Raw genomic sequence first — 72089 nt, forward strand, 5'->3', positions numbered from 1 at the left:
TCTGTGATATTAGCTTATAACCCTTACCTACAGTCTTTCTGCTTCAATAGAATATAACAATAATTTGTATCATGTATGAAAGTCCATAGTAGAGATTAAGAGAATCTACATGAATTTTTAATAACTCTTCATATTGCCCTATTGCAACAAACATTTAAAACATTAACAAACAATCTGAAATGGATACTGCTAGGGACTTTTCTAGTAAGTAACCTATTTGGGAAATGATATTAAACCAACTACAAGGCTATAAAAAAAAGTGTACAATATTCCAAAGCTGTGACAAGTAAATTAGACAGCTTCAGTCTTGGCCCCAACTCTTGGCTTTTTATTTCAACTTTTATACCTGCCTCTGTAACTCTTAATGTTGATAACTTTTTGGATTCCACTCCTATTTTGGAAGTTGTCTCCCCTGCCTGTGTTGAGTTCCTTGATCTCACTATCTTGCTCATCTTAACAGGCCAGTCATTCACAGGCCATTATTTTCTGTGAAAATAAGCAAAGAATTTGGAAATTCCCTAGTGCGTCATGGACATTTCCAGATAAATGTCTCACAAGAACCTTAAATTCAAGCTGTTCAAAACTGAACTTGCTCTCCTTCTAAACAAATTCCATCATTCTCCTGACTTCTGTATTTCTGACCATGCCACCACCCTTCTCTTGATTACTCAAACTTCTCTTCCTCATTCTCCTCATAATATCAAGTCATTAGGTTCTACTTCAAATTTCTAACATCCTTTACAGCTTTTCCATTCCAAGCTCAATAGCCTCATAATCAGTTTCCCCACCATTAACTATCATTATTTCAGTTTTATGAACCACCTCCCAAATAATTATTCTAAAGAACAGATCCAATAATACCACTTCCTTGATAAGAAATACTTAATGTTTCTCACTGCATACCAAATTCACATAAATTGTCCTCTCTGGCATTCAAGATCATCCAAAATACATGTCACTTACTTACCATGTCTTAAGCACTGATGTGGACGTTATACCCTCACCAAGCTCAACACCCCTATCTTTTCTGAAGAGACCTGGACTTTGCTTCTTAGCTGCCTTTGCTGTTTTCTCACTGATAATGATCATAGACTCTTCTGTTCAGACATTACTCTCCAACAGAGCTTTCTGTGAGAATGGAAATGTTCTGAAACTCTGTGCTGACCAACATGGTAGATAAAAGACACATGTAGCTAGTGAAACTTTGGCATGTGGTAGGGCAACTAAGGAATTAAATTTTTAAATTTATTTGATGTTAGTGAATTTAAATTTAAATTTCAACATGTGTTAATGGTTACTAAAGAATAAAGGACAAGATCCTGCTCCAATCCCTCTGAATTCTCTCCATCCTACATGTAAATGTGAACTTTCTGTACTTTAATGTCTCCAATGATTTAATTGATTAGAATAATTCCTTCTTGAACCCTTACAACATTTCAGCTACATCTTTTCATAGCTTGTATAAGAGAATATGGGGAAAAAAAGTGATTAAAAGTCTGGATTTTGGATGCACAGTCTAATACTCTACCTGTGTCACTTGGCCAATTGACCTAACTTTTCAACCCTCAGTTTCCTTATTTGATAATTGTAATCTCATAGAGTTGTTATGAGAATCAAGATTAAGAGTGGAATGCTTATGGGAATGCAAGCTGATGCAGCCACTCTGGAAGACAGTAAGGAGGTTCCTCAAAAAACTAAAAATAGAACTACTCTATGACCCAGCAATTGCACTACTAGGTGTTTACCCATGGGATACGGGTGTGCTATTTCGAAGGGACACATGCACCCCATGTTTATAGTAGCACTATCAACAATAGTCAAAATATGGAAAGAGCCCAAATGTCCATCGATGGATGAATGGATAAAGAAAATGTGGTATATATATACATATATATATATACATACATACATACATACATACAATGGAGTATTACTCGGCAATCAAAAAGAATGAAATCTTGGCATTTGCAACTACGTGGATGGAACTGGAGAGTATTATGCTAAGTGAAATTAGTCAGAGAAAGACAAAAATCATATGACTTCACTCATATGAGGACTTTAAGAGACAAAACAGATGAACATAAGGGAAGGGAAACAAAAATAATATAAAAACAGGGAGGGGGACAAAACAGAAGAGACTCATAAGTATGGAGAACAAACTGAGGGTTACCGGAGGGGTTTGGAAAGGGGGATGGGCTAAATGGGTAAGGTGTACTAAGGAATCTACTCCTGAAATCATTGTTGCACTATATGCTAACTAATTTGGATGTAAATTAAAAAAAAATTAAATTTAAAAAAAAAGGAAAAAAATAAAATCTTAAAAAAAACATATGACACAGACTGAAAAACAATAAAAAAAACAATTAAAAAAAGAGTGGAATACTTAGCTTTGCTTCACTGTAAGCATCTGTCTGCAAATCACTGATCTGTTCCTTAAAATTATGAATGCAGTGTCTAGTGAGTATCCACTCATCACTTAGGATGCCAAGATGAAGAAGGTACAGTTCCTCCATTCTTGGACTCAGAGGCTGCTGTGGAAATGTTTCCTATCTTTCCTTCTGGATTTTGAGCCCTGAAGTGCAGAAATTATGTTAATGTAATGGTCTACTAAGAGCCTTGTACAGTATCTCCTACAAAGGAGACTATCAATAAAAATTTATTTCTCTACTTAGCTCTTTCCCCTTTTTAACATAGGTAGAAAATTTTGTACTCCAATGGCACATTACTCAATCTTGTATTACAGTTCCTTGTGTGAACATTTTCTCCCTCTTGACTTTATCCCTTAAATACTAAGTAATCAATATGCATTTGAGGCTACTGGCTGTCTTATTGCTTCCCCTCTCCCATGCTTACTTTGAAATATTTCTCTGAGAAGTAGAATATCCTCTAGAGGCTTGAGAGTAAATAAACAAAAATTAAATGTCTTTTTTTTTTAAATGACCTCACACCTGTCAGAATAGCTAAAATTAACAACTCAGGAAACAACAAGGACGTGGAGAAAGAGGAATTCTCTTGCACTGTTGGTGGGAATGCAAACTGGTGCAACCACCCTGGAAAACCATATGGAGGTTCCTAAAAAAATTAAAAATAGAACTACCCTAAGACCCAGCAATTGCACTACTAGGAATTTATCCTAAGGATACAAAAATACTGATTCAAAGGGGTACATGCACCCAGTGTTATAGCAATGCTATCAACAATAGCCAAATTATGGAAAGAGCCCAAATGTCCATCAACTAATGAATGGAAAAAAAAGACGCGGCACGCATACACACACACGCACACACACTGGAATGCTACTTGGTGACCCAAAAGAATGAGATCTTGCCATTTGCAACAACGTGGATTGAACCACAGTGTATTATGCTAAGCAAAATAAGTCAGTCAGAGGACAGACATCATATGATTTCACTCATGTGTGGAATTTGAGAAACATAACAAATGAACATAGGGAAAAGGAAGGAAAAATAAGATAAAAACGCAGAGGGAGGCAAACCATAAGAGACTCAAATACAGAGAACAAACTGAGGATTACTGGGGGGGATGGGGTAAATCGGTGATGAGCATTAGGGAGGGCAATTTTTAAGGTGAGGATTGCATGTCATATGTAAGAAATGAATCACTGGGTTCTAATTCTGAAGCCAATACTACACTGTATGTTAACTAACTTAATTTAAATTAAAAAATAATGTTCTGAGAATTGCTAACACATGGTATATCATTTTAAGTTTCTGTAGATTGCAATGCTCATACATTATAGTTACAACTTCATGTTGCTAATAATTGAGAATAGAGCATATTTCATATGCCTTTTATTTAGTTTACTATATAATAGCCAATGACTATTTAGCGTACACTCATCACAAAACTTACTTGTTGAAAGATTTTTGATGAAATGGAGTTCTTTGCCTACTCATGGGTTTTTTTTTTTTGTTTTGCTTCCTTCTAAATTTTATTTTACAACCATAATTTCTATTATTTGCCTGTATAGATCTCATTTTTATTGCCCATATTGAAGCGATCATTTTGCTCTCTAATATACCAAGTGATTCTGAATCAAGGAACTCTGTTAAAGGGTTTGTTCTATTTTATGATTAAAAGTTATTCCTGATTTTCCATCTCATAATAGGAAATAAATTGTGAAATATAACCACCACCAAATAGTTTCTACCAGACAAAATCTCTTTAAATATAAAGGGGAAATGAGATTGACTAAAATTTTAAAGAAGTGAAAGTTATACTTATAAAAATAAATATTGAAAGTCATGTTTCTTATGCTTAAAGCCAGCAAATGAGAAGTATTGAAAATCTCTGAATATAATTGCAGTCATGATAAAGCATAACTGGATAAGTCTGATTTTCCTTATAATACTTTGTTAATTAGAAGCATATGAAAAAGACACTTAAACACCAAATAAGAATTTTAGGTTGAGGTTTGGGCAATATTTAAATTGTTAAAATTTTTTACCATGTCTAAGTTAGGTTTAACCCAGGTAGAATGTAATGAACTTTGAGGTAAATCAGTGGTGCTTTTGTAAAATCCAATTAGTGGTTCATGGACTTGTCTGAAGCTTTGTCTCTTCATTCATATTCTTCGTAGAAGATAATTACACATAGACAAAGCCCTACAATCCATCAGGTCGACATTTGAGAATAAATCGCTATTAAATTACAATGCACTTTTGTCATATTTGCTGTAATACACAGGATTTATGTTGTGTCATAAATTTCTCAAGCTTATGTTTATGGCACTATTCAACAGATTGGATGTTTTCCATATTATTAACTAGGTGACTTTCCAGAATGTTAGACTCTCTTTTCTAACCCTTAACCACTAAACCCTTAGTTATGTAATAGTACAGAATTAACAAAAATTTGTCATAGAGTGATCATATAGATAAAAGCTGATAGATTTCTGTTTTTAAGTTGCTCTTATGATTGTTTTAATGGAAATGTTTTAAAGGGTATATTTTCACTTAGAGATTGTTGAAAGGTAATTTTTTTTTCCTTGACATGGGAAACTAGAAGTAGATAAAGGATATCTTAAAATATTGCACTGAAATTTAGCAGGGAAGTGACTTAAAACAAAATAGGCGGAATTTCACCAAATATATCTACCTCAAAAAACTCTTCATCATCTGTCCAAGTTTTTATGTTAAGCTAGACCCTTAACCATTTATTGAATTTGATTTTCTGATGCATCTATCTCTGCATATTTTCCTAAGCTTATTTTCCTAAATAGATTTAAAACTATCTCAAAAGCTTATGGAGCTTTAATGCTGCAAGAGCTTATCTACTGCTGTCCCCTCCTTTCACAGAGGATAAAATAGAAACAGACATACAAATAAGGCAGTCTGGTCAAAAAATAGATCTTATGTGTGTTACCTCCCACTTGTGTCCTACTTTTGGAGGGTTCTGTTTACAAGCTTTTAGCCTCTCAACTGCTGATGGGTCTAGATTTTGAATAATCTCTTTGTTTGATTTCTATTTTCCTTCTCCTAAGAGCTTACCCTCTGAATACATTTGACTATCACTCTTGAATTTCTTTTCCTCAGTAAAATTACATTCTTCCATTTCTTACAATCAACACGACAAATACTATTATTTTTCACATTTTTTAAAAAATTTATTGCTTTGTCTCCAAGTTTGTAGTCCAAATTGTATCAGTCAGCTACTACCATTATGTGCTACATAAGAAACCATCCCAAAACTTGGTGGCCTAGAGCAACAAGCATTTATTTTGTGTTCACACACCTGCAAGATGATGGAATTTGGTTGGTGTGGACTGGATTGGCTGGGCTTGTTGCCAAACTCTAGATTAGGTCCAGATCTACTCTATGGGTCTCTCTTTCCTCTAGAGCTGGCTACCTAAGTATGTTATTTCCACAGCAAAACGCAAGACTGCATCCAATCTCACAAGCACATTGCAAACGTCTGCTTGCTTCATTGTGTCAGCATCCTGATGGACAAAACAAGTCACATAGCCAAATCTACCATCAATAATACAGGAAAGTTATTCCTCCCCAAGAGGCAGATGCATTGGTCTGGGAGGGAACATTTGCTGAACAATAATTTAACACACTAGTTCTGGAACTACTCAAACTATACTGATACAACAATGTCTTCATCAGATACATTCAAGTAATTTTCAGTGAATACTCATTGCACACCAGCTGTGTGCTAATACTATTCAATCCTTTGTTCCTGCAACTCTCCACTTTGTGAAGATGTTATGATCTAAGAACTCAGTAACAACCTCTTGGGATTTCCTTCTAGATGGATTGGATGCACAGAATTGGGTAGAGACTAATGAACACTGGAATCATTTTAAATTCATTGTTAGAATTTCACAAGTAATGTGTAAATTAACTGTTAGGAAAGACAGGACTGGCTTTTGCATAATCCTTCCCATAGTAGAGATTTTAAGAGTGTGAAAGAGAAATGGCCTTGCCCAGGGAAGCTAATCCATGTAGGCTGGCTCAGCAGTTGTGCAAGCCTAGAAATACTACACTGTCAGTATCTTTTGTGATCCAATGCCTGCATATCTCACACCATAGTCCGCCTTACACTTTTGTCTACACTTATTTCAAATGCATGTGTAATTGGATACCCATTCTACCACTGTTCAATTTTGGGCTCAGTTTTCACTATGATAAATAATGATGTGAGAAACATCTTTGTTTATAGATGGTCTATTTCTGATTGTTTTTTAGACTAGATGAGAAGAAGAGTTTTTCAATGGCAGGATATAATTTCTTATAAGGCATTTGTCACAGTGCAACAAAGTTCTTTATGCATGTTAATCTGTTTTTTTTTTGTTTTTAATTTTTTTGTGCTATAGAAATGGAATGTAACTTATATAAATTCTCCTTTCCTATGTGGCCTAATAAATTTGTTGACCTACTTCTATATTTAACTGATAATGATGCTTATCACCAATCTTTTATACCCTAACTTTCCCATTCTTAAAGTTTTAAATTTTAGTCATCTTTCAATTGTCTACACAATAGTTTTAAATGTGTGAGTAAAATGTATTGGAAATGCTTGCATATTTGGAAATCTCTTCTAGCACTCTACATATATATGAACATTGCTAAGTACAACCTCTTCCTTCATGATGATGTACATGTTGCTCAATTTCCAGCTGACATTAATTTTTAAGAGAAGAAAACTGAGGCCAAGCTAGTTTGTTTTCTTTCATGAGTGACTTGCATTTTCTGTCTGGATGCTTTTAAGACTTTTCTCTTTGCTATTCAAAAATGTCCCTCACATTTCATCAATCATTTCAGATAGAAATAGTCCTCTTACTCCATTCCAGAAAGTAGCATTTAATTACATCTTAGATAATTGCTACTGTTTTAGTTGAAAACAACTCCTTACAAGTAGTTGAACCAGTTTAAAGCTCTTCTCAACTCACAACCCATTCACAGTCAAGACTCAGTTGTTTAGGAAGGGCCTATAGCTATGGCCCCAGGGGCTCTCTCCTCAACACTGAGACGTCTTACTCACTCGGGTCACCCTTCCCACACACTTGTACCTGGGTTCTGCCTTCTGCCTAGCCCTCTGTCACCTTTACTTCAGTGAGGCAGGCTGACCCACATTCTGCTGGAGGCCCACCTTGTTTGCCATCTCACTCTTGGTTCCAGTGCCCAACTACAGCTGAAAGCAGGCCCAGAGAAGGCAAGGCCAAGTCTACTGTCTCAGATATTTCTTATTCACCACAAAAATTGAGACACTCCCATGAACCAAATTTCCTAAATATATACATATGTATGTATGTGTGTGTATGTACGTATGTATGTGTGTATATATATATATATACATGTGTGTATATATATATGTGTGTGTGTGTATGTATATATATGTATGTATATATAATACATACATACACACACACACACACATATATATATATATATATATATATATATATATATATATATATAATAAATGGAATCAGTAGTTTTGGTTTACTTGTGTCCATTATCTTCCGGAAAAAATTTCCAAACTATTGAAAAGTTAATTCAGAGAAATAATTGGTTATTTAAAAAAATCAGTTGATTTCCAACAACCAATTTCATCCACTTACTAAACAGTTGCTAATTTATATAAAAAAAAAAAAGTTTATTTTATTTTATTTTTTTTTGAGAGCAAGAGAGATGGTGAGTGGAGAAGGGGCAGAGAGAGAGAGGCGGACAGAGAATGCCAAGCAGGTTCTGCACTATCAGCATAGAGCCTGACATGGGGCTAGAACTCACAAACCATGAGATCATGACCTGAGCCCAAATCAAGAGTCAGACGCTTAACCGACTGAGCCACCCAGGCGCCACTACTAATTTTTTATTTCAAATGATCCATTTAAAGGGTTCATTTCGTGGGTGCCTGGGTGGCTCAGTCTGTTAAGCATGTGATTCTTGATTTTGGCTCAGGCCATCATCTCACAGTTCCTGGAATCAAGCCCCAAGCTATCAGCATAGAGCCTGCTTGGGATTCTCTTTCTCCCTCTCTCTCACTGCCCCTCCTGTCCCTCCTTCTCACAATAAAAATAAACATTGAAAAAACTGTTTCATTTCATTAAAAATTTTCAAATTGCTTTCAATGTAGAGTCACTAGCAAAAGGACCCTAGCAACTACCATAACTCAATAGTATATAGTCTCACTGATTATTCAAACAAACCATGTTTAAAGACTAGTTTGATTCAATTCTTCACAACTTGAATGTATAGCCTTGGATTCTTGCTATTAAGAGTGTCATTGTAATTAATCAATGATACTTTATATAAACATAGGATTTTAGTTATTAGGCTCAATTTTATGTGGTTATATACACAGCCTCTGTATGCATTCATGAGTATCTATGTGTGTGTTTAAAGGAGCTCCAAGTATACTGATAATTTAAAATTCTAAATTTCTTGCCTAAATTTTGCAGTCATGATACTGTGTTTCAGTATTTTAAGTAATCAACTTTCTAAAAATAAAATGAGGGTCACTTAATTTATTCTGTTTATCATGTACATACTTAACATGTATATATATATAAGTAACTTTTAAAAGTTCAGTACTTACAATTCCAATTTCCTTAAAGTGATTACTTTACATATATGATGTATTAATTATTAAATGTCTTATTATATAATGAATATAATTCCTTTCCTCAGCCAATATAAGTACCAACTATGTACTTTCCTAGATGCTCAGCAACCAGTAGTAAGATGATGAAGTTCCTTCATTCATGTAACTTTCATTCTGGTTTATGAAAATGTAAATATGGGAACAAATGTGAAATTGTATATATAAAAATACCTAATTATACACACACACACACACATATAATTTCATTAGTGAAAAGACTATGAAGAAAATCATGTAGACACTTCTCACTAGGAAAATATACTTTTAATCTACCAAATACTCATGGCAAGGAAAAATAAAGGAGATGTGTTTAATTTTCAGTCTGCTTTGCTTGTAAATGATTTCTAGCTCATTTATTTTATGAGCACTTGGATGTCCAATCTTTTCATTTAAAAATAAGTGTTACGTAGCTACTCCACTTAGTGTTTTGATACAAACTTATCACTAAAGAAAGCTACCAAACAAGGGAATAAAGCAAGAGTAGAAAGGAATAGGAACGCCTGGGTGGCTCAGTAGGTTAAGCTGCCAGCTTCAGCTCAGGTCATGATCTCAGTTCGTGAGTTCAAGCCCTGCATTGGGCTCTGTGCTGACAGCTCAGCCTGGAGCCTGCTTCAGATTCTGTGTCTCCCTCTCTCTGCCCCTCCCCCATTCACATTCTGTCTCTCTGTCTCTCTCTCAAGAACAAACATTAAAAAAAAAAAAAAAAAAAAACAGAGAACTTTCTCTGTAATGGGCCTGATAGTAAATATTATAGACTCTGTGGGCCATATACTCTTTGTTATCACAAATATTCAACTCTGATAGAGCATGAAAGCAGCCAGAGACAGCATGCAAATGAATGAATATGACTGTGTTCCAATAAAACTTTATGTACAAAAAAAAATTTAAGTAGAAAGGAACAGAGAAGAATGACAAAACAGCCATAAAACAAGTTTAAAAAGTGTATTAAATACCTGTCTATAAATAATGATTTAGAATGCAAATGGACTAAATGCTCCAATCTAAAAACACAGAATAGAATGTTAACATTTGGGGGATCTGAGTGAAGGCTACACAGGGATTCTTTGTACTATTTTGAAATGTCTATGTATTGAAAATAATGCTATTAAAAACAAAAAAAAAGGGAATGGAGGCTTGAGGGGAAGACAGTGGAGTAGGATGATCCTAATCTCACCTCATCCCACAGGTACACTTAGATAACACCAACATGAGTGTAAATAACCCAGAAAACAACCCAAGACTGGCATAACAGACTCTCCACAGCTAAACATAGAGAAGAGGCCACATTGAAAACTGTAGGGAGGGTGGAGACAGGGCTTGGACAACTGACCTGTGACACTATCCATAGGAGGGAGTGACACTAGAGGCACAGAGATGGGAGAGAAGCAGACCCCACACTGGGAACAGAGGACCCACACTGGAAAGAAATTCCCATAATATTTGTCTTTGAAAACCATAGGAGGATTAACTTTGTGAGTTCTTACAATCTGGGGCCTTAAAAATCAGCTCTTCTCTGGAAGAGCTAGAGGGTGCTAGGAAACAAAGTACCTGATTTTCAAGAGACAACAGAACAAACAGCCTAGCTAAGATGCAGGATAGAAGCAGCAGGTTGAAAAACACCTGGGGTATATGGGAAACAGACTTATTTACAAATCTCAGAATGCATGCTGGAGGGGCAGGCATCTTTATGAGACTTCAACCAAGAACAAAAGAGCTGGTAGGTGCCGTTTCCATCCAATGCCCCCAAGCCTAGATACATGGACACCTAAGAGGCCCAGCATAGCATGAACACTCTCCACCTAGTTTGCTAACAGCAAGCCTCACCTTCACACTCTTCTGCAGACCGCCCCCTCCAAGGCACCCTTGACAGGAGTTCTTTAAAGCTCTTCATTTCCCCTCCTACAGCAGACCCCTGCAAACCTCATGAATACCTTGTACCCTAATGCCATAGTCTCATGCAGGCCCTCCCCGTCCAACATGCCCTTGGCAGGAGTCCATCCAAAGTGATACCACAGTGTGGCAGTGGGCAAGTGGCCCTGACAGGGGCCAGCACCACTCTAAAGTGACTCCTGCCCCAGGGAGAGAAGATAACTACACATACCAGTCCTACGGCAGCCCCAGCAGTGGGCAAGGGGACAGACATCATGTCTGACTGCAGGCCCCACCCACCAACTAAAGCTTCTCAGGGGACAACACAGGGAGAGAGTCCTGCAGTTCAGTTTGACCACAGCTCTGACAAATGCCTGGTCTGACCCAACTCAAGCCTAAGGTTGCCCCAAACTGGCCCATTAACAGCACAGGGATCAATCCCTGCCCATGACAGGCAAAGAGAACCATTGGAGATGACTAGACTGAAGGTAAGTGCAGCTCAGCCATAGCTGTAGAGTACATGCAACACACATAGAAGACACCCCTGAAGCGCAACAGGGGACACTGCACTACAGGGCATGACAGGACCTCTTCTTCATAAGGTTACTATTTTCAAGAGCAGCAGTTGTCACTGACCTTCCTAACATATAGAAACAGACACAGAGAGTTAGACAAAATAAGGAAACAGAGGATTATATCTCAAGTGAAAGTACAGGATAAAATCACAGCAAGTGACCTAAACAAAATGGAGATAAGTAATATGTCTGATAGAGAATTTAAAGCATTGATCATAAAGATACTCACTAGACTTGAGAAAAGAGTGGGGGACCTCAGTGAGACCCTCAACAAACAAAAAACATAAAAAAGAGCCCAACAGAGATGGGAAAATTCCACAACTGAAATTAAAAATATACTAGAGGGAATAAATAGACTAGAGAAAGCAAACAAATTGCTCAGCGACCTGGAGTACAAAGTAATAGAAAACAATCAGCTGAATATTAGAAAGAAAATATATAATAAAAAATGAAAATAGATTAAGGGAACTCACAACACCATCAAGCATAATAACATTGACATTATAGGGATCTCAGGAAAAGAAGAGAAAGAAAAGAGGGTAGAAAATCTAAAGAAATAATAGCTGAAAACCCCAAATCTGAGGAAGGAAACAGAAATCCAGATCCAGGAGACAAAGAGAGGCACCAGCAAAATCAAGCCAAGCAGGTCCACACCAAGACACATAGTTATTAAAATGGAAAAAAGTAGTGATGAGGAATTTTGCCAGCAGCCAAAGAAAACAAAGCAGTTATATACAAAGGAAATTCTGTAAGCCTATCAGATAATTTTTTTGCAGAAACTTTGCAGGCCAGAAGGGAGTGGCAGGATATATTCAAATTGCTGAAAGAAAAAAACCCTGCAACCAAGAATAATCTATCTAGCAAGGCTATCATTCAGATAGAAGGAATGACAGAATGACAGAATTTCCCAGACAAACAAAAGTTAAAGAAACTAATGACCACTAAACAAGCCCTACAAGAAATGTTACAGGGACTCCTTAAGTGGAAAGGAAAGACCATAAGCAGGAGTAAGAAAAGGAGGAAATACAAAAGCAGTAAAAATAATCACATGTATAAAAATAATCACATGTATAAAAATCAGTCAAGGGATTAATAAAATTAAAGGATGTAAAGTATGACACCATATACCTAAAATGTGTATGGAGTAAAGAATGGGTACAAATTTAACTGACCATCAACCTAGTATAGACTGCTATATGAAGAAGAGTTTATATACAAACCTAATGGTAACCACAAACCAAAATCCAATAATGGATAGGCAAAAAATAAAGCAAAAGGAATTCAACTATATCACCAAAGAAAGCCAACGCATAGTGAGGGAGATAAAGAAGGAAGGAACAGAGAAGAACTACAAAACAACCATAAAAGAAGTAACAAAATGACAGTAAGTACATACCTGTCAATAATGCCTTTCAATGTAAATGGACTAAGCACTCCAATTAAAAGATACTGGGTGACAAAATGGATAAAAAAGTAAGACCCATCTATATGCTGCCTACAAGAGACTCATTTCAAACTTAAAGACACATGCAGATTGAAACTAAAGAGATGCAGAAACATGTATCATGCAAATCAAAGTGAAAAGAAAGCTGGGGTAGCAATACTTACATAGGATAAAATAGACATTAAAACAGACTGTAACAAGACCCAAAGAACACTACATAATCACAAAGGGAACAATCCAACAAGAAGACATAACAATTGTAAATATTTATGCACACAGCATGGGAGCATCTGAATATATAAAGCAACTATTAACAAACATAAAGGAAGTAAGCCATAGTGATACAATAATATTAGCGAACTTTAACACCCCACTTACATCAATGGACAGATCATCCAAACAGGAAATCAATAAGGAAACATTGGGTTTGAATGACACATTGGACCAGAGGGTTCTAACAGATATATTCGGAACATCTATCCAAAAATGGTGGAATACACATTCTTTTCAAGTGCACATGTAACATTCTCCAGAATAGATCACATGTTAGACCACAAAACAAGTGTCACCAAATTCAAAAAGTTTGAAGTCATACGATGCCATGTGTTTTTTCCAACCATTATGCAATGAAACCAGAAATGAACCACAATAAAATATCTGAAAAGAACACAAATATATGGAGATTAAATAACGTGCTACTAAACAATGAATGGGCCAACCAGGAAATCGAAGAGGAAACAAAAAAATACATGAAGTCAAATGAAAACAAAAACACAATAGTTCAAAATCTTTGGGATGCAGCACAAGCTGTGCTAAGAGAGACGTTTATAACAAAACAAGCCTATCTCAAGAAGTAGGAAAAATCTCAATAAACAAACACTTGAAAGAGCTAGAAAAAGAAGAACAAATCCCAAGGCCAGTAGAAGGAAGAAAATACTAAACCTTAGAGCTTAATAAATGAAATAGAGACCAAAAACAAAACAAAACAAAACAAAACAAAACCCACAATAGAACAGATCGATGAAACAAGGAGCTGGTTCTTTGAAAAGAACAGCAAGATTGAAAAACTTTAGCCAGACTTCTTGAAAGAGAGAGAAAGAGAGATAGAGAGAAATAGAGAAGTCAAATGGTATGATCTCAATTCTTTTATACTTATGAAGGGCTGTTTCGTGACCCAGTATGTGATCTATCTTGGAGAATGTTCCATGTGCACTTGAGAAGAAAGTATATTCTGTTGCTTTGGGATGCAGAGTTCTAAATATACCTGTCAAGTCCATCTGATCCAATGTATCATTCAGGGCTTTTGTTTTTTTATTGTTTCTCTGTCTAGATGTTCTATCCATTGTTATAAGTGGGGTATTAAAGTCCCCTGCAATTACCACATTCTTATCAATAAGGTTGCTTATGTTTGTGCTTAATTGTTTCATATATTTGGGAGCTTCCATATTCGGTGCATAGACATTTATAATTGTTAGCTCTTCCTGATGGATAGACCCTGTAATTATTATATAATGCCCTTCTTCATCTCTTGTTATGGCCTTTAAAGTCTAGTTTGTCTGATATAAGTATGGCTACTCCAGCTTTCTTGTGACTTCCAGTAGCATGATAGATAGTTCTCCACCCCCTCACTTTCAATCTGAAGGTGTCCTCAGGCCTAAAATTGGTTGGAGCATTTAGTCCATTTACATTCAGTATTATTATTGAAAGATATGGGTTTAGAGTCATTGTGATGTCTGTAGGTTTCATGCTTGTAGTGATGTCTCTGGTACTTTGTGGTCCTTGCAACATTTCACTCACAGAATCTCCCTTAGGATTTCTTGTAGGGCTGGTTTAGTGGTGATGAATTCCTTCAGCTTTTGTTTGTTTGGGAAGACCTTTATCTCTCCTATTCTGAATGACAGACTTGCTGGATAAAGGATTCTCGGCTGCATATTTTTTCTGTTCATCGCATTGAAGATTTACTGCCATTCCTTTCTGGCCTGCCAAGTTTCAGTAGATAGGTCTTCTGCTAGTCTTATTGGTCTCCCTTTATATGTTAGAGCGTGTTTATCTCTAGCTGCTTTCAGAATTTTCTCTTTATCCTTGTATTTTGCCAGTTTCACTGATATGTCATGCAGAAGATCAATTCCAGTTATGTCTGAAGGGAGTTCTCTGTGCCTCTTGGATTTCAATGCCTTTTTCCTTCCCCAGATCAGGGAAGTTCTCAGCTATGATTTGTTCAAGTATACCTTCAGCCCCTTTCTCCCTCTCTTCCTCTTCTGGAATTCCTATTATACAGATATTGTTCCCTTTGATTGCATCACTTAGTTCTCTAATTCTCCCCTCATACTCCTGGATTTTTTTCTCAGCTTCCTCTTTTTCCATAATTTTATCTTCTAATTCACCTATTCTCTCCTCTGCCTCTTCAATCCGTGCTATGGCCGCCTCCATTTTATTTTGCACCTCATTTATCGCATTTTTTAGCTCCTCATGACTATTTCTTAGTTCCTTGATCTCTGTAGCAATAGATTCTCTGCTGTCCTCTATGCTTTTTTCAAGCCCAGCAATTAATTTTATGACTATTATTCTAAATTCTTATTCCATTATGTCATTTTTGATCAATTCGTTAGCTGTTGCTACTTCCTGGAGTTTGAGAATTCTTCTGTTTCATCATTTTGGGTAGTTCCTGTGGTAGCTCCAAACTGCAGGGCACTTCCCCTATGCTGCCCAGAGAAACTTGTGTTGGTAGGCTGGGCCACAGTCAGACCCGATGGATGTCTGCCCCTAGTCCACTGCTGGGACCACAGTCAGACTGGTGTGTACCTTATCTAAGGAAAATTATATGCAAACAAATTGGACAACCTAGAAGAAATGGATAATGCCTAGAAACATATAATCTACCAAAATTAAATCAGGAAAAGAAAATTTGAACAGACCAGTTAACAGCAACAAAATTGAATCAGAAATTAAAACAAAACAAAACAAACAAAAAAACCTCCCAACAAACAAATGTACAGGATCAGATGGCTTCATAGGCAAATTCTACCCAACATTTAAAGAAGAGTTAAAACCTATTCTTCTGAAACTACTCCAAAAAATAGAAGAGGAAGCAAACCTTCCAAATCCATTCTATGAAGCCAGCATTACCCTGATATCAATACCAGATAAAGACACTATAAGGGTGCCTGTGTGGCTCAGGTGGTTAAGCATCTGAGTCTTGATTTTGGCTCAGGACATGAACTCGTGGTTAGTGAAATCAAGTCCCACATCAGGATCTATGCTTACAGTGCAGAGCCAGCTTGGGATTCATTCTCTCTCTCTCTCTCTCTCTCTCTCTCTCTCTCTCTCTCTGTCTGTCTCCTTCTGTCCCACCTCCATTTGTGCTCACCCACAGTCTCTCAAAATAAATAAATGGGCTTTAAAAAAAAAAAGGCACTACAGACAAAGAGCATTACAGGCCAATATCTCTGATAAACCTAGGTGTAAAAGTCCTCAACAAAATATTAGCAAACCGAATTCAACAATACATTAGCAGAATCATTCACCACAATCAAATGGGATTTATTCCCAGGATACAAAGGTGGTTCAGTATTTACAAATCAATCAGCATCATATACCATATCAACAAGAGAAAGGATTAAAACCATATGATCATTTCAATAGATGCAGTATTTTTTAATAGGATTGTTTATTACGATTTCTTCTGAATAGCAAAAATGGTAAGTGAACTGATTCAGAATAAAATTTATTTAGAAATGTAAAGGAAATGGATTGGCTTCATGGCAAGAAAAATGCCAAGTGGAAGATAAGGGACATTAAATAATAACTTATTGTGTCCTACAGTTACAGGCTGAATTGTATACTCCACAAATTCATATGTTAAATTTCTAAATCACAATGTAATGCTATTTGGATATGAGCAACTTGAGAGGTAATGAAGATAAGATGAGGCAATGAGGGTGCGGCCCTCATGACAGGATTAGTGGCTTCATGAGAAAAGGAAGAAAGAGAATTCTTTCTGCTATATGAACAAACAGTGAGAAGACTGCCATCTTCAAGCCAGGAAAATCCAGCTCTCAGTAAGAACCAAAGTACTTAGGACCTTCATCTTGGACTTCCTAGTGTCCACAACTATAAGAAATACACATCTATTATTTAAGTCACTCAGTCTATGGCACTTAATTATAGCAACCAAAGGAGACTAATAGATCTACTATTAGTAGATGGTGGAGATGGTGGAGAAACATACAAGCAGGCTTAACCAAATTATTAAATAGTACAATACAAGGATGGTAGGATAATTATTGTGATATTAATTTCTGTCTTGTTTCTTCTTGAAATATTAAAAATAAGTTTTACTTTCCTACATATAACCAAGCATAACTTCATATTCTGTTCATCTTCACCAGCTTTTGTGTACCAGGGCCCCAAAGTGTAAGTTGTTAGGCAGGCAAAAAAAAAAAACATTACCAGTTAGGTTTTTGTTTTTAAATTACAGAGACACTAGTGGTGGTAGTTTTACAGAGAGGGCAAGGAGAGCACTGAATACCTTGATCTTGGGGACCATGCAAGTTTTAGGCTGGGGCACTGAATATCCCAGGGGCAAACAGAAAGGACTGCAGTCTACAGGTTCTTCCTCAAATTCTTTCTATTCAGTATGGGCCCTCTTATACATTTATCCAGCCCTGGAGTGGGGAGTGAGACCAGTCCCCTAACAATGACTGATATTGGGTTTCTAATTCACAGTTAAAAAAAGTCAAGTCAGATTTGGCATGATTTAAAAAAAATAAATAAAACAAGAGAATTTTCTTGTAACCAGTAAGGTAAAGCAAATTCATACCACATCATGCAAATTGCATACAAATATGTGAAAAGGGTTTTTAGATGCTCTCCCGGGCATAATCTACAAATTCACCCTAGAAGTTTGGGAATTGTAGGGAGAAACTTCTATAAGGTAGTGTTTCTCAATTCTGCTGTAGCGGCACAGAATTCTCTTGAGAGCTTTTATACTAAATGCCCAACCATAGCCCAAACTAATTAAAGAATCTTTGGGCATGGGATCCAAGCATCAGTTCTGTTTTGATTTGTTTTTAAACCTCTCCAGCCACTGCAGAGCCAACATGAGATCTATTGACTCAGACTATACTGAGCCACGTGGCAGTCAATAGTGAGGCCATAGGACAAGGAGAGGCAGTGAGAGTGTGCATGCTACGGACAGATGAAACTGTATGTGCAAAGGTCTGAGGCATACAATTGAGGAAGATGCTTATGAGGAGTTACAATCTGAGTCAGTGGACTCTGTTGTACATTTCTGGAGAGGTAAGGGAGGTACTGAAGGATGCAGCTAGACAGGCCCAGTAGAATTTTGGCACATCCTTGCTGCCATGCCAAGAAGCTTGGCTTTTATCCTGTGCAGTCCACTGGAACACTGTGCTCAGCTGGCTAGGGAGTTGTCAAATTGGATTAGCATGTGAAAAGGAGCATTTCAGCAGCAGCTTCGAGAAGGAACTGGAGCTGGAGGCAGATAACACCAGTGGTAGGGAGACCAGTTGGCATTTCAGAGAAAAAGATGATGCGGCTGTACCCAGAAGTATCCAGAATGGATAAGAAAGAAGTGTGATAAATATTTAGGAAGTTAAATTGATAGGGTTTGGATTGAAAGGTGGCAGACATGAAAATGCATTTGTCAGATCTCCCGCAATGTGTGGAGGGTAACTGACCAGCGCCCCCAGGTTCCAGCCCACCAGATCAGCCACTTTATTCATGACAAGGCCATGATTCTCAATGTTGCTCCTAGCCAATGAATAAACATGGTTGGGGGTACTGATGCAAGCCATTCCTGTAACACGCAAGACTCCTGCAGCATACAGGACACCTACAATGAGAGACTTCAGCTGGAAGGCTCCTCCTTCACCAGCTTTAACCTTTGTCTTCCTGCCTTGTCCCTCTCCTTTACAAAGAAGAAATTTTCTCTACAGTCTGAAGGATTTTCCTATTGACTCCTGCTCCCCTCCCTTTATCCTTCATAGGTATTCCCCCCAATAATCTTTTTTAAATTTTTTTAAATTTATTTATTTAAATTCAAGTTAATTAACATATAGACATATAGTGTAGTATTGGCTTCAGGAGTAGAACCCAGTGATTCATCACTTCCATACAATACCCAGCGCTCATCCCAACAAGTGTCCTCCTTAATGCCCATCACCCACTTAGTCCATCCCCCATCTAACACCTGTCCAGCAACCCTCAGTTTGTTCTCTGTATTTAAGAATCTCTTAAGGTTTGGGGCACCTGGGTGGCACCTGTGCTGACAGCTCAGAGCCTGGAGGCTGCTTCGGATTCTGTGTCTTCCCCCTCTCTCTGACCCTCCCCGCTCACACCCTGTCTCTATCACTCAAAAATAAATAAACATCAAAAAGATTTAAAAAAAAGAATCTCTTACAGTTTGCCTCCCTCTGTGATTTTCTTATTTTTCCTTTCCTTCTCCCATGTTCATTTGTTGCGTTTCTCAAATTCCACATATGAGTGAAATCATATGATCTTTCTCTGACTTATTTTGCTTATCATAATATGCTGTAGTTCCATCCATGTTGTTGCAAATGGCAAGATTTCACTTTTTGAGCACAGAGTAGTATCCTATTATATATATATATATATATATATATATATATATATATATACACACACACACACACACACACCACATCCTATCTATATATATATATATACACACACACACACACACACATACACACACACACATACACACACCACATCCTCTTTATCCATTCATCAGTTGATGGACATTTGGGCTCTTTCTATACTTTGGATATTGTTGATAGCACCGTTATAAACACTGGGGTGCATCTGCCCTTTCAAATCAGCATTTTTTTATCCTTTGCATTAATACCTAGTAGTGCAATTGCTGGGTCATAGGGTAGTTCTATTTTTAATTTTTTGAGGAACCTCCATACTATTTTTCAGATTGGCTGCACCAGTATAGATTCTCACCTACAGTGCAAAAGGGTTCTCCTTTTTCTGCATCCTCACCAACATCTGGTGTTTCCTGAGTTGTTCATTTTAGCCATTCTGACAGGTGTGAGGTGGTATCTCATTACAGTTTTGATTTGTATTCACCTGATGATGAATGATGTTGAGAATCTCTCTTCATGTGTTTGTTAACCATCTCAATGTCTTCTTTGGAAAAGTGTCTATTCATATCTTCAGCCCATTTCTTCACTGGATTATTTCTTTTTTGGGTGTTGAGTTTGATTAGTTCTTTATAGATGTTGGATACTAATCCTTTATCCAATATGTCATTTGCAAATATCTTCTCCCATTCTGTTGATTACCTTTTAGTTTTGTTGATTATTTCCTTTGTTGTGCAGAAGCTTTTTGATGAGGGTCCAATTGTTGATATTTGCTTTCATTCTCCTTGTCTCTGGAGACATGTCTAGTAAGAAGTTTCTGTGGCTGAGGTCAAAGAGGTTGCTGCCTGTTTTCTCCTCTAGGAGTTTGATGGTTTCCTGTCTCACACTTAGGTCTTTCATCCATTTAAATTTATTTTTGTATATAGTGTAAGAAAATGGTACAGGTTCATTCTTCTGGATGTTGCTATTCAGTTTTACCAGCACCATTTGCTGAGAAGACTGTCTTTTTTTCCCCACTGGATATACTTTCCTGCTTTGTTGAAGATTAGTTGGCCATACATTTGTAGGTTCATTTCTACGTTCTCTATTCTGTTCCATTGATCTATGTGTCTGTTTTTGTGCCAGTATCATACTGTCTTGATGATTATAGTTTTGTAATGCAGCTTAAAGTCCAGAATAATGATACCTTCAGCTTTGGTTTTCTTTTTTAACATTACTTTGGATATTCAGGGTCTTTTCTGGTTCCATATAAATTTTAGGATTGTTTGTTCTAGTTCTGTGAAGAATGCTGGTGTGATTTTTATAGGGATTGCATTGAATGTGTAGATTTCTTGGGTGGTATAGGCATTTTAATAATATTTGTTCTTCCAATCCATGAGCATGAAAGGCTAGAAAGGTCTGAAATACACAACCTAATCTAACACCTAAAGGAGTTAGAAAAGGAACAGCAAATGAAGCCTACAGCCAGCAGAAGAAGGGAAATAATAAAGATTAGAGCAGAAATACATGATAGAGAAACAAACAAACAAAAAGACCCAATAGCACAGATCAATGAAACTAAAAGCCGTTTTTTTGGAAGAATAAACAAAACTGATAAACCCCTAGCCAGACTTATCAAAAAGAAAAGAGGCATGGCCCAAATAGATAAAATCACAAAAAAAGAGAAGAGATGACACCCAACACCACAGAAACACAGAAGACAATAGTATGAAAAATTATATGCCAACAAACTGGACGGTCTGGAAGAACTGGACAAATTCCTCGATACTCACACACTACCGAAGTCAAACAGGAAGAAACAGAAAGTTTGAACAGGCCCATAATCAGCAAAGAAATTGCATCAGTTATCAAAAATGTCCCAACAAGTAAGAGTCCTGGGCCAGATGGCTTCCCAGGGGAATTCTACCAGCCATTAAAAGAAGAGTTAATACTTACTCTTCTCAAACTATACCAAAAAAAAAAAAAAATAGAAATGGAAGAAAAGCTTCCAAACTCATTCTGTGAAGCCAGCATTACCCCACTCCCCCAATAATCTCTTTCACATTTTATCCCCTCTTGGTGTCTTCTTCTTGACAGATTCAAATTAACACTATACTAATTGTGAGGATGTGAGAAAAGAAAGGTTTTAGGATTTTAGGACATTCAGGTACAGATTTCCCATAGGGAACCACTTATTATGAATCAGAACTCAAAAAAGAGGTCAGAAACACAGGTATACATTTGAGAGTCATCAGGGGCAGTTTGCACCATGGCCATGAGTGAGAAAATCGAAGATAATAGATAACATGAATGAACCAAGTATAAAGCGAGGAAAAACCACAGAGGACCCTGTGGAGGAGGCAGAGAAATGGCTAAAAGATGGGGAAAGGCGCGCGCACACACACACACACACACACACACACACACACACACACACACCATTCTATACACAAAACAACGGAGAAAAAAGTTTGAGGAAAGGTCAAGAGCGAGTAGGGGACAAGTATGTTAGGAAATAAAAAGATTCTCTCGCATCAAGTATGTTAAGTAAGCTAAGGGTTGTTAATTGGGGTGACTGTGGAAAATGCCCAAATGCAAAATATTTAAGAAGGAATGGGACGTGAGGATGCCAGGCAAGAGCATTTGAAGAGCTACCGTGTGGAACAATGGGAAGAGGTGGGATGTTAGTTGGACAGTCTGGGTGTTCATGTTTCTTTCGAGATGGAGGAGAAGTGAATGGATTCACAGGCAAGCAGCAAGAAGCCAGAGTATACAGAATTCGAGATAAATGGTTTGGAGTTGTCCTAGAGAATTAGAGGGGATTAAATTAAAAACACAAGTGGTAGAACTAAGCCTCATCAAGCTGAGGTCATGGCTCCCTTTACTCTGAGCCAGGAGCAGGTACCTTTCAAGGTGCAATAGAGGGAAATTAAGACTCTTCTTAGGGCAGCTTCAATTTCCTCTCTGAAGGATAATGCCTAGAGAGAAGGTGGTACTGAAAAGGGAAAAGCTTAAGTGCTTTTTGTAAAGGAGATTTTAAAAGGTGATTGTGGTCTGGGAGTGGCATGTCGATATTTAGGATTTCAGAGCTCCCTAACGATGAGATTGAGAAGGCACACTATAAAAGCTGGAGAAGATGAAATCAGAAGGCTATACTGGATGGCTTGTTCATATGGACATGATTCCCAACAGGAATCAGGGTGGAGGAAAATGCTAAGGCAGCTGCAAAGTTGTCAGTGATAGCAGGATTGTGATTAGGCTGACCAAAAAAATAAGATGGTTTAAACCAATGGTCTAAGTCTTGAAACACCACGAGTTTCTGCAGAAAGATATAAATTAATAGTCTACCAACAGCAGTAGACAGCTGGTAGAATGCTATCCTTTCATCTCCAGCAGGGAAAACTGAAACCTTAGAGAGGAATGGGAAACTTCCCCTTGAGATAATTGCAAAGTATGTCCTCTGCGTAGAACCAGGTTTCAGTTAATAAGTGTTATGATAATGATACAAATGTTTATTGACACATTATATTCTAGGCACTGCTTCAAATATTTTCATGTTTATTAATTTATTTCTGGAAAGCAAGGGGTGGGGGTGATCTGTGAAAAAGCTGAGGATATTAAAGTATTTGTTTCTGATGAAATAAATTCCAGAAGGTAAAAAGGAAAGAGTGACAAGGTCAGCAATGAAAGGGCAGAGGAACATGCAGAAAAATGTGATAATTAGAACATTAGTTGTATTGAGAGTTTGGCCATGAACAGAGTCTCTAAATCTTGTTTTCTCACAGGTATCTCCAGTGGATTCCCAAGAAGGATATAAAATGATAACAAGGACTAAGAAAAGGACTAAGATGACAGTTTATAAGTAACTTGGGTTTCAGCCCTAAAGCTTACATGGAACCCTTCATGTTAATGAGATACAATGGATAAATGAGCCATAATAATTCGTTTCGACTCTGGCTTAAGACCCGGACTAAAAGCAAACGACCATCACCTACTTGGCTCTTTTTTCCATAGGTTTACACGCCTATCTCAGAAAATGATTACCAACGGAGAGGCCCAGGGACCAAATCTTTTCTGTGTTTTGATCTACAGGCTTTTTTAAAATTTTAATTAATTCCAAGTATTTAAAAAAATCATACTTTACATAATGAAATAGGAAGGAATGGAAAAAATAAAGTTCCAGTATAGTACCAATTGGCTACGCTGAGTAGAAGCTAAGGTGGCCCACTTATGCCAGTTGCCCAAGACTTTTCCAATTTTAGAACTGAGAGTCCGACCCCACCTTGGAAACCCCATCCATCACAGGTACACTGTGACTGCTGAACACTCTTTTTTGATTGATGCAATGTGCTTTGGGGTTCACCAGAATTACTACCCGACCAGCATTAATTTTCTGGCTGGTTTCTGTAGGTTTCGGGCTTTCTAGATTTCGGCCAATCAAAGGCTGATGAACAGGGGGTTTAATTCTCCCGCTCCCAGGCAGTACCTCCCACAACGGAAGTGACCGACCTACTTAAAGAATCTTAGAGGAGCATAGAAAGAGAAGCACTTTATGTAGGTAAGTGGTTATAGAGGCTGAATGCTACAGGCCATTCCACAAAGTTTGTCAGCTTCTAGCCCATTCATTTATTATGCATTAAGGCCCAAGTTCCATAATGGCTTTCTTTGATTCCTCAGCTTCTTGTGGGTGGACCCAGGCAGGAAGAAGCCTTGTTTCTCCATTGTGGTTAGAATCTGCTTCTAAATAGCTAGACTTTTAGAGTTTGGGGGCAGTGGGAAAGAAAACAAGATACAGATGCAGTTACTTGGTCTGTTTTCCCTTGGAACACTGAGCCTAAAGAACCAGCTTGGAAGCAGAGGACACTGGCAATTGAGGGCTGCCTTCAGCTGCTGGGGCTGCCATAAGCCTGAAGGTCAGTGTGTTGTTGGTGTTGGTGAAGATGTGATTGCACAGGATTCCAAGACCTGCCTAAAGGGATGTCAGCTTTGGCTTATGAGCCAAAAGAAAACAAACTAAAATTAGGATTCTAGAAACATCCAGCCCCAGGTACTCTGAGAGATTAGTGGCAGCTCTAAATTCTGTGTTTTTACTGATTAGTGACTTCTCCCCATCCAGTTGCACTTTCTGAAATATACTGCACTGTCATTATATAGCAAATACAGCATCCACTGCATCATTTAGCAGTAAAAATCTAGGCTTTTACCAAATGGATTAAATATGACTTTATTTCAAATGAATTCCCTGATGTGTTAAGAAACATGTGGTATTTTAAAGCTATCCTTAGAACCGTCCCTTAAGTATAAGTGTGGGTGCCACCCCTGAGACATAAAATATTATCAATTGTATAAATAATAATTTGTATGAAACAATAGTTGCTTCAGGTCAAGTTCAAGAAGTCAGGGGATATAGTAGTGAAGTAACAGCGTACAAATGCTGTTGTGGCTATGTAATTGCTATGACACACTCTCTTGCTTCCCTAATTCATGGATCTCAAGAGTTTGAGTTTGGCTGCATTTATTACCCGTAACCCTTCCGGCTGTCAGGGAGGCTCTCTGGCCACTTTCAGGATACCTGCCACTTTGGAACCAATGCTGTGGCACTGGACAGCGATTTTCTACTAGGAAAGAAACTGAGATACCATGGTCTACATGGGCTCTCCCAAGGAAATCAAGGGCTCTCCCAAGGAATCAAGAGTACCTTGATTACTGAGGTGATTTTCAGGGAGTGATTCAGAAAAACAGAATAGATAGTAAAACTCACTTCATAAAAATGATTATTTTTTAAGCAAGTTAGAACCTAGAGAGTGACAGGTAATCTATCAATATTTGTTTAATTAATATTTACTAATAAATTATTTGGCCTTTGGTCAAGTTTCAAATTTCTGGAACCAGTAATCATTTTAGTGTGATTAATCTGAAGTGTGAACAAACTAAAGTTGGCAAAGTGTCTTATTAGAACTATTATTTTTCTGCTTTTTGGAACAACAACAAATCTAGTTGCTTCAATCTATTACTCTTCTAAGAAATCCAAAACAAAGTCCCTTCTCTTTAATATTACTATGTCAGGTTAGTATTTAGCAACAGTTGTGCTATTTTTTCCTTCTTTTCTCATAATGTCAGTATTATTAATGGGAGATTAAGACTAGGTAAAACAGCATCAAAATGACACCAGTTGGGGTGCTTGGGTGCCTCAATTGGTTAAGTGTCCACTATGCAAACAGAGCACTAAAGAACAGAGGTTCAAAATACATTAAAATAAGCTGTTAGAGGCAAAGGAGATATAACCCAATCTATAATTATAGTTGAGGACTTAAACACCCCACTATTGGCAATTTGATAGAACTAAGGGGAAAATTAGCAAAGGTAAGGAAGAATTGAATAACGCTATCAACCAATAGGATCTAATTGGCATTGAGAGTAAAATCCAGCATGCATGAGAATACCCTAGTCCTCTCCAACCCCATCCAGTTTCAGTCACCTGCAGTCAACCATGATCCAGAAGCATGATGTTATTGATGTAACATCAGAAGGCCACAGAGTAGCCTACAGCTACATCACAATGCCTACATCATCTACCTCACCTCATCCCATCAAGTACAGTGTGATATTTTGAGAGCCAGACAGACCACATTCATATAGCTTTAATTACAGCATATTGTTGTAACACTTCTATTTTATTATCATTGCTCATCTCTTACTGTGCCTAATTTACAAATTAAACTTTACCATAGGTAGGTATGTAGAATAAGAAACATAGTATATGTAGATAGGGCTCAACACTATTTACAGTTTTAGGCATCCACTGGGATTCTTGAAATACATTTTTCACAGAAAAGGGGGCTATTGTATACATTCTCTTTAAGGGCTCATGGAATATTCATTAATATAGAATATATCCTGGGTCATAAACCAAACCTCAATCAATTTGAAAGAAATGAAATTATAGAGAGTGTGCTTTCTAATAATAATGGAATCAAACTAGAAAAACAGAAAAACAACAGAAAAATCTTCAAGCACTTGGAAATTAAACAGTGTATTTCTAAACAAGCCACAGGTCAAGGAGGAAGTCTCAAAGTAAACTTACATATATAGATAATTGAATGAAAAGGACTATACAACATATCACAATCTGTGGATGCAGATGAGTCAGTGCTGAGAAGGACATTTGCAGCATTAAATACCCATATTAGGAAAGGAAAACTACATAGGCAACTCAAGTATCTAGTCCCTTTGGCAGTTACACCTTTAAAGATACATTAATAAATTTGTCTTTTTGCATCAGTCTCCCATTTTGTTGGTTCTAAGTTTTAGGGAGAGGCATTATGTAATGAGTGGTTGTTATGATTTAGTTGATATTTAGCCAGCTTCCTCCTGTGGTCATTTCAGTTCTTTCCACAGTTGCCACATAATCCTGAAAATCATTATGGATAGAACTGACATCAGCTACAAAATTATTTTTTCTGGATAAATCTTAGATATGGCAAGTTGTTTCTTTCTTATTTCAACAAATCTTCTGAAATTCCAGTCAGAAACCTTGTTAATTTTTCCACATTTATCTATTATTCTGGAGTTTAATAGTTACCATTAGGATGGTAATAAGTTTCCATTTCTTTTTAGAGTATGGGTACAAAGTAACTGAATGTGTTTGAGTGTAATTTGAGGTTCAAATACAAATAAATAATGTGATCATTTCCAAAGGTATAAAACCCTACAAATTTTTACAACACACTATCAGCCTGCTATTTACAATGACCTCTTGATATTCAAAAAGATTTAAGACATATTCTAGATAAATCAACAATAACATCTTGATATTTATACCCTGAAGGGATAGTGGGGAAAAACAAAAGGTAGAAAGAACATGCATTTTGGTCTAACATTTGCAAAATCTCCCCAATACAAAGGTATTCTTTTTAACTTTAATAAAGTAGATATTCAAAGCCATTAGATGAAGAATAAACTTGGAGTCTTCATGTAATATTATAAAAAGTGGGTTTTCTCCTAAATAACTCAGAAAATTGCCTTGTCTATTATAAAAGTTCTCTTGTAATGCTCTATTCTGGTCTTTTATGAAGGTGCATTTTCTATATATATGTTCTGGTATTCATTCAGCAAATGTATTCTAAGAATAAAGTTTGATTTCATACTAGTGGAAATTAAAATGTTTAAAGATTATAACATAATATAGAAGGATCAGTTATTAATAAACAGCAACCAAAAAGAAGCCAAATATTATACAACTAAATAGTTGTGAGTGAAAATCCATTATAACAAATAAAATATAATTTTCTGCATAATCAAGATATTTTAATACCCAGCTAGAACGCATTTTAAGAAGCATTCAACTAGACAGCATTTCAACATAAGAACATACACTGTACAAACCCTTCTAGATTGTTTTTCAGTTCAAATTCACAAACATTTACTATGTACCAGTGCCATGCTAAAAACCTTGTGTTTTATATAGTTTCATCCTCACAATGACCCTACAATATGTAGACTATTATTATTTTGTTAGGGAGGAAGAAACTAACGCTCAGAGAGTTTGTGTAACACGCTCAGTACCACATTATTTGTATTCAATCAAATCCAGGCAGGTAGTTTCCAGAGCATAAGCTGGTTCCTTTCTCCAGTAGAGCTAATACTCTTGATCTGTCAAATAATCCCTAATTTTATTATTTATCAACCGGTCACTATGTTATTTTGTCTAATTCTAATGGAGAATAATTAACAGTTTATTTTAAAAGGCTTTTTCAAAGATGGATTAAAGAGTCTTGTTTGTAATTTGGGAAAGAGAAAGATGGTACTAAGGAATAGCACTGGAAACCACTAAAATGTTATTACTAGAATGTTGCATCTGTTCCCAGTAAGAAAGAGTTCATCTGCAGCCTGTGGTTCATGTTAAGTCTGAGAAAAGGAAAATCTTTATCAATTTGGTCCTCACACTGGTTTGGAAAGTGATTTACAATATACTTCAGTGAGCCAGCACCCAGCTCTCCTGACTCACCATCAAGGCTATCTACATTGTTTTATACTAGAGTTTAGAGTTACACTGTATCATTCCTCAAGATCTCTACATTATGCTCAAATTATATAATCTGTGATTTGTGTAAACATTCAGAGAGTCTGTACCAGCTTTTAATAAGGGGGAAGGAAATAACATCTCTCTCTCTCTCTCTCTCTCTCTCTCGCTCTCTCTCTCACACACACACACACACACACACACACACACACAGACACACACACACACACACACACACACACACCTATTTAGAGTATAGTATCAGGCTGCTTTTCTATTCCTGTTATCTAGAAATAGCAGAGGGACCTTGGGTGCCCTGGGCAATTCTCAGAGGCATACCCAGTAGAGGTGAACTTGGCTGCCACACACAGTGACTCAGCAATTTACCAGGAGAGAATGTGGAGAGATGAGAAGGATTTTTCATCCTAGGTTTGGGTAAGTAACATTTCTCATTGTGCATACATAAAGAGATATCTACAGTTAATTTTGTTCTTTATTCCTTTTTAATGTTTATTCACTTTTGAGAGATGGAGAAAGACAGAGCATGAGTAAGGGAGGGGCAGAGAGAGGGGGAGACACAGAATCCGAAGCAGACTCCTGGTTCTGAGCTGGCACCACAGAGTCCAATGTGGGGCTTGAACCCATGAACCATGAAATCATGATCTGAGCTGAAGTCGGATGCTTAACCAAATGAGCCACCCACAGGCCCCAATTTTGTTTTTTATTCTAAAGTTACTAATGTGTGTAACTGGCTGGTTTCAGACCAAAAATTCCTTTTGCCTTGAGAATACAGAACATGGAAACTGATTTTATAAGCTCATATCAGAAGTAAAATTTAAATTAAATGGTGATTATGACAATGTATTTGTATTACATGGCTAAAGACATGAGAATTTTTTTGGTTGTTAGACATGTATTCTATTTAAATCTAATATACATCTTGGAGAAAGACTAATAATTTTGTTAATCCAATTTTACAGAAGGGGAAGAAGAGGCAACAGAATATTAAAGGAAAATTCCTTAAGCCACGTAGCAGAGTGAAGTCTATGAGCAACATTGGTCTCTGAAATCAGACTGCCTCTCCAAACAATTCCCATTTTATTAAAATATCAACTCTTCCTCAGATTGGCCGATTAAAAAAGCAAACGTTATATTAATTCTATTGGTCTATCAAATGAGTCAATGCAGCTGTGAAATGACTCCGTGAAAAAATGACAGCCAGTGGCCTTTCAAAAATAACTTTTTCTGAGAAAACTTGGGGCTTCCAGAAGGTGACTGTAATCGCTCAGGGACATGACTTACTTAGGGGGAAAAAAAAGTTCAACTCTCAAAGAGGAAAATGGAAATCAGTAGTGCTGAGAGAAAAAAGAAAGACTTTCAAAACCTGATTCTAAATTCCTTTCTGAGATTCACATGAGCACTTTAGCTCTAGAACAATGTTTCCAGAAACACAATCTATCAATAATGACATTTATAGGTCAATTACTATTACCTGGGGAATTTGGTCTACTCTTATTTTACAGTATATCTGCCAAAAGAAAATCATATATGGCATGTTTTGACTTGGCTCTAAGCTTTCTAAAAGACTTTCTTTCTTTTTCAGCTGAAACTCTGAAACTTACCTGCTACCCTTTTGGCCCAGAGCCAGTTCATCACTAAATCTACACTGTGCTGTGCTTCTCTGTATTCCAGCCAGCCTCCTATTTCAGACTTTGGCACAAATAACAAAGTGCTGATAGTGAAGCCACAAAATGTTAATATGAGGTCATTGGGGAGGAGGAGTGTGGAACTTCTTGGTAAAGCCTGGAAAAGGCCAAATAAGCAGAGAACATTCAATTGCTGAAGAACCAAAAGGCAGATTCCTTGTAGCCACTATGGTAACAAACCATTCCCTTCACGGTTGGTAAGACAACTTCCTGGTCAATAGATTTCTAAGGCCTACTTTCTGTCTCCTAGGAGATAGGTCACTGAGGACTCGCTTCATTATTCATTAATTTATTACTTTACCCATCCCTTGCTACTTTAACCATCCGTTTAAGAATAATTTTATTTTTAATATATACAACAGTGCTTGTAACAATTTAATGGACAAATTACTTGGGAATCTTGTTAAAATGCCATCTCTGATTCAGTAGTCTGGGGTGGGCTTAAAATTCTACATTTCTCCTAAGCTCACAGGTGATACCTATGATGCTTCTCTAAGGACAGGAGAGATATAAACCTATTTCATTTCCCTTTCTCCTACACCAGTGTTTTTGACACTTGTTCAAAAAAAGCAAATTGTTGGGCCCAACCCAGCCCTACTAAATCTTGAGGTTGGATTGAGCAATCCTTGTATTATCAAGCCCCCGTAGGTGATTCTAATGTGTGCTTAATGACCTATAGTTCCTAAAACCTGGCTGCATATTAGAATAACTTAGGGAGCTTACAGGTTGAATTTGCACCATAAAAAGAAATGTAGAAGTCCTAACTCCAGATGCCTGTGAATGTGACCTTTATTTGAAAACAGTCTCCCCAGGGAAGAAGACTATGCAGGAAAAGGGCAGAAAGTAGAGTGATGCAGCTATAAACCAAGGAATGCCAAGGACTGCCATCAACTAGCAGAAGCTAGGAGAAAAACACGCAACAGATTCTTTTCTAGAGGCTTCAGAGGAAGCCTGGCCTTGCCAACACCTTGATTTAGGACTTCTGATCTCCAGAACTATGAGAGAATGAATGTCTGTCTTAAATCACTTAATGTGTGGTACTCTGTTACAACAGCCCCAGGAAATTAATACAGAGCTTTGAAAAACAAAAGAATGCATACCCCCTTACAATTAAATCAGGATTTTTGGGAAAGTGTCTCTTGCATGAGGATTTTAAAATCTCCCCCAAGGGATCCAATAAGGGATCAGTTTTGAAGTCCACAGCTCTAGACATTTTTTAGACTTAAATAGATTGAGTCAAAAACACTATAAGCAATTGTATATCAGTGTAAGATCATGTGTAAGTTTTTTTTTTAAATTTACAATGTTTATTTTTATTTTTGAGAGAGAACACATGAACAGAGGAGGAGCCGGGGGGTGGGGGTGGGGGGAAGAAGATCTGAAGTGGGCTCTGTGCTGACAGCAGTGAGCCCAATGTGGGGCATAAACTCATGAACTATGATATCATGACCTTAGCTGAATTCAGTCAGAAGCTCAACTAAGTGAGCCACCCAGATGCCCCCATGTATAAGTTTTTTTAAGTATAAAAAGCAGTTATATAGATAAATATACTAACACAACATTTATCAGTTTGGTTAGGGAAATACTGTTATTAGAATCACCTTATCAATCACCCATTAATAAGTGGTTCTTGGGCCCATCTCAAACCTAATGACTGGAATCTCCTGCAGTAGTGTTTGAGTAGTTATCAAGCTCCCTTGAGGTAACCCCTCTGCACACTGACCTTTGAGAGCCATCCATAAAGAGGTGACTGGGCAAGCCTGAACTACTAGGGAGAGCTTTCCTGAAGATGAAGATGAAGCCTGGATGAATGTAGGAAGAGAGCACGAGTGAGCATGTTATCAGTTGGAACTACTGAGAAACTTAGCTGCTGGATCAAAGAAGCATTCTAGAAGCCAATGAACATCAGCTAGGGCTGGTGAAAGAATGGAGAATTTTAAAATGCAGGTGACAAAGGAACACAATTGGCATTTCCCAGGAGCTGAGAATTAAAATGCAGAACCTTGGGCTTACCTCAGCCCTATTGAGTTAGAGACTGCATTTTAACAATATCTCCAAGTAATATAAATTTACATTAAATTTTGGGAAGCATTGTTCTGGTGCAGTAAGAAAACCTGTCAGAAGTTTCTAAGCAAGGACATGATATCATAAAATTATTCATGAATGAGCTTAGCTTAGTGGGGATGTCCAGGGCAAATAGAAATGCTTACAGAACTTTCCTGTAAACATTTCTTCAATGATGGAAATGTTCTATATCTGTGCCATTCAATACAGTAGCCACTTGTGTCTGTTGAGCACATCAATGTGATTAGTGTGACAGAGGAACTTAATTTTTAAAATTTTTATAATTTAATTTAAATTTACATTTAAATAGCCACATGTAGCTAGTGGCTCCTGTATTAGCACAGGCTTGAGGCTACAAATGTGAACACTAGTTAGGAGGCATTGGTGGCCAGAGGGTTCTCTGGGGCACCTGTGGGTATGACAATGTCATATGGAACCAAGTGTTAGTTCTGATGCAATTTTTATATCTGCTTAGAAAATATAGGCAATCCAATTTTCTATTGAAGAAATGAATTAATGACTGTTTAATTATGCCAAAATTATTTTTCAATTATAGAGGATATAATTATCCTATCTAGGGCTTATCTAGTGCTTATGTCCATTGCTTGCTTCTTTCCTTTCCATTTTACTATTTACATTTCTTAGTTTGTCAATATTGCCATAGGGTCAATAGAGACAAGAAAACTCATGTTGCAAGAGATCTGAATGCTCAAGGAGAGACACCATTAGTTGCCTGAAATTTTGGGGTTTGTTTAATCAGTTCCAAATGTCTGTTGCTCCCAAAACTCATTGTCTTTTTCCTTCATAACAGGAGACGTGTGAGTGAAATGTCCTTAATTTTTGTTGGTCGGGTTTGTGTAGTGTACCAGTACTGGACTGAGAAGGTATTTGCTTATAAAAGGGGATTAGACTCTCAAGGTTTTAGTAGATTTGTGTATAAATAATTATTGAACATATAGACACAGTCTCCACTTGCAGAGTCCAAACTCTGTTAGGAGGCAAAATGCAAAGAGATAACTTCAGCAAAATATTGCTTTTACAAACAGAAATAATGATTTTGGCATAAAAGAATTCAAACAGGACAGGGAAGACTTCAATGGAAGGAAAACTTTTGAGCAGAAAGTTGAAAGATAAATAAACATTCCCCAGGTAAGATGGGAGTGGACTGAGGGAAACATGAGCATCCTAGGGGGCATGGAAAAGGATGGTGGATTTAGGGAAATTCTGTATGTCTGGAACAAACAGTATAAGAAATTATCTTGGTTGATGAATATTTAAGTCAGGAGCTAGATTGTGAAATAAATATTCACTGAGGAATTCGGACTTTATCTCACTGGTGATGAAGGGCCATGGAAGGTTTTCAATGGGGATTAATAACCAGGTCTTTGTGTTTAATATTTTAACACGGATAATTTATTGGAGTGCACAAAACTAGACTCAAGAAGACAAGTTACAATGGTATTGCAACAATCCAGGTAAGAGATGATGAGACCCTAAAGTGAGAACAGAACAACTGGATGGGGAGAGGAATTCTTGAGATGAGTAAGAAGCTAAGAAAATAGTCTAAATATCAAGTAAGATGAAGTTTTTAGCAATTTTTTTAAAAAGCCATCCTCTAATGAATTGCTGCACTGGCAACATAGAGCTGGTGATTGGATGGGGGTGGAATGTGCTTGGACTTGGAAATCAGAGAAGTCTACACCTGAGACCCAAATCCATTACTTCTCAGATGGGTGACTCATGGTCAGATACTCAATCTGCCTGAACCTCAGTGAACTCAATGTAATTCCTGAGCTGTAAGACTGTTGGAATGTTTAAATAACATATGAAGAATACCTGGCACATGTGGATAGCCAATTAACAATAGCTTTCTTTCCACCCTTTTTTTCAACTCTAAAATCCGTAACAATGAGGCTTTAATATATATTAAAAAAAAGACAACTTTAGTTTTAGGAGTTTGTGTGGTCCAAGACTGTGACATAGAACCAGACCAGCCCTCTTCATGGCACACACTAAATTACACCTATTAATAGATCAAATCCTCCTGAAAAACTGAGGGCTGACTGAACAGTTTCAGAACAACCATTCATAGAAGAGCAAGAGAGACAGAGACATATAACAAAGGGAAGCCCCACCCTCAACTGTGAACTGCAGTGGGGAAGGATAGCACTGAGGGACCCAGAACAGATCCCTCTGTTCTTGGGCACAGAAATTAAGCTGTGGTTTAAAAGAGCAACTAGTGGGGCGCCTGGGTGGCGCAGTCGGTTAAGCGTCCGACTTCAGCCAGGTCACGATCTCGCGGTCCGTGAGTTCGAGCCCCGCGTCGGGCTCTGGGCTGATGGCTCAGAGCCTGGAGCCTGTTTCTGATTCTGTGTCTCCCTCTCTCTCTGCCCCTCCCCCGTTCATGCTCTGTCTCTCTCTGTCCCAAAAATAAAATAAACGTTGAAAAAAAAAATTAAAAAAAAAAAAAAATAAAAGAGCAACTAGCCTATCAATAAGACAACACTACGAGTCCACCAAATGTATATGAAGCTGCAGGAACACTATCCAAGTCAGAAGGACTGGAGAATGACATGGTTTATGTTTCCACTCAATGTTAAAAGCCTAGGCCAGAGGAGTCTGGACACCATAATGGGTTGGTCTGGTTCATCACAGCTAGTTTGTGACTTCAGTGAGCCCAGGGTCTGAAAGCCCATGGCAGCTTCTGTGGTACTAGGGCACAGAGAATAAGCCACTTTAATTTTTTTAATTAAAAAACTTTTGAATTTCATTTAATTTTTAAAATTTGTCTTATTTTGGGTTTTTTTTATTCTTTTGTTTTTCTTTTTTTTCCTTTTTCCTTTTTTCTTTATTTTATTTTAACATTACTATTTACTCTTTTCTTCTTTCTGTAAAAGCCACAGTTTAAAAGAGAGTAACTAACATATACAGCCACACTCCCGCTAGTCAACCAGCAGAAGAACCAAGCACACCTAGCCTGCATAGGGGACATCATACACAAGACTACTCCTTCAAATTTAGGAGAAGTAGTCATTCTACCTAATACATAGAAACAAACACAGAAAGCAAGCAAAATGTGGAGACAGAGGAATATGCTCCAAAAGAACAAGAAAAAAATACCCATAAAAGAACTAAATTAAATAGAAGCAATATGCTTGATCAAAAATTTAAAGTAATGATCATAAAAATACTCATTGGGATGAAAAGTGGAAGAACTCATGGAGACCTTCAATAAAGATATAGAAAGCATTAAAAGAAGAAATCAGAGTTGAATACAATAACTGGAATTTAAAAAGAAAAAAAACTAGACAGAGGTGCCTGGGTGGCTCAGCCGGTTAAGCCTCCAATTCTTGATTTTGGCTGAGGTCATGGTCTCATGGTTGTGAGACTGAGCCCCAAGTCAGCCTCTGCACTGAGCATGGAGCCTGCTTGGGAAACTCTCCCTCCCTCTCCCCCTGCCCCTCCCCTGCTCATGCCCTCTCACTCTCTCTCTCAAAATAAATAAATAACATTAACAAAACATACTAGAGAGAATCAGCAATAGATTAGATTATGCAGAAGAATGTATTAGTGATCTAGAAGACAGGGTAATTGAAAGCACACAAAATGAACAACAAAAAGAAATTTTTTTAAAATATGTGGACAGATTAAGAGATCTCTTAGACAACACCAAGCTAACATTAACATTATGCGTGTCCCAGAAGAAACAGAGAAAGGAATAGAAAACTTATTTGAATAACCACTGAAAACTTCCCTTAACTAAGAAGGATATGGACATCCAAGTCCAAGAATCATAGTGTCCCAAACAAGATGAACTCAAGGAGGTCCACATCATCACACTTAACTAAAATATCAAAGGTTAAAGATAAAAAGAGAATCTTAAAATAAGCAAGAGAAACAAAAAGTTACTTACAAAATAAAACTTACAAGGTTATCAGTTGATTTTTTAGCAGAATCTTTTCAGGCCAGAAGGGAGTGGCAATATATACTCAAAGTGCTGAAAGGAAAATATATACAACCAGTAATGCTCTATCTGGCAACATTACCATTCAGATTTGAAGGAGACATAAAGCATTTCCCAGACAAACAAAAGATAAAAGAGTTTATCGCTACTAAACCAGCATATGAGAAATAATAAAGAGACTTCTGAAAATGGAAAAGAAATGACCATGATTAGACATATGAAAATTATAAATAAAAATATGTAAATTATGAGAATATACACATAAAACATGGAGAATAAAGTAAAAATGGAAGAAAGGGGTGGAAAAGGAAAGTTTTTCTTTTCTTTTTTTTTTTTCAGAATAAATTTGAACTTAAAAGACCATTAAATTAATATAGACTGCTATTTACTTAGGATGTTATATATGAAGTGGATGGTCACCACAAACCCAAAATGTCCACACAATTTTTGATGGATTCACAAAAAAAACAAAGAGAAAGAAAGCCAAACATAACACTAGAGAAACTCTACAATCACAAGGAGATTAAGAGAAGAGAGAAACAAATAAAAATTACAAAAACAGGGAGAAAGCAAATTTAAAATGGCAGGAAGTACACACCTATGATTGATCATCTTTATTGATCACTTTGAATGTAAATAGACTCTATAATCCATAAAGAGACATATAGATAGATTAAATCTATGTGATAGATTAAAATCTATCTGTGTGATAGATTTTAGGAATCTATCTGTGTGATAGATTAAAAAAAAAAAAAGACCCATCTATATGCTGCCTACACAAGACTCACCGAAAGACATGTACATACTGAAAGTGAAGGGATGAAGAGATATTCACCATGCAAATGGAAGTGGGGAAAAAAAGCTAAGATAGCAATACTTATATCAGACAAAATACACTTTAAAACAAAGACTGTAATAAGAGATAAAGTAGGATACTACATAATGAGAAAGAAATTAATCCAACAGTAGGATATAACAATTATAAACATCTATACACCCAACACTGGAATGAGTAAATACATAAAGTAAATATTAATGGAGATAAAGAAAAAAAAGTGATGGCAACACTGTAATAGTAAGGGACTTTAACACTCCACTTATATTAATGGATGTATCATCCATTCACAATCAATAAGGAAACGTCTTTGAGTGACACAGTAGACCAGATGGACATAACAAATATATACAGAACATTTCATCTATAAACAATAAAATACATACTTTTCAAGTGCACATAGAACATTCTCCAGAGTAGATTACATATTAGCCATAAAACAAGCCCCAGTAAATTTAAGAAGATTGAAATAATACCATGAATCTTTTCCAATTACAACAGTATGAAACTAGAAATCACAAGATAAACCTGAAAACACACAGATATGTGGATAAACAACATAACACTAAACAACCAGTGAGTCAATGAAGCAATCAAAAAAAATTGTTTAAATACATGGAGACAAATGAAAATGAAAACACAATGGTCCAAAATCTTTGGGACATAGCAAAAGCAATTCTAAAGGGGAAATGTGTGATAATATAGTCCTATCTCAAGAAATAAGGAAAAGCTCAAGTGAATAATCTAACTTTACACCTAAAGTAACTAGAAAAAGAAAAGCAGAGCCAAGGTGAGTACAAGAAAGGAAATAATGAAGATCAGAGCAGCAATAAATGACATAAAAATGACTAAAAATAAAAATAATAATAAAAAAATCAGTGAAACCAAGAGCTGGTTCTTTTAAACAAAATTGTCAAACCCTTAGCCAGAGTCATCAAGAAAAAAAGAATCCAAATAAATAAAATCAGAAATGACAGAGAAGTAACAACTGATACTACAGAAATACAAAGGATTATAATACTATAAAAATTATACACCAACAAACTGGAAATCCTAGAAGAAATGGCTAAATTCCCAGAAACATACTCTTCCAAAAGTGAACCATAAAGAAATAGAAAATCTGAACAGACTGATTACAAGCAACAAAATTGAATTGGTAGAAAAAAAAAAAAAACTACCAAGAAATAAAAATCCAGAACCAAATGGAGTCACAGGTGAATTCTACCAGACATTTAAGAAAGATTTACTACCTATTCTACTCAAACTATTCCAAAAAATAGAAGAGGAAGGAAAGAAAACTTCCAAATACATTCTACAAGACTAGAATTACCCTGTTGCCAAATCCAGAAAAAGATACCACCAAAAGAAGAAGAAGAAGAAGAAGAAGAAGAAGAAGAAGAAGAAGAAGAAGAAGAAGAAAAAGAAAGAAAGAAAGAAAGAAAGAAAGAAAGAAAGAAAGAAAGAATCTACAGCTATATCCCTGATGAACATAAATGCAAGAATCCTCAACAAAATATTAGAAAATTGCATACAATACATTAAAAAGACCATTCACCACTATCAGGTGGGATTTATTCTGGGGATGCAAGAGTGATTTAATAGTAATCAATCAACATCATCTCCCACAACAGCAAAATGAAAAATAAAAACCATACAATCATCTCAACAGATGCAAAAAATAAAAAAAAAAACATTTGAGGGGTACCTGAATGGCTCAGTCGATTAAGCATCCAACTTCCACTCAGGTCATGATCTCATAGTTTGTGAGTTCAAGCCTGGCACCTGGCTCTGCGCTGACAGCTCAGAGCTTTGGATTCTGTGCTCCTTCTTTCTCTGCCCCTCCCCCACTCACGCTCTGTCTGTCTCTGTCTCTCTCTCTTCTTCCAAAATAAACATTAAAGTTTTTTTTTAATTAAAAGAAGAAGCATTTGACAAGATTCAACAACTATTCATGATAAAAATTCTCAACAAAGTGGGTTAAGGGGAACATATCCTAGCATAATGAAGGTCATTTACAGAAAAACCCACAGCTAACATCACACTCAATGGTGAAAAGCTGAAAGCTTTCCCTCTAAGATCAGGAAAAGACATGGATGTCCACTCTCACCACTTTTACTCAACATAGTACTCAAAGTCCTAGCCACACCAATTAGACAAACAAGAGACATCCATATTGGTAAAGAAGTTAAACTGTCACTATCTGCAGACATGATGCTAAAACTAGACCATCCTAAAAGACATTACCAAAAAGCTACTAGAAATAATAAATAAATTCAGTAAAGTGGCAGGATACAAAATTAATAGCTAGAAATCGGTAAGGTGTTTTTACACTAATAACTAAAGGGAATTTTTAAAAAGACACCATTTACAATTGCACCAAAAAGAATAAAATACCTAGGTATAAACTTAACCAAAGAGGTGAAAGCTCTGTACTCCAAAAACTATAAAACACTGATGAAAGAAACTGAAGATGACACATCAAGATATGTCATGCTCATGGGTTGTAAGAGTTAATAGTGTTAAAATGTCCGTATTTCCCCCAAACAATCTACTGATTTAATGTAATCCCTATCAAAATACTAACAGCATTTTTCACAAAACCAGAACAAATAACACTGAAATTTGTGTAGAGTCACATCAGACCCTGAATAACAAAATGAATCCTGAGAAAGAACAAAGCTGGAGGTACTACATATCAGATTTCAGGATATACTACAAAGATATAGTAATAAAAACACTATGGTACCGGCACAAAAATAGACACATAAGATCACTAGAACAGAGTAGAGTTCCCAGAAATAAACCCACCATTTTATGGTCAACTAACCTATAACAAAGGAGGCCAGAATATACAGTGGGGAAAAGACAATCTTTTCAATAAATGGCGCTGTAAAAAGTGAGATAGCTATTTACAAAAGAATGAAATGGGCAACTTCCTCACATCATACACAAAAATTTCTCAAAATGGATTAAAGGCTTAAATGTTGGACTCAAAACCATAAAAACCCTAGAAGAGAATAGAGGCAGTATTTCTTTGACATCAGTTGTAGAAGCATTTTTCTAGATATGTTTCCTAAGGCAAGGGAAAAAAAAACAAAAATAAACTTTTGAAGCTACATCAAACAGCTTTTGTACAGCAAAGGAAATCATCACCAAAACAAAAAGACAACCTACTGAATGGTAGAAGATATTTGCAAATGATAGATCTGCTAAGGTGTTAGTATCCAAAATATAAAGAACTTATACAACTCAACATCCAAGAAAAACAAACAATCTGATTTAAAAATGGACAGAGGACCTTAATAGACATTTTTCCAAAGAAGACATCCAGAGGCCAACAAACACATGAAAAGATATTCAACATAAGTCACCATCAGGGAAATGCAAATCAAAACTACAATGAGAGGCTCCTGGGTGGCTCAGGTTGTTGGGTGGCCAACTTCGGCTCAGGTCATTATGTTATTGTCCATGAGTTCAAGCCCCATGTCAGGCTCTGTGCTGACAGCTCAGAGCCTGGAGCCTGTTTCAGATTCTGTGTACCCCCTCTCTCTCTCTGCCCCTCCCCCACTCACGCTCTGTCTCACTCTGTCTCTCAAAAATAAATGTTAAAAAAAATTAAAAAAAACTACAATGAGATATCTCCTCATACCTGTCAGAGTGGCTAAAATAAAAAGAAACAAAAGGTGGTGTGGATGTGGAGAAAAAGGAATGTTCATGCACTGCTGGTGTGTATCTAACCACTGTGGAAAACTGTATTGGCATTTCTCAAAAAATTAAAAATAGAATTGCCATGTCACCCAATAATTCCACTATTGGGTATTTGCCCAAAACAAATGAAAACACTAATTCCAAAAGATACATGTATTCTCATATTTACTGCAGCATTATCTACAGTGGACAAGATATGGAGGCAAACTAAGTGTCCATGAATAGATGAATGCATAAGGAAGATGTGGCATATACATACAGTGGAATATTGCATATACCATATAAAAGGATGAGATGGGCCATTTGCAACAACATGGATGGATCTAGACGGTATTATGACAAATTAAGTCAGACCGAGGAAGACAAATACCATATGATTCCATTCATAAGTAAAATCAGACAAAAAACAAACGAATAAAAAACAACAAAAACAAAAACCAGAATCAGACCTATAAATACAGAGAACTGATGGTTGCCAGAAGGGAGAGTTTCGCCATGACAGGATTTCAGTTATGGCATGAGTAAATCACAAGAATAAAAGGCACAGCACAAGGAATACAGTCAATGATATTGTAATAGTGATGTAATGAGACAGAAGATAGCTAGACTTGTGGTGAACATAGCACAATATAAACTTGTCAAATCACAAAGTTGTACACCTGACATGAATGTAACACTGTGTGTCAACTATACTTAAAAAAATAAAGAAGACAACTTCTCTTTTTAAATTGGCAGTCTGAAAGCCTAAAATATGTTTCTGGTTTTTTTTTAATAAGCAATTTATTATTTGTTTTCCTGGTATGATCAGGCCCAGTGCACCACTATTTGAGATCTCCAAGTGACAGCTATGTTAAATGTAACAAAATTGTAATGTTCATAAAGCTGACATATTCCAATCAATATGCATGTTGGACAAAAAGTTGGATTCAATAAAGCAGTCCAATGCTACATCTATTGCCAAGTGGATTATAAACGATTTCTGATAATAACTGAAAATCCCCAATGTGAAAAGTTATGTCAAATCAAATGCTGTGCAGAAAGGTTGTTCTCCATCTTCTGAGATACTTTTAGAAATTGCTTTGAGTTAAATATGTCCCTCTGTGTAAGATAAGTAATTATCAAATACACCAATAGTAAAAGGCCGTAAAAGGGAGATTTAGCATTGATGCTTGCTAGCATCACCAGTAAAAGTCATTTTGATGCAAACTTTCTATAGGAGGCCAGGCTGCCAAGAACATTTTTAAATTATAAAGCTAATAGGAAAATTTTGTTTTCATAATATTTATCTAAATTTACTACTGTGGAATATAAAGTAGAAGAATCTCTTGGAATTTAAAGCATAATTCTATAGTTAAATTTGCAAAAACAAAGACTAAAACAACAAAGGAAAGCCTACAAGAATCTTACTTGATAACAGTGCATACAAAGATGTACTTAGAAATAATAAAGGCGAAAAAGTTTAGTCTTCAGACTACTGATTCTGAGTCGGAAATTATCAAACTATATCCAAAATTTTACCAAACACTATGACTTGTAGGGACTTCTTAGGACATGAAACTGACAGTTTTTAGTAACCACTTTGTGCTTGATACTATGAGGATTACTTCAAATGCATTATCACTTACAATAGTCACAGATATCTTATGTGCTGGAGTTATTTTGCATGGGTGAATACTGACCTGCAGAGAATTTAACTTGCCCCAACTCACACAGCTAAAATGAAGTTACATAATTTATACAGCTTAAGTGATTTGCTCAAAGTTATACAGGATTTGAACTCATGGCTACCTAGCATGAAATTTCTGCAATCTTTATAATCCAGGATAAGTTCTTTTGAAGGCTCAGTGTCATCACCTGAAAAATTGGAATAGTGACTATTTCTGGGTGTATTCTTCAGGATTCCGATAGGAAATCAATGTACACCCAAACTAGGCAATTGATGATTCTAATAAAGGGGCTATTTACCAGAGTGTGAGAAAACATATGAGAGAGGGACGATGCCCTGAGCTAGGAATAAGAAAGAGCTCTTACTACTCCTTAACCTTCAAGGGCATGGAAGGAAGGAGGAAAAGTTCTAGAGAGCGCTTCTTGCCATGAGCCAAGGATTTCAAAAGGAAAACAGAGCCAGTGATCCTCTCAATAGATGCAAAAAAAACATTTGACAAAATGTAGCATCCTTTCTTGATAAACCACGTCCCCCCAAGAAATTATATAGAAGGAACATTCCTCAACATCATAAAGGCCATAAATGAAAGGTCCACAGCTAATATCATCCTCAATGGGGAAATACTGAGAGCTTTCCCCTTAAGGTCAGGAACACAACAGGGATGTCCACTCTCACCCTGTTGCTCAACACAATACTAGAAGTCCTAGCCCCAGCAATCAGACAACAAAAAGAAATAAAAGGCATTCAAATTAGCAAAGAAGAAGTCAAATCTTCACTCTTCACAGATTACATGATACTCTACATGGAAAACCCAAAAGACTCCACCAAAAAACTGCTAGTACTGATACATGAATTCAACAAAGTTGCAGGGTTTAATTTCCATGTACATAAATTCGTTGCATTTCTATACGAAGCAGCAGAAAGAGAAATCACGGGATTCATCCCATTTACAACTGCACCAAACACCATAAGATACCTAGGGATAAACCTAAACAAAGATATGAAAGATGCATACACTGAAAACTATGGAAGCTTATTAAAGAAACTGAAGAAGACACAAATAAATGAAAAAAAAAAAAAACATTCCATGCTCATGGATTGGGAGAACAAATATTGTTAAAATGTCTATGCTGCCAAAAGCAGTCTACACATTCAGTGCAATCCCTATTAAAATAACACCAGTATTCTTCACAGAGCTAGAACAAAACATCCTAAAATTTGTATGGAACCCAAATAGCCAAAGTATTGTTAAAAAAGAAAACCAAAGCTGGAGGCATCACAATTCAAGTCTTTAAGCTGTATTACAAAGCTGTAATCATCAAGACAGTATGGTACTGACACAAAACAGATCAAGGGAACAGAATAGAGAACCCAGAAATGGACCCACAAATGTATGGCCAACTATCTTTGACAAAATGGGTAAGAATATTCATTAGAAAAAATACTGTCTTTTCAGCAAATAGTACTGGGAAAACTGGACAGCAACATGCAGAAGAATGAACCTGGATCACTTTCTTACTCATACACAAATATAAATTCAAAATGGATGAAAGACAGGAAACCATGATCTCACAGTTTGTGAGTTCTAGTCCCGCATTGGGCTCTGTACTGACAGTGTGGAGCCTGCTTTGGATTCTCTCTCTCCCTCTCTGCCCCTCTTTTGGATTCTCTCAAAAGAGAGAGAGAGAGAGAGAGAGAGAGAGAGAAAAAGAGAGAAAGAAAGAAAAAGAAAAGATCTCTTACAAATATATAAAATGTATGAAAGACCTAAACATAAGACAAGGAAACCATCAAAATCCTAGAGAACACAGGCAGCAACCACTTTGACCTCAGCTGCAGCCACTTCTTACTAGACAGGTGCCTGGAGACAAGGGAAATAAAAGCAAAAATGAACCAGTGGAACTTCATCAAGATAAAAAGCTTCTGCACAGCAATGAAAACAATCATCAAAACTAAAAAGCAACCAACGGAATGGGAGAAGATACTCACAAATGGCATATCTGATAAAGGGTTACTACCCAAAATCCATAAAGAACTTATCAAACTCAACTCACTCAAAGAACAGACAATACAGTAAAGAAATGAGCAGAAGACATTAATAAGCAATTTTTCAAAGAAGACATGCAGGTGGCTAACAGACATGAAAAATTGCTCAACATCACTCATCATCAGAGAAATAGAAATCAAAACTACAATGAGATACCAACTCACACCTATCAGAATGGTGAAAATTAACAACTCAGGAAATAACAGATGTTGGCGAGGATGCAGAGAAAGGGAAATCCTTTTGCACTGCTGGTGGGAATCCATGCTGTGCAGCTACTCTGTAAAACAGTATGGAGGTTCCTCACAAAAATAAAAATAGAACTACCCTACAGCTGAGCAACTACACTACTAGGTATTTATCCAAAGGATACAAAAATGGTGATTCAAAGGGGCACAAGCACCCCATTATTTATAGCAGCGCTGTCAACAATAGTCAAATTGTGGAAAGAGTCCAAATGTCCATTGACTGATGGATGGATAAAGATTTGGAATATATATATAAAAGAATATTACCCAGTGATCAAAAGGAATGTAATATTGCCATTTGCAACAGCATGGATGCCAAGTGGAATAAGTCAAGCTAGAAAGACAAATATCATATGATTTCACTCATATGTGAAATTTAAGAAACAAAACAGATGAACATAGGGGAAGGGAAGTAAAAATAAGATGAAAACAGAGAGGGAGGGAAACCATGTGTGGATACTGAATAGTCAGTTAGACTCATCCACTCGTTCACTAGTTAATCCAAACTTTCTAGCCTTGCAGCATGTTGAAGTCCAATTTATGCCTCCATAGAATTATAAAATATTTCCAGTCAGGAGTCTAATAATATCACACACCATTTTGTAGAACAGTGACTATTAAATCTAAGAATGCCAAGTTGCTAACATGTTGCTACATAGCCTTATTTACATTGCCCAGGTAAAAGGAACCTGTCTCTACTCTTTATCCCTACATGAATGGGAGTTAGTTTGATGCACTTCTCATAATTACCACTCAAGATACATTGTGTGATTTAAGATTGTCTTAGAAGACTGTAATCCTGATGATTTTATTTCCCATTCAGAACGTATGGAGTATTGTCCTTGGAGACCTATATACGTAATGGTGCACTCAGGATATATTGTGAGTGAACTGTAAATACATTTTCTAAGTCTACTAGCCTGGTAGGAAATCAGATCCAGAACTGTTCTCTTCAGTATGTTTACAGCTGGAAGAGTTCTTCCCCTGGAGAATTTAGAGCTGATGTGTGTATAACGACCATTTCATATGCTCAAGTTTCATACATTGTAAGGAAAAATAGGGCTCCTTCAAGGTTTTTCCTCTGAGGGATTATTGCACAAAGAATCCTCTACCTCTCCAAGATCTGGGGACTAGAAACATTTATCTGAAATGCTTTCCTGCGAAGAATAATGACATGCTAAATCTTATCTTAATATTTAGAATCCCTCAGGTTTTTGAGCTGGTAATAGTCTAGGATTGTGAATATCATTTAGACTTATAGCCTGAATTTTCACTGTTAGTTGTAGCCAGTGATCCCAAGAATAAAGAGTTATTGTCACCAGACCAAATGGGGATGGCTCTAGTCACTCATGACCACTGCTCTAAAAACAATGAGAACAGTCTTCAGAAATGGCTGCATTAGCATTTACTTCGTCCTGTGTGGACTTCAAACATTGAGAGTAAAGTGAAATCATTTTGGAGTTTCCCTTTAAAAATTTCTATAGGTAATTATTTTCTTAATTGAATAATTCTTCAGTAACACTACTACCCGTCACTCACCAAATGCTCTGTTTTCACAATTCAGCTTTTTGTAGAAAATGACATATACTGTCATTCCCATAAATCAGAGCTCCCAACCTTTTCTGAAGAGGAAATTATTTATTCTCCTAAATATTTGACCTCACAGTAAAAGAAATGAGGCTGTTGTTCATAAAATCAATGAGTGGGCAGAGAAACGCCTGGGGAAGTGTTTGTGTATAATAGCTACCACTCTGCATTTGACCAGGAAATTGTCATTGTCCAGTCGGGGGTATTGTTTTTTTTTGCTGTGATAATAGATCATATTTTCTATTAATCTTATAAGAAAGTTGTCTCTTTTCCCCTCTTCCCAAAATTACATACCCCACACATCTATCTCCTATTCCTGAGGGGAGCTAATATCATCATAAAACTAGAATGTTAACCTGTGTATCATGCCTCAAGCCCCACTGTCAACTTCCTGTCAAACGATTGTTTATTCCTTTCTTCCAGTAATGGGAAACTCATTACATACTATCATACTCCCCTCCATCTAGACAACTCGGTCTTTCAAATCTCATCCCTGTGTTGATTCAAAATCTCTTTCCTTCTTTTGTATTTGTCCTGACCGTTCCATAAACAGAGATGGTTGTCTTCCTCATTGTCAATGCTATATGTTTGGCACTTACTATGTGAAAGACATTGTACTAAATATCTTATTTAATTCTTTCCCAAACATTGGAAGGCAGGTATTGTTATCTCTACTGTGCAGATGAGAAACTCTTGAGACTTCGAGAGGTAAACTAATTTGACTGATGTCGTCTATCAAAGATGACAAAACTGGAATTTGTACACAGGCTGTCCTGATATAGACTGAATTTCACATATTCGGTTCCAGAAAAAATTCTGTTTTGTAACTCCAAATCCATATACTAGACTCTCATATGTATTTAATTGGAAAATTCAAAGGACTTTTTCATCTTCAATGCAGCTTGACCCCTCCATGACATCCAACACTGTTGACTGATCCCTGACCTTCACCCATCATTGATGTATCAGTTACTACCAAAATGATATTTATAAGCAAGAACTCCCTAATTCCTACTATAGGACTATTTTCAATATGTTTTTATTTAGTTACACATTGGCGGCCCAAACTGAAAACTTCTAGAAATAATTCTGTTCATTCTCCCTAGTCAACACATGTAGAAACCTATGTGTCCTTTGATCTCCTCCTCCTCTCAGTGCTCAGTCCAACACTCAGTTAGTATTGAAGACTTGGCCTAGTTCACCTTGGCTAATGACAAGTGCTCCAGCTGACCACTGAAAGAATATATTTCATGATCATAAGCAATAATATTTAGTCCATTCCTCATACTCTAAGTTTTCACTCTTAGCCAATCTCTAAATATAGATACTTTATATACTTCTCTAGATATAGTCTCTTTACATGGATGTATTTATGATGTAAAAGTATTTTGGGTAGAGTAAAAGGTTTTTAATATTATTTCAATTGGCTTTTTATGATTTCTGCTTGTTGTTCAGCATTCTTATACTTACTTTCTCTGCATACGCAGCTATTTAAATAAATGAGCATTTAAATGTTACTTTTAATTTAACTGTTAATATTAAATAGAGAAAGAGGAAAAATTATGCCTTTAAGAGCAGAGAAAGTCTTACTTATTTTTATATCATACCACCTAGAGGTTGTATTAAATATCAAATGTGGGCTGAAGAATAAAAACTAAAAATAAAAATGATTGAAAAATTAAATAGATTAGAACAACTCTGCTGAGATAAATTCCTGAAATATATGTTTGGTGTATGTTGAACAAAAATTTAACATGGAAATTATCCAAATATGAAATAACTTGAAACGAACCCGTCTTCCAATTGTTTCCTCACATACTAGGTAAGTGAGGCAGCCTCTATTATTTGTGGTTCCAGGCTTTCAGCTCATTCATTTTCAGTTAGTCATTCATCTACTAGACAGACAATTATTAACCCCAGGTCTTCAACTAGTTACTTGGGTCAGGCCTTCGACCAGGGACAGTGCACCATCAAGATGAGAAAGTCCAGCAATGCTTCCTGCCTTTCTTGAGCTTATGAGCAGGGAAAGCACACAAATATAAAATTTCACAGTGAAAATTGTTACAAAGGGGAGTTTTATTGCCCTCAAAGAGCATATAATAGTGAGATTTAAACCAGTAAAGGCAGGGTTCCCAAGGGAAGTGAAGAATGAGACATGATCTAAAGAAGGAGTAGGAGGAAGCCCAGGAGAGCCCGGGGAATTGTAGGTCACAAAGAGTGGAGTGGCACAGGGTCAAATGACATGAAGAGGACAGAGAGGTGAGGACTGAAACCTTCAGTAGGTTTAGTAGCTGCTGACCTTAGCAAGAGAGAGTCTGGTAGGGTTTTGAAACAGAAGCTAGATCAGATAGGCTAAGGAGTGAGTGGGGGACAGGAACTGGAGACAGGGTGTATATATGGTTCTTTCAAAAAGTTGGACTGAAAAGGGAAGAAAGATAACAGAATGAGCCAGAGAAACTTGTGGGGTTAGGAGTGGTTGTTTTGTTCCTCAGTCTTGTTAATGAAAGAGGCCTGAACATACATAAATCTAGGTATAGACTGAGACAGTGTCTGAATAGATTCAGAGACAAGTCTTTGAGAGTGTCAGACTTCTGAGGAGCTGGACGGAGAATGACAGGAGAGAGCAACAGAAGATAAGATCATGTGTTTCATATCAAGGGTACAGGAAGTTTCTGATAGTTTCTATTTCCTACATAAAGCATGAGTGGAGTCATGCAGTCACCAACTAAAATAGGATATCCGGGGTTGGAGGTGAGGGTTAGGCAATGGAGGAGATTTGAAATGAAGGGGTGATAGATGAGAGTGAGTTAATGAAAGGTAGGAAGATTGCCACAATTGAAGGCTTATCTGAAGTTGATAATCCTGAATTTCTCATGGCACACATCTTTATGTCTCAAAATAAAATGTTACTTTTACTCTCCCACCACTAAAAATATATGAGTTACATTGTACAGTACCTGTACAAGGCTATCTCTTCAACCTCAAGTTTTTTGAGTTGCAATCTGAGATTCTCCTTTTCTCACTTTAGACTACATTTTTTTCTTAGGAATTTTATTTAGGTTTATAATTTGCAATACCGTCTACAACAGAAGTGTCCATGGACTTGGTGTAACCAGCCAACTAATTTGTTTTGGCTCAAAAAGTGATTTTTAAAAATCTTAAGCTAGTTAGAGCTTATAATAAAATCCAAGTTTCTGTTTTCTCTTAAAAGATTAAACAAACTGGCTGCACTGACCCCACAGTCCCACATCAACGATCTTTTGGAGCAGAGTAACAACTGCCCCCCTCAGATTGGACATGCTCTCTCCAGCTCATGACAGTCCCCCCCATTCATTATTATCCACTTCACTTACTTCCCTTGCCTAGGCAGCAACCATGACCTGTAGACGTTTGAGTTTACGATTCTCAATTTATAAATTCATAACTCCCAAAGATTTAATTTCACCTCAGACAGCTCTTTTGTATTTCAGATATCAACTACCAATAGTTGACTGGATGGTCTTTGGGTGACTGAAACTCAGTATCTGCAGAGGTAAGTGATCTCCCAAAGTTGCCTCCTTTAACTTATATCCTGGCTTTTGTATGACTACTCTGTTTACCGAATAAAAACCTGGGAGTCTACTTTCCAAGTACTTCTCTATTCTATTTCCTTCCTCATTTTTATTGCTATGACTTAATTTCAGACAATCATATTTCACCTGAGCTATTAAAATAACTTAACCAATAGCCTCTACTTTCTCTTCTCTTCCCATACTTCCTCTATACGGCCACAGGATTGATTTTTCCAAGCACGGTATCTTTTCTGTCACATTTATTTGAATTGTAGCAAACTTCTCATAATTTTTTCAATGTGTTGGCATACTTCACATGTGCATCTTGCCAGTTGCTGTTCCCTCAACCTGAAATGCCCTCTGCTTCTGTCTTCTTGGTGAATCCCTATTCATCCTCCAAGACACAGCTCAAATATCGCCTCCTCTGGGAACCCTCGCTGCTACAAAGGTCATTTAGGCACAGCCTAATGGCACAGCCTTTAATACAGTGCTCAGGAGGGATCTGCTTACATTCAGACCTACCCCAAGTAGACCATGAGCTTGAGGGTAGATACTGCAGCTCTATAATCCAGTTATCCTCAGTGCTTAATTCCTGGTCATCTACTAGATATTTAATAAATTCTTAAATTCAGAAAAACAGTAACATTGTAATAGGGAAAATCTGCCTAACTTTAAAAGGAAGATTACCAATCTATCACAAACTCTTTAACCTAATTCACTCTACAAAAGTTAATCTTAAGACTCCAACCAAGAGGACGTAACATTCTCTAAAAATATTTTTTTTTGTAGGGGAGTGTTCCTAATATATGAGAAATGTGGGATCCCTCCATCCTACTATGTATTAAAATAAATTTAAAAATGAAATGTAAAAAAATAAACTCATAAAAGAAAGAAGAATATATTTAGAAGAGTAGTTATATAATATTGGTGAGGGATTAGCCATTCTGACCATCACACTCAAAGCAGAAAACAGCAAGTTAAAAAATGGGTAGCTTTGAAAATGGATAATAAATGGGTAGTATAACTATGAAACTTCTATAATTAAAAAAATTAAATTAAGTAACAGTCAGGAGAAAATATTGAAGACTTTTATGACAGAAGGTTTATTTATATTCTTAATATATAATCAATTGAAAAATAAAAAGTGAGGTCTCTCTCAATTAAAATGCATTAGCTTAAGTCAGAAGATTTTTTTATATGCTACATGTTTCTCTACTATCTTATCAACTAGTGTTTTGCCAGATATCTGATTCTCTAGATAGCTAAGGTATTTAGCTACTGGTATATCTTTGGTTTTGGTTTTTACTTCTATGTTTTGAGCAGTTTTGTCTGAGACAAAGTTACTGTTTGATACCTTTTGGGAAAAAAGTATAAAAGTGAAGATGTTTAGTCATTTCCCTCTCTAGATACCATGCACACTGTTAAAGGGAAATGAAAAGAAGGAAAATGACACTTTTTTCCTTGCTTCAGTTCCCACCTGCCTATTATTCAATTCACAGAACTTTGGGGAAGATTAATGATACAGTTAAAAGTACCATTCTGAACATACTTTTTCCTAAAGAAATCTTTTCAGAGCTCTCTTCTCTTTGGAGAAAAGATTGCATATAAGGGAGAAGTTTATTTTAAAAATTTTATTTTACAATAAAGTCGAAAAGAATAAGAGTGAAAATGATAAATGTTGTAATAAACACGTAAGTAAGAGAAGGATGGAATCTTAAGAGTCAACTAGAAATACAAAGGAGCTGTGTCCCCTCTGTTGCATAATTTGTCAGACTAACTTCAGGGTATTGCTCTCAGCTCAAGGTTTGGATTAAATTTGGTTTTCTTCACAGAGTCTACATTTCTCCTCACAGAGGTTTGCATCTATGGAGACAGTTTGGAAACCTCAAGCATTAGGATACTTATGCTGCTTTTCTCAACACATTCTGCGAAAGGACACAGTCCAGACCAAGGTCATGCAAGTGAGAAAAATAAGAACCAGAAACTAAAAGAAACTATAAAGCCTGATTACGGATTTTTAAATTAAATGTATTGTTCAGATTAATCTGTTCAGAATCCTTTTTAACATTTAGAATTCAATCATGTATAAATTACCATGGATATTATGGTTCCTGATTATAATGTGATATATATTCAATACTAGATTCAGAATAACAGGCAAAGCCTTACAGAAAAGGAATGTAAATGAGTGTGTGGATGGTACCCACTGTAGTCTTACACCTATCTTCATAGCCTGGAAGGATGAGATTACATTTCTCTCTGGGATATTCTAACCCAATATCTCTCATAAATAGTTGTATTTTTATTCTTCGGACTTAAATTTCGGCATGTTGAGTTTAAATATGGCTCAGTCGGCTGAGTGTCCAACTTCGACCTTGGTCATGATCTCGTGGTCTGTGAGTTTAAGTCCCGTGTCAGTCTCTGTGCTGATAGCTCAGAGCCTGGAGCCTGCCTCAGATTCTGTCTCTCTCTCTGGCTACCCCTCCCCTACTCATGCCCTGGCTTTCTCTGTCTCTCAAAAATGAATAAACATTAAAACAATTTTAAGTTACAGTGAGTATGCTAAGTGAAATTAGACAAAGACAAATATCATATGACCTCACTCATATGAGGACTTTAAGAGACAAAACAGATGAACATAAGGGAAGGGTAAAAAATAATATAAAAACAGAGGGTTACTGGAGGGGGTGTGGGGGGGGGGGATGGGCTAAGTGGGTAAGGGGCACTAAGGAATCTACCCCTGAAATCATTGTTGCACTATATGCCAACTAATTTGGATGTAAATTAAAAAAATAAAAAATAAGACAATAAAGCAATTTTAAATTACTCACTGTAAAAGAATAATTTATTCCCTTGTGACTAATTTAGAGGTGAGATTTCACACATCTTCCACCATTTAGAAACCAGCAACCAACATGGAATTAAACCAAGTATCTTCGAGTGGTGAATGCCATTGCTAAAGTTATCATAAAGCCAAAGCACTTTAAAGAAGAGATAAAATTTTCAAAGTGGAAAATTCCAGTTGTAGGAAGTCAACAAATTAGAAACAAGAACATAGGAGCAGAGAAACAAACGCCAAAAAAAAAAAAGACCAAAAAATTCTAATATCTGCTAAAACTACAGAAGCAGAATATGTTCGTACCATTTTGTCCCAACAAAAGAAAAATCTTTTATTCCTTCACACCTCAGTGGAGTCCCAGGTCATTACCAAGGGTAATAGGTTATGATGGTTTTGAGTCATTCTCTGAGGGAGAGAAGGAGTGATTAAATTCAGCATCCTCTACTGGCAAAGCAATTTGGTATGTTATACATCAGAAAATAGTTCTGATGCTTCAGTTATCTGGAAAATTCATCTTTATGAACCAGTTTCCTGGAAGCGCTCAATAAATGGAGCATCATTGCATATAGATTTGTTGAAGGGTTTGGCAAAACCCTTCAAGTTATCCATTTAGAGTAATGGCTCATCATAAGCATCCAACTCCACATCTTTTAGTTTTATGATACCTACTGTTTTAATTTTAGGCTTGGAAGATTCAGTTCTTAAACCTTAATGGGATCTTCCTTAAAACATTGTTTCAAGTTTAAAGAATAGCCCTTGAGATTGATTTTGCCTAGAGCTGGGAGACAGAGATGTATGCCATGTTTTCATCAGATGCGTCAGTAACCCGACTTCTGAAAAGCCTTACCTGGTAAACATTAACAATCTCTCCCAGCTCAGAGTAGATGTATTTGACTCATATGACTCATCAAACTGTTATTACAGCTTATGCGCAGTTTAATTATACTTTGATCAAGGCACTGACTCCCACAGAAGCTAGGGAGGCATGAATTATCATTATAATTCTCCTTGTGAGAAATTGATATGGTTTACTTCTCTATTTCTCCATGACACAGGATAGTGGCTGAAAGGGAGTGATAAATCATGGAGAGACTGAATTCAGACTCCCATCTCAAAGAATTTTAGTTGTTTTAGTTGTTTGATCCATTTTCCTGTGATTTGTCTGTTTCCAGAACCCAACCTGTTCCTATGAGGAAGGATTACCACTGTGTTCATCCCTAAAGCCAATGTCTGACATTCCATCTCTGATTATTGTCCCCTTCTTAGTCCTCCATTCCTGGAGATTATAGTTCCATATTATTAATCCATTCTGCCTGAACTTGGGCAACTGTTTCTTATATTTTAATAAGACATATACCATCAACTCAATGGTCTGACAAATGTGCTATGGTCATGAAATACTTTTCAATGAGTTTGTCAATATTTGAACTACAAAATTAAGAAGTCATTAACTTCTATATTAAAAAAAAGAAGCCATTAACTTTTAATTTCTGCTCAAGCTTGTCACTTGACTAAAAACTTCTCATATTAGCTCATGTGACATTTCCATTACTCATTATAATCATGTTTTTAGTTCTTGCAGCCATGATCCTTTTAGTGGCACTCCATTTGGCACCTTTCAAATTCTTCACCAAAAATAAACTTTTGTTCTCTCTTTAGTTTCTTTTTTATTGGGATACATCCCAGTAACTTTTAACTATAACTTATATTCTTCTAAATTTTTGTGTCACATTTCCATTAACCTTTTAAATAATAAAATTTGCTTCAAATAAAATGTCATTTTTATCAACTTGTATTTACTTAACCCAGTAACTTAATGAGTCTGTCTGAAAAGTCTCTGCTTTCCTATTTATCAACAGTTCCCAAGTTCTACTCATATAGGTTGTTTTTCCAGCTAGTTCCAATCTGCTTCATGTTTTCTTGATACGTCTATTCTTTGGCTTGAATTTGGGGCCACTATTCTTGTTGAATAGCACTGATTTTCTGTCTCTAGTACCCACCTTCAAATTCTGTAGCCCAGGCCCCAGCAGAGTTCTGCCCAAGTGTTCCATTCATCCACTAATTCATCTGCATTAATATTTAACAAATACATGAAATTCTACTATGCTCCAAGAACTGTGCTGGACACTGGGAAAACGTTACTGGGAATGATGGACATAATCCCTTTCATTAGAGACCTTACATTCCAGGGAAGAAGACAGGCCAAAAGCAAGTATACATGAAGAATAATTGGGCAGATGACAAATTTTACAAAAGAAGCAAACAAGTAGCTAATAAAAATGTGGTAGAGAGTGTTCAGAAATCCTCTTTTTATAGGGTGGCTAGAGATGCCAGTCTCATGCAAGACGACTCTAGCCATGTAAGGGCATTACAGATAAGGGAAACACCTGTGCAAAGGTCCTGGAGCAAGAGAACATTTGGGTATATTTAAGGCGCTAAAGAAAGCCTCATGAGAAAGGTAGGAAATAAAGATGAGGAGCTACGGGATATATACCTCTAATAAGTTAGGGTTCTGACCATTGTCATGTGGACTACAGCTCCAGGACTGAAACACAAGGTCCCTAGGCAAGGAAACCACCTGGACTTCAAAACCAAAAGGTATGGCCAAATTTGGGGAAAGTATCTTTTCTTCTTCAACAGTGAGAACAACAACAAAAATAGATATCTCAATCAATTATCCTGTCTCTTGTGGTCCCTATGTTAAACCAAGTATCCTTATGAGAAATACTAGAATTAAAGGTTTTCAAACTGGAAAGGAATTTGAAGCTTGTCTGCCACAGTATTTTTATATTATATCATGGAACAGCCTTTTAAAAATAATTTCACAGTTTTATCTAGACTTTGTTTTATTAGATATGGTTATGTTTGGTTCCAGGGAAGATGGCCAAATAGGAGGATTTTAGGCTCACCCTGTCCCAGAGATATACCTAAAAAACACCTACATCAGTGTAAATAACCCAGAACATGACCTAAAGATTGGCCTAACAGACTCTCCACACCTAAATGTAGAGAAGATGCCACAATGAAGAGAGTAGGAAGAGCAGAGATGCAGCGGGGAGCCAAACTGACACTTGGGACCATGTGCAGGAGAGAGGGATGCTGCAGGCACTGAGAGGGGAGAGGAGCAGACCTCATACTGGGCACCCCGAGCACAGGGAGACTTGCACTTGGGAGACTAATTCCCATAACGTTTGGCTTTGACATCACAGGGGATTAATATCACAAGTTCTTACAATCAGTGGGCTTGACACTAGAACTTTAAAAAACGAGTGTCATTGGCTCTTTGAGAGCTAGAAGTGACAGGAAACTGAATCCCTGCCCTTAAAAGAGCACAAAAAACAGCCTGGCTGAGATACAGCTTAGGAGCAGCAGTTTGAAAAAAGCCTGGGGTATACAGGAGGGAGATTTGTTTACTAATCTCAGAGCATATGTACAAGGGGCAGGGATCTTTGGGAATTTCTCCAAGAACAAAAGAGTTGGCAGTGGCCCTTTTCCTCTCCCACCTCCAAGCCTAGCTATATGGACATCTGTGGGAACCAACACAGTGTGAACACTCAGCATTTAGCTTGCTCACCCAGCTAACAGCTCATTCTCCTGTGGACCTGCCGCCTCCAACACACGCTTGGCAGGTGTCCATTCAAAGCAGTGCCATAAGCATGGCAGTGTGCTTGGAGCCCTGACAGGAACCAGCACCATTCCAAAGTGACTCCTGTCCCAGGGAGAGGGGAAGATAACCACAGTCTGAGTGGACCCCAGCAGTGGTGGCTAACGTTTAGTTTGACTGCAGGTCCAGCCTACTAACAAAAGCTTCTCAAGGGGCAATACAGGGAGAGTGCCCTGCAATTTGGTGCTACTGTGTCTCTGACAAACAGCTGGTCTGCACTCAACTCAAGCTCAAGGTGACCCAGATTAGCCCACTAAAAACAGAGGGAGCAAACTCTGCCTACAATAGGCAAAGAGAGTGATTGCAGATGATTGGACTGAAGGCAAACACAGGTCAGCCACGACATTAGGGTGCACGCAACACACATAAGAGGCACTCCTGAAGTGTCAGGTTCTGGTGAACAGGGGACATTACAATGCAGGACACTACAGGACCTCTTCTGCATAAGGCTGCTACTTTCAAAAGTGGAAGATAGAGGTGACTTTCCTAACAGATAGAGACAAACTCAGAGAGTTAGACTAAATAAGGAGACAGAGGAACTGGTCCCAAATAAAAATAACAAGACAAAAATCATGGAAAGATCTAAATTAAACAGAGGTAGCTATATACCTTACGGACAGTTTAAAGTGATGATCATAAAGATACCCACTGGACTTGAAAAAAGAGTGGAGGGTCTCAATGAAACCCTCAATAAAGAGATAGAAAACATTAAAAAAAAGAACCAGAGATAAAGAAGTCCATACTGAAATTAAAAATACACTAGAGAGAATAAATAGTAGACTAGAGGAAGCCAGAAGAGATCAATGATCCGGAAGACAAAGTAATGGAAAACAATCAAGCCAAACAGAAGAAAGAATAATAATAGTAACCAATGAAAAAACATTAAGGGAACGCAGGGACTCCAAGTGTAGTAATATTAGCATCATAGGGATCCCTGAAGCAGAAGTTAGATTTGAAGAAGTAATAACTGAAAGGAAACAGAAATCCAGATCCAGGAGGCAAAGAGTGTCCCCAACAAAATCAACCCAGGGAGGTCCACACCAAGACAAATACTAAATAAAATGGCAAAAAGTAATAATCAAGAGAGAATTTTAAAACTAACAAGAGAAAACAGTTACATACAAGAGAGCCCCATAAGACCATCAGTTGATTTTTTAGCAGAAAGTTTGTAGGCCGGAAGGTAGTGTCCTGATAGATTCAAAGTGCTGAAAGAAGAAAAAAAAAATTCAATGAAGAATATTCCATCTAGCAAGGCTATAATTCAGAAGAGGAGTTTCCCAGAAAAAAAAAAAAAGTTAAAAAAATTTATTACCACTAAACCAGCATTTCAAGAAGTGTTAAAGGAACTCTTTGGGTGGAAAGGAAAGACTGTAAAGACTGTACGTAGGAATAAGAAAAGTAGGAAGCACAAAAGCAGTAAAAATAAGTATACCTACAGGGTGCCTGGGTGGCGCAGTCGGTTAAGCGTCCGATTTCGGCCAGGTCACGATCTCGCGGTCCGTGAGTTCGAGCCCCGTGTTAGGCTCTGGGCTGATGGCTCGGAGCCCGGAGCCTGTTTCTGATTCTGTGTCTCCCTCTCTCTCTGCCCCTCCCCCATTCATGCTCTGTCTCACTCTGTCCCAAAAATAAATAAAAAACTTGAAAAAAAAATTTTTTTTAATTAAAAAAAATAAAAAAAATAAGTATACCTATAAAACTCAGTCAAGGTATTCACAGAATAAAAGGATATAAAGTATAACACCATATACCTAAAATAAAAGGGGGAGAGGAGTAAAAAATTACTGGTTTTAGAATGGGTTCAAACTTAAGTGACCATCAACTGAAGACTTCTATATGCATAAGATGTTATATAAAGACCTAGTGGTAACCACAAATCCAAAGCCAGTAATAGATATACACAAAATAAATCAATAAAGAGAAAGGAATCCAAAAATATCACTAAAGAAAGCCAGCAAACCATGAGAAAAAAAAAAGCAAGAAATAAAGGGAGAAGAACTATAAAAACAACCATAAAACAAGTAACAAAATGGCAATAAATATATGCCTATCAATAATGGATTTGAATGTAAATGGACTACATGCTCCAATCACTCTGACACAGGGTGACAGAATGGATTAAAATGTAAGACTCATCTATATGCTGCCTACAAGAGACATTTCAGAACTAAAGACATATGCAGATTGAAAGTGAGGGGATGGAGAAGCATTTACCATGCAAATGGAAGTGAAAAGAAAGCTGTGGTAGTTTATGTCGGACAAAATGGAATTTAAAACAAAGATTGTAACAAGAGACAAAGAAGAACACTATGTAATCATAAAGGGATCAATCCAACAAGATTTATGCAAACATTTATGCACCCAACATGAAAGTACCCAAATACCTAAAGATACTAAAACAAACATGAAGGAAGTGATAGTAATATATAGTAGGGGACTTATATGAGTGGATAGATCATCCAAACAGAAAATCAACAAAGAAACAGTGGCTTTGAATGGCATGTTGGAGCAGATGGACCTAACAGATATATTCAGAACATGCCATCCTAAAATAGCAGAATATGCATTCTTTTCAAGTGCACATGAAACATTCTCCATAACAGATAGCATGTTAAGCTACAAAACAAATCTCAACAAATTCAAAAAGGTCAAAGTCATACCATGCATCTTTTCTGACCACAACACTATGACTAGAAATCAACCACAAGAAATATCTGGGAAGAATAGAAATAGAGGTTAAATAACATACTACTAGGGGCACCTGGGTGGCTCAGTCGGTTGAGTGTCTGACTTTGGCTCAAGTTATGATCTCACGGTTTGTGAGTTCGAGCCCTGCGTCGGGCTCTGTGCTGACAGCTCAGAGCCTGGAGCGTGCTTCGGATTCTGTGTCTCCCTCTCTCTCTGCCTCTCCCCTGCTCATGCTCTGTCTCTCTCTGTCTCAAAAATAAATAAAACATTTTAAAAAATTAAAAAAAATAACATACTACTAAACAATGAATGGTCAACCAATAAATCAAAGAATAAATCAAAAAATACATGGAGACAAATGAAAATAAAAACTCAATAGTCCAGAATTTTGGGGATGTGGCAAAATCAGTTCTAAGAGGAAAGTTTATAGAAATACAGGCCTACCTCAATAAAGAAAAATCTCAAATAAACAGCAAAAGGAGCTAGAAAAACTAGAACAAACAAAACCCAAGCCACAAGGAAGGAAATAATAAAGATTAGAGCATAAATAAAATTGAAATGAAAAATACAATAGAACAGATCAATGAAATCAGGAGCAGGACTTTTGAAAAGGTAATTGGTAAATCTTTAGCCAGATTCATCAAAAACAAAAACAAAACGAGAATGAGAGAGGAGTCAAACAAAATCAGAAATGAAAGAGAAGTAACAACCAACACCATGGAAACACAAAGGATTCCAAGAAAATATTATGAAGAATTATGTGCCAACAAATTGGACAATCTAGTAGAAATGGATAATATCCTAGAAACATATAACCCAAAAAAATTGAATCAGGGATAGAAAATTTGAAAAGACCAATTACCAGCAATGAAATGGAATCTTAATAAAAAACAAAACAAAAACCCTCCCAACAAACAAAAGTGCAAGACCAGATGGCTTCACAGGTGAATTCTACCAAATATTGAAAGAAAAATTAATATCTATCCTTCCCAAAGTATTCCTAAATATATAAGAGGAAGGAAAGCTTCCAAATTCATTCTGTGAGGTCAGCATTACTCTGATACCAAACCCAGATAAAGACACTACAAAAAGAACTATGGGCCAATATCTCTGATGAACATAGATGCAACAATTCTCAACAAAATATTAAGAAACAGAATCCAAGAGTACATTAAAAAAAACATTCACAATTGTCAAGTGGGATTTATTCCTAGGATGCAAGCATGTCCAATATTCACAAATCCATCAATGTGATATATCACATCAGCAAGAAAAAGACCAAAAACCATATAATCATTTCAATAGACACAAAAAAACTTGACAAAGTACAATGTCCATTCATGACAAAACCCCTCAAAAGAGTAGATTTAGAGGGAATATACCTCAACATAATAAAGGGCATTATGAAAAATCCACAGTTAACATCATATTCAATGGGGAAAAACTGACAGCTTTCCCTCTACACTCAGGAACAAGAGAGGGATGTCCACTCTCATCACTTTTATTCAACATGGTACTAGAAGTCTTAGCCACAGCAATCAGACAAGAAATAAAAGGCACCCAAATTGGTAAGGAAGAAGCAAAACTTTCACCAATTGTAGATAACATGCTTCTATATATAGAAAACCCTTAAGACTCCATCAAAAAAACTACTAGAAATGATAAATGAATTCAGTAAGGTCACAGGATACAAAAATCAATATACAGAAATCTGTTGCATTTCTATATACTAATTAAGCAGCAAAAAGAGAAATTAAGAAAACAATCCCATTTACAATTGCACCAAAATTAATAAAATACTTAGGAATAAACTTAAACAAGGAGGTAAGAGACCTATACTCTGAAAACCATAAAACACTGGTGAAAGAAATTGAGTATGACACAAATGGAAAGATACTCCATGCTAATGGATTGGGAGAACGAATATTATTCAAATACCCATACAACCCAAAGCACCTACAGATCTAATGCAACCGCTTCAAAATACAAACAGCATTTTTCACAGAACTACAACAAGTAATAACAAAATTTGTATGGAACCACAGAAAACTCCAAATAGCCAAAGAAATCTTGACAAAGAACAACCAAACTGGAGCTATCACAATCAAAATTTCAAAATATACTACAAAAACTATAGGAATCAAAACAGTATGATATTGGCACAAAAACAGACACATAGATCAACAGAACAGAATAAAGAACACAGAAATAAACCCATAGATATATGGTCAATTAATCTTCAACAAAGGAGGCAAGAATTTGCAATGGGAATAAGACAGTCTCTTCAACAAATGGTTGAAGTAAATTGGACAGCTACATGCAAAAAAAAAAAAAAAGTAACTGGACCACTTTCTTACACAAAAATAAACTCAAAATAGATTAAAGGCCTAAATGTAAGACCTAAAACCATAAAAATTCTAGAAGAGAACACAGGCACTAATTTTTCTGACACCAGGCATAGTAACATTTTTCCAGATGTCTGTTGAGGTAAGGGAAACAAAAGCTAAAATAAACTATTAGGACTATGCCAAAATAAAAAGCTTCTGCACAGTAAAGAAAACCATCAAAAAACCTAAAAGACAACCTACTGAATACAGGAAGGTATTTGCAAATGGCATATCTGATGAAAGGTTAGTATTTAAAATATATAAAACCTTGTACAAGTCAACACACACACACACACACACACACACACACACAATAATCCAATTAAAAATGGGCAGAACATACAAATAGACATTGTTCCAGTCAATTAATGTCTAAGTTGATATTTCTATTCAGTCTAGTGTTTTCAAAAATACTAGTTAACATTCTTAACACTGAATTATGGTTGACTGGGACATGAGGGTTAAAGAGAAGGTTTTGATAGATCATAGGTAGGCAAAAAACTTAGAAGGTCACTGGAACGCTAGGTGTGGCAAGCCATGCAGAAGAGACCAACTGACCACAGAACCAGTCAAAGAAATTCTATGACTATTAATAATTTTATTCTGTGGCTGGCCTAATTACCACGCATTATAATTATTTCAATGTATGCATTTTACTATTTAACCATTTCTGCTTGTTCTTTCTTCATGCACCATTATTCCAAGAATGTCTTGTTTTTTTTGGTATTTATACATGTGTACTTGTAATATAGATAGATATATATAGATAAGTGTATATAGATATGTGTATATATGCTTATACATATACATACATGTATACACATACATGTACACACATATGCATATATGTACACGTGTGCGTGTATACATACATGTATATGTATACATATATGTATATATGTATACATATATACACACATATATATACACATATGTATATATATACACACATCTCTCTCTATGGTGGACATAGTTTGTGGTGCTTTACAAATCCCGGTATAAAAACAGAGAAAATGGAGAGCAAAACTCCAAACTCAAAGAAAACATTTAGAATACCTAGGAAACATGATGTCCCCCTGAAATCAAAACTACGAGTGGGGACAATCCACCAACGGTCACAAGACCCGAATGCTATCAGCAACTCTCTGCAGGAAGCAGCAATGGGAAGCAACATGGTGTCTAACAACAGAACAATAAAATAGCCACGAGGGATCCACCAGGAAGTACAGTGAGTCCATTTGGGAACAACAGCTCAAACTGTGAAGGGTTTTATCTGCTCCAGTGGCAGGGAGGGGCAAGAGCCTTGTCTCTGTGAACTCTGACAACTGCCGCACTTGGTTCTCTTCCAGAATGGATCCAACTCTGAGCAAAATTGCTGGGAATTGAATCAAAGTGGAAAAGCATACAAGAGGAGAGACAATAGAAAGAAGATCCTGATAAAAGTGGCAGGGGAAAAGAGTCATGAAGAAAGAAATGTCTAACACATATAAGTATTTGAATCCTACCTTCCAAGTAGGAAGAGCTTTTGATTTCCTTTATTCCTGATGTCACCAACAGCTCAACACTATGCTAGAAACATAATTTTCAGAGGGAGGGTTTTCATGGGTCACACAAGTAGTATTACTCCTGTGCCCTAATTCACATAAATGCATGTCTCCAACCAGTCCTAAGTCTATCACTATCTCCTTTCTAGTGGTAGGCTAATTTATCCTAATGAACTCTCTAAGAAAGTTGTAATTTGAAGTTTTCTGCCTTACTAGAGTTACCTCTGATCTGAACACCATACTTTGGAAGCTCAGAGCTTTATTTCTGACCCTAAATATGTGTGGCCAGTTAAAATCCAGGAACTGAGCTATCAGGAATTGGCAGATGCCCTCAGATCAAAGCAAAGTCTAGATTTGGCTTAACACTCTATGATCAGTCTTTATTCTTTGTCTGGCCTCTGAATGTTTTCATTACTAGAGCTCAGACTTACTTATAAGCTCATTATATTTTACCTAGCATTTTAGGTGTTCTACACCTGGAAGAATTTCTCTGAATATTCACTCTGACAAATTGCTTAAAATAAAAACTGTGTTTATCTATTTGCCATTATGTATCTCATGGCTTTAAACAGATGCCTCCTCAATTGACATCTTAGTCTGTCTGGCATCTTAGTCAATCTGTCTGAACTCCAGATTCATCTAACTACTCCCAAACTCACTCCACATACAGTCTTAACATTTCAGTAAATGACAACTCCAAATTTTGCTCAGGCCAAAAATCTTGTGCTAAATTCTTGTCTCCTGACCTTCTCTTCCACCATTCATGTCATGCATTAGAATCTGTTAGCTCTACCTTCTAAACATACCTAGAATTCTATCATTTGTCACCGCCATTACTATGACTACCATGATCCAAATCAACACGCACTCTCACCTGGATTATTGCAATAACTGGTACCCTTTCTTCTACTTTTGTCTTCTTTCAGTCTCTTCTCAATGCAGCCAGAGTAACATTGTTGAAACGCTAAGTCAGGCCATGTCACTCTCTGGCTCAAAAGTCCCTGGTGGCTTACTGCATGCACATTAAAAATGTAGTTCCTGGGGCACCTGGGTGGCTAAGTTTGTTAATCATCTGACTCAATTTCAGCTCAGGTCATGATCTCACATTTCATGAGTTTGAGTCCCCCATCGGGCTCTGTGCTGACAGCATGGAACCTGCTTGGTATTCATTCATTCTCACTCTCTCTCGCTCTGTCTCTTTCTGCCCCTCCCCCATTCACATGTTCTCTTTATCTCAAAATAAATAAATATCCTGAAAACTCTAGTTCCTTACAAGGACCTATAAGATTTCATCTAACACCTGTCTAATACCATCACCTCCTACTGTACTCCTTGTTTATTCTGCCCCAGACACATAGATCTGTTTCCTATTCTTCAAACACACTAGACAAATCAGAATCTTTGCACTGGTGTCTCCTAGATCCAAGGTTTTCTTCCACCAGATATATCCACGTGGCTGCTTTCCTTATTTCTTTCAAATCTTTACTCAAATGTCACTGTCCATCCTCCTTGGATGAATCCCCTGCTCTAGCAGCTCAATCCTACTTAGCATGTTTTATTTTGTATTGTACTTAACATATTCTCTCTATACTATATAGTGATTTCTCATCTTCCTTTCCCATCTCTCCATACTAGAATATAAGCTTCATAAGGTATGATGTATTCACAGTTCTTAGAAGAGTTCCTGGCCACATTAAAAGCACTCCATAAATATTAGTTGAATAAATGATATACGCAAGAAAACATTGTGACACATGCATATATGCTCGCTGTGTAAATTTAAATAACATTACAAAAAATCTTCTAAAGAGATTATAACTGTAATAATGAACATATCAAGCATGTTTCTGAAAACAAAACTCGTATTTTAAGTCTTTTCAGAAGCTTCAAATCTAGTTTTAAAAATTTGGGGGTCAATAATTTTGCTAATGAGTTAGAGTATTTCCTCAAGACATACTTATAGTACTTGGATCACTCTGCTAAGGAATGGTAGTTAAAAGGGAGTTCTCTGGAGTCACCTCACCTGGGTTGAAATCCTGACTCCTTCATTTCTCAGCTACATGATTTGGGCAGCTACTTTGTACCTCTGAGTTTTCTCAGTTGTAAACATTTGTGAACTCTCCACTTAAGTAGTGGTTTTTGTTCTGATCATATCCTATTTGTTCATCAGGCAATACTATAGTCCTTTGCCATTGAATTTCTTTACCTATTAGGAACTTGCATATTTTCAATGGCTTGTTTGATCTACTGATGATTGGAATTGAAAAGTTATTAGCTGATGTTAAAGGTCATAAGAGGCCAATCGCTCATCTCAAGAAGATAGGAAGAGACATCCCAGTACAAATATTTCCCACTTAGGAAAAAAGTTAACAGTTGGCCAGTTGACACCTTATCCCATAACACCTTTGATAGTTGAATCATTTGGTTGGGAAAAGAGGGTAAACTGTTGCAATGAAGAGGGTATTTTAAGTTATTTGTAGAAGTCACTGACTGATGGATCATTCTTTGTCAGATTATGCATCCTCTGAGCTAGCAAAACTGCAAGAGCTCTTAATAATAGGCTGTGAGAACTATGAATTAAACTCCTCTACAATTCTGTATGTCAGACTTGTCCTTGACTTCTACACATTAACATGGGCACTCAAAGGGCCAAGTCTGCCAACCTGTTATCAGAAACACACCATACAGCCAAATTAATCTTGAAAGACTTCCATTAAACAATACATTTCAAATTATTACATTTGAAACATCTTAAGACTTAACTTCAGTTTCTGATCAATATTCATTGTACTTTCAGAAAATCAAGATTATCTTTGAAATAAGTATGTGTGGATATTTATTATTATCTGTTTATTTGCTTTCTATCCCAGTTTTCAATCTAGAAAGTTCAAATTATTTCAGTTAATTACTAATAGATTTCCAGGGATATTAGAATACTCCTGGATGATTGCTGATACTTTCTGTCACACAGTATATCATCTATTTTTCATTATTATCTTTTTTTTTTTAATTTTTTTTTCAACGTTTATTTATTTTGGGGACAGAGAGAGACAGAGCATGAACAGGGGAGGGGCAGAGAGAGAGGGAGACACAGAATCGGAAACAGGCTCCAGGCTCTGAGCCATCAGTCCAGAGCCTGACGCGGGGCTGGAACTCACGGACCGCGAGATCGTGGCCTGGCTGAAGTCGGACGCTTAACCGACTGCGCCACCCAGGTGCCCCTCATTATTATCTTTCTTGTTGGCTTACTAGCTAGGTTTAATTGCTACATTTTTACAGCAGATATATTAGCATTTTTTGGTATAAATACAAAATGTAGAATACCTTTGAGCAGCTCATATAACACTTGTGACTTCAATACTGGTTAATGGTTACTGAGATGATCTTTGAAACAAAGTTCATTTTCACATGGTAAAACATTGCATAACCAATACCATTTCTCCTGGCCTGTGCTGTTGGGACTTAACAAGGTGTCACACTTGCTTTGGTGGATTTTTTATAATGTCATTGAATATTACTGAGTAAATAGCCGACCCCATCTCTTTTCGGGTATATTATGAGCCACTTTAAACCTGTCAGCTTCTAAGCTATAATCCAATGCACAAGACTGCTGTTTGCCTGTGGGGCGTTTTTCAGCATCTAGCTTTATTTGAACTTACATGGACACAATAAGACAACGTTAGGGGCGCCTGGGTGGCGCAGTCGGTTAAGCGTCCGACTTCAGCCAGGTCACGATCTCGCGGTCCGTGAGTTCGAGCCCCGCGTCGGGCTCTGGGCTGATGGCTCAGAGCCTGGAGCCTGTTTCCGATTCTGTGTCTCCCTCTCTCTCTGCCCCTCCCCTGTTCATGCTCTGTCTCTCTCTGTCCCGAAAATAAATAAACGTTGAAAAAAAAAAAATTAAAAAAAAAAAAAAAAAAAGACAACGTTAGCTGCAGGGTACGAAAAGAAGCCAAATACTCAAGCAGGACAGATGAGAAAATACGATTTTGATTCCCTCTGTGTACCTGTTTATGGCCACTAGAGGGGTCTCTATTAATCAGTACAACCTTCCTTCCCTAACACTGCTTAATCCTTAGGATATTAGAACCTGATCTTCCTATGGCTTATTTTCTCCCACTGAAGCATCAGGTTGTACTTTCATGATTTATGGATTTTTGGAAGCAAAATTAGCCACCCCAAACTCCTTTTGCTTAGACAGCAGGACATTTACTAACCTACTGAACTCTGTTTCAATATGTGTTATACTTATATACATTGCAATGATAAACACACATACAAAGACACACATGCATAGCATATACATAGATATATAATCATACACATCAACAAACATGAGATCCCATTCTGACGCCACGGACAGCTGTCAGGATATGGTTTTACTTGCCATCATCCTTTCTGAATCACAACCAAGAAGGTAAAAATCTAAGCTGGTGCTTCGATGATAAGGTGATAAGTTGTATTAGAAAGGATTCTTCCCATAGCAAGTAACTAAACTGGCCTAAACATATAAGCAATCTACTGAGTCCTGTAATGACCAGTCCAAGAATAATGCTGGCTTTAGATAGGCCTTAATTCAGGGGTTCTAATGAAGTCACCAAGGCCTGATTTTCTGTGTCTCTGAACTTGGATATTTTCAATACAGTGCATTCTCAAGTAAGCTTTCCTCTGTTGGGATCTAGATAGCTTCAGAATTTATGTTTCTTCAAATGAAACCCTTGCTATTTGCAATGACATGGATGGAGCTAGAGAGTATTATGCTAAGTGAAATAAGTCAGTCAAAGACAAAAACCATATGATTTCACTGATATGTGGAATTTAAGAAACAAAAGAAATGAACATAGTGGGAGAAGAAAGAAGGCAAATGAAGAAACAAAACTGATGGTAACTGGAGGGAAGATAAGCAGGGATAGGTGATGGGTATTAAGGAGGGCACTTGTAATGAGCACAGGGTGTTGTATGTAAGTGATGAATCATTAAATTCAATACCTAAAATAATATTCTACTGTATGTTAACTGGAATTTAAATAAAAACTTGAAAAAAGAGAATTTATATTTTTTCAGCTTCAAGTTCACAAAGTAGAACTTTTGTCTATTAACAGATAAACATATTGAGCCTGCTTACTGTTCAAATGTGGATGCAAGTAAATCCCCACATCAATTACTCTAATTACTCAAAATGCTAATTGGCTTAAACCAACCTAAGGCTCACTCCTGAAGGTGAGGGTGTGGAAAACCCTATTCAAACCACATAGCCTGAAAGGAAGAGGTTTCCCAGAAGAAATGGAAGGGTATCAGAAGATGAATGAGTAATTTACTAGAGCCCTGGACCTGGTAACCACTACTGTTTCTTTTCTTGTCTCAGGCTTATAATTCCTGTAGAGTTGGCATGTTCTCTCTGTCAATATGGTAATGAACCACTTATCCAGTGGTCAATCCAATACATCATCTCTTCTGAGCCAGGATGAGGCAATAGAGTCAGCAGAGAAACTTGGGATGGGCTGCTGCCCTGGCAACAGTGATTGTTGCCACAAATGAGTTAGGGAATCAAGATTACCAAGGAGTTGAATTTCAGAAAACAAAAACAAAAAACAAAAACTTGTCATTTCTTTACAATTAGTTGAACCATCTCCCAACTTTCCCTTTGGATGACTAACAAAAGTCATTTTTATGGTTACAAAGACTCATTTCTACAGAGCAAGATAAGGCATATAAACCATTCTCGGATGTAATAATGGTCCATACTTTGGACTTTGTGTATGTGTACATACTAAACGTGGCAGATACACCTTAACTACTATATTCTTTGGATGTATTTTTACATACAACTAATGCTTTCCTATAATATTTTTGGCATTGAAATTTGTCACGCCAAATAAATCATAATAAAATTACATCTAAGTTAAGAATTCCATGGGCACCTGGGTGGCTCCGTCATTTAAGGGTCCGACTTGGGCTCAGGTCATGATCTCATTGTTTGTGAGTTCAAGCCCCATGTCAGGCTCTGTGCTGATAGCTCCAAGGGAGCCTGGAGCCTGCTTTGGATTCTGTGTCTCCCTCTCTCTCTGCTCCTCTCTTGCTCACACTCTGTGACTGACTCTCTCTCTCTCTCTCTCTCTCTCTCTCTCTCTCTCCTCTCTCAAAAATAAACGTTAAAAAAATAAAACACCAATAAAACACCAATAAAGAATAAAACACCAATTAAAGAGTGAATTCTACACATTCATAGACTTCATTTTGCCTCCTATAAACAGTTGGTGACTGCGTTTTTGTGTTTAAACCTGTCTGGAGAGAATCTATTATCTGGAAAAGGTAGGTTTGTCCAAAAGCCAAAGGCACTCCCTTTTTAATATGCCATCAGACCTATTTCTGGGAGAACTACTCACACACACACACACACACACACACACACACAAATGCACATGCATGTGTGTGTAAATATATGTGTAAATTTAAGAGACCAGCAGGGAGAAATTAAGGATCTATATTTATGTTTTCGCTGTTTTAAGAGCTGAACGAGGGACAATGGCAATTATGTCCAGACAACAGATTTATAGATTTAAAACATCCTGCCTTTGTTTTCTCTACCATTTATAGTTTTGATCCTCATAAGACTTTGTGGCGAAGGGGATTTTGGTGAGTAGATGAGCATAAACTTATTATTTCAGTAGAAACCTATCATTACAGAAAGCCTTAACTGGAGCTACTGGAAGCAATGGTACCCCACATTCTCTCAGATTACTTAAGTAACACAGAAGGAGGGAAAACTGGCTTTCTACACAGACTGGAGTGCATTTCATAAACGGAGCCGCCAATGGCTAAGACTGACCCTCAGCCTTTTCTGCATTCAAGTTGGCAGGCTTTGCTAGCTTGGAATGACTCCTTGTGCATGTCATAACCAAGCATGTTTAGCCATTTGTGTAGCTGAGACTTTGTGTCTAAACCTGTTGGGCAGAATTTTGTTTCTTGGAAATATCTCTGTGTGCCCTATAAACCACACCCTCCTTATTGCACATGTGGAAAGGCTTCTAACAATTACCGGAAAGCTCCTGGTGATATTCTCACACTGGGAGACATGAAACACTGTTAGATGCATTTGAGTAAACATTTCATGAGAGCAGGGATAAAGTTCTCCCAGAAGATTATCTTTGTCAAATTTTGACACATAAAGAAACCCAGAAAATAACCCTCAATATTGTTTGGATATCAAAAGCACATGTCCGCAACTATTCTCTCTCTCCACACAATAGGCCACTTCAGGCAGCCACGTCATTGCAGATATTTATGTGGCAGAACAAACTTCTGGACCTTTCTGGCTCTGGGGCCTCATCTCAACCAATCCCTTCTTCTAGCATTCCCTCCAGCAACACTGAACTACTGAGAATTCATTCTTTTTTTTTTTTTTAATTTTTTTTTCAACGTTTATTTATTTTTAGGACAGAGAGAGACAGAGCATGAATGGGGGAGGGGCAGAGAGAGAGGGAGACACAGAATCGGAAACAGGCTCCAGGCTCTGAGCCATCAGCCCAGAGCCCGACGCGGGGCTCGAACTCCCGGACCGCGAGATCGTGACCTGGCTGAAGTCGGACGCTTAACCGACTGCGCCACCCAGGCGCCCCGAGAATTCATTCTTAACACAAAAATTAGCTTGGGAAATAGGAGGAGGAAAAGCACTTTGCCAAGTTCAACCAATTCAATTTTGATAAGCGAAAAGCACCTTAATGATTTATCAGTAAATAAATCCTCGGAAAACATAGATTTATAAAGATAGCACTGCCTTTTTTTTTAATTGCAGATGAGCAGAGACCACTTCATTTGCATGTGAGGGCTTTAGACTTTTGTACACAAGCATGGTGTGGATTTTACTAATTCCATTGAGAATATTCACATATACATGATGTGATTTAATGACTACTATGTTTCAGGCACTGGATTGTGAAAGGGGTGGGAAGGGGTGGGGAGGGGTGGGGGGAAATGCAGAGAACTCACTAACAGAGGAGATGGGCACATGCAAAAAAGTGTAATACAAATGGCACTAGTGATACTGTATTTTGCTATATGCAATGTGTCAAGTGCCATGTGCAGGTAAGCACAAGAGTCACAGGCATACAGAAGCGGAAAGAACTTAATTCTGCTTGTGGATAGAGATAAGAGATTTCCAGAAAGTGACTGATTTCAGAGTTGACACTTGAGCTAGCCTTGAGGGTTGAGTCACAGTTCACTAGAAGCAGAGGAGAGATATTCCAAGAAGAGGAAGCAATCAAACAAAGGTTCAGGGACAGAAGTGTGGGCATGGAATTTAGGTGTGAAGGGGCCCTGGAAGTGGCCAGGACAGAGCTGTCAACTTCAAGTAGGGCACAACTATGAGGTGCCTATAGGCCAGGCTGCAAGATATGTGGCTCTGGGAGCATTAGAGAAGTGTCAAAAGCAGAATCCTGTCTTCTATTTTAGAGATTCTTGGTGATAGTCCTCACGGGAAAAACAGTGCTATTCTTCACGTTACCATTTACATCTTGGCTTTTCGGTGTTCCATTTTGTATTTTGAGCGATTCAAAAATTTGTAGATTTGGTGTGGTGTGTGCGCTCTGGGCATCTGCCTGGCTTTCATCGGAGTACCTAGGAGGCTCCTTTCTTTAGCTCCAGTCAGACGTAATCTACATCCTCTATTATGGTGTGAGTGGATTTACTCAAAAAAGACATTTCCTTGGAAAATGTTTTATAGTCATCTTATGGCTAAGAAGAAAGACGCCATTCTTAAGGGAGATCTTGAATTAAAGTGAGACAGTTGGTCTAGAAGCATAAAACACATTTTGGGTAAAAGAAAATCTGTTTCTGCACTTTGAGTACCCTCTTTCATGGGCCTCTGCTGTCCCGTTGTTGTGATTTGATTCTTCCTACAGAGACAAGGCACTTAGTAGGAAGGAACCCCCGTAGTCCAGACATCTCTTCA

General features: G+C 37.0%; 1 long non-coding RNA gene across 1 annotated transcript; it reads left to right on the forward strand.

Annotated features, from left to right (window-relative positions):
• Positions 1 to 28959: 28959 nt before the first annotated feature.
• LOC115523519 lies at positions 28960 to 52412 on the forward strand. Its single transcript, XR_003971768.1, has 3 exons — positions 28960 to 29085; positions 49943 to 50004; positions 51856 to 52412. It is a non-coding gene; the product is annotated as an uncharacterized LOC115523519 (long non-coding RNA).
• Positions 52413 to 72089: the final 19677 nt, after the last annotated feature.

Source organism: Lynx canadensis, chromosome C2, assembly GCF_007474595.2.
Source record: "Lynx canadensis isolate LIC74 chromosome C2, mLynCan4.pri.v2, whole genome shotgun sequence".
NCBI lineage: Eukaryota > Metazoa > Chordata > Mammalia > Carnivora > Felidae > Lynx > Lynx canadensis.